The sequence below is a fragment of the Aulostomus chinensis genome, chromosome 7, assembly GCF_037954235.1.
Source record: "Aulostomus chinensis isolate RoL2024-O1b breed Wild chromosome 7, RoL_Achi_v1.0, whole genome shotgun sequence".
NCBI lineage: Eukaryota > Metazoa > Chordata > Actinopteri > Syngnathiformes > Aulostomidae > Aulostomus > Aulostomus chinensis.
In genome coordinates, this window is record NC_141326.1 from 13,435,001 (window position 1) to 13,492,500 (window position 57,500).

General features: G+C 43.2%; 1 protein-coding gene across 1 annotated transcript; it reads right to left on the bottom strand.

Annotated features, from left to right (window-relative positions):
- Positions 1–24,205: 24,205 nt before the first annotated feature.
- Positions 24,206–27,627, bottom strand: LOC147258610 (uncharacterized). Its single transcript, XM_086207738.1, has 8 exons — positions 27,570–27,627; positions 25,926–26,019; positions 25,691–25,794; positions 25,330–25,602; positions 25,095–25,188; positions 24,925–24,992; positions 24,525–24,793; positions 24,206–24,399 (listed from the first exon to the last, which is right to left on the bottom strand). The coding sequence occupies exons 2-7, from the start codon at positions 26,017–26,019 to the stop codon at positions 24,719–24,721; spliced, it is 708 nt and encodes a 235-aa protein (XP_086063864.1). The 5' UTR covers positions 27,570–27,627; the 3' UTR covers positions 24,206–24,399; positions 24,525–24,718.
- Positions 27,628–57,500: the final 29,873 nt, after the last annotated feature.

Below are 57,500 nucleotides of genomic sequence, written 5' to 3' on the forward strand. Positions count from 1 at the left end.
ACCCTGTGGAAACTTGGTCTTAAAATGTGTTTGAGGCGAGTGAACAGAGATCAGTGTAAGTGTAACTGAACACTGTGAACCGTGTGATAGGTGGCGTAATAACCAGTCCCTGACAGGAAACTAACAAAAACAAAGTCATCAAGTCAGCATGTGGTGGTTATCTTGGTGACAACGGTAGGTAGGTAGGCTTGCCCCTTGGACCTTGTAGCAGAACTAAGGCGTAAGGCTGAAAGGAAATGACAGGTGTAAACAGCGCTGTGTCTGCTCAAGATGCATTTTACATTGTCGGCTATTATTATGAGTGGCTGCACGATTGGAAATTTACAAGTGCAAGTGGTTTTCGGTGCTTTCATCCTCATGTGTGACTGCCAGCAAAATTACACCGGATAGTGTTCATCAAACTTGGCGGATGCTGCAGGACAAACCCAGTATTTTTGGGATGCAGCTCAGTTAAGCAACAAAGAACATTTTATTACAGTGGCCTTGGCGAAGGTATGTGCTCTACAGGGTGCCCTTCTCGTTATAGTCTGTATCCCCTCTGTTTCTCTGCCTCCCTGTTGTGGAGTGAAAGAGGCTCCATGTTGTGTTTCTACTGCACAAAACTAATAACGCACAGTGAGGGAAAACAGCTCCAAATGTTAGAACACAGCAGCAAGTACAACCGCTGCCAGTAATGAGGGATTTATTACAGAAGAGAGTGGCTTTGTGGTTAGTGTGTGTATGTGTGTGTGCTGTAATAGTCACCAGAACAAACATAAACAAACATTCAGATGGATTAAGAGAGGAAACAAGGCCCCATAATTGCAGGAAGGGGGTAAATGGATTCCTCTGGAGAGAGTAAAGTGAATTACATCCAAGTGCCCCAGCTCCACTCTGAACCACATGAACTCTGCCCCTCCCTCTCTCCTCTCTTCTCGCCGGTTCTCAGTCTGAGTGGCTGCTGGTCATTAACTTTCTCGCTCCATCTGCATGTCTTTTTTCTGTCCTTTTCTCCCTCTTTCTCTCTGTCTATCTAATCTCCACAGCTTTCCTGGTGAGAGCACATCAATATCAGTGACATTATCACATTGGCTGTTTCAGAGGGCAGAGCCAAATGTGGGACATCCACGCACGGCGAGGGCGAGATAGAGAACGAGAGGCGTCATATCAATAGTCATTAGAGCTGCTAATACAGAAAATAAACACCAAAACAATGTTAAGTACTGCTTCAAGGGAAGACATTAATTTTAATACACTTCTTTTATCCTGTAGAGTAGCATTACAAATGCAAAACAGAGCTCCAGCAGATGTTCATCAAATGTTTTTCATGCGGCTTTCTCATGCAGAATAGATGCAAGCCTTCCAAACATGCTGTCGAAATCCATATTATTTGTTTTTCTTTCAAAGCGCTGATTTCTCCTCTCTGCTGCCTCTGTGTTTTGGGTTTGGCCAAAACGCCCGAGATGCTAGCTCTAAGATGACGAGAAAAGCCAGGGTTTTGCTTGTCAAAGATATTCTTTAAGGCGTTGCTGAGGTCTTGCTTGTGAGGTGACAGTGACCTTGACCTTTGACCTCCAAAATCTTTCCAGTTCCCCCTCAAGTCCTCGTGGATGTTTGTGGGATATTTGAAGAAATTGCTTTCAAGTGTTCCGGAGGTATTTTTTGCTTTTTTGTGTACATCTATCAGTATCCAATCAATTGATCAATCAGATCTTTTACTTATAAAGGGGAAACAAATCCGGATCAAACCAGACAAATATGAAATGAAGCACAGCAGAAATGATTTGGGGATTTGAGTTCCAATCAACAGCTGTATACTGTAATATTTCCTGTGACGAAGCATTAAGCAGCAAAGACGGCTACAGTAGGTGCACTGCTACGCTGATTAGAACATGTTCTATACTTAACCAACCAGATCGCTCACGATAACGGCGTCACCCTTTCAATCAAATATTCAATATATGCAAGTTATCAAGCTATGGAACTAATGTGCACAATGACCGTGTGTGTGTGCGTGAACCCAGCAGGAACTCAAGTTGTCTGATTATCGTCTCTTCTTATTCCTCTTGTCTCTGCATGTTTATGAACTGGAGTCACACACAATTTTCCCCTCAAGGTGAACCATTCTCTACTCCGGCTAATAATGCATTTTCACCTCAATTCTTGCAGGGCAAATTTGCATTTGCTCTCATTATTCCATCAACTTTATATGCAGTTGCCTCTAAAATATACTTTGCACCATAGTTAAGCTTCACTACTAACACACACTCATTACAGGGGATGTGTGGACGCTTCAAGCTAAGAAAGTAGCCTGTTCAAAGTCAAACATCGCAGTTTAGCAACTTTCTCCAACAATTTACTTGACAAGCATCTTCATTTTTTGTTTATAGCAGCAATTCAGGAGGCGGCGGACATACAAGACAGGGATCTGCAATCATCATCAAGGCGATGTCTCAGGGTCGTGGAGTACACCTGTACATCAGACTGGCATGTTGATGAGTTGTACCAGTGAAGGTCAGCCATGACAAGATGTTTTTGGGGCTCTTAAAGACTTCACCCAAAAAGTGTTCTTTGACTTTCAAATACTCATAAGCAGTTGTCTTGAGCTCACAGAAGCATTATTTTCCTCTAGCAACACTTCTTTGTGACTCCACAATGCAGAAAAAATTCATTTACAAACTCTCTTTAGGGGGCAGCACAGTGGTGGTTAGCACTGTCACCTCATAGCAGGAAGGTTCCGGGTTTCAAGCCTGGAGTCTGCATGTTCTCCCTGTGCCTGCCTGGGTTCTCTCCGGGTACTCCGGCTTTTGGGAGGAAGACATGCAAGGTCATGGATGAGAGTTCATCCATCCATCCATTTTATATCACTTCTCCTGTTAAGGGTTGCGGGGGGGCTGGAGCCTATCCCAGAAGCTTTTGGGTGAGAGGCGGGGTTCACACTGGGGTCACCAGTCCATCACAGGGCCAACACATGTAGACAGACAACCATTCACACTCACAGTCACACCTACAGTCAATTTAGAGTATCAATCAGCCTCGTCCCCTCTTGATGTCTTTGGACTGTGGGAGGAAGCTGGAGTACCAGAGAGAACCCACACAGGAACAGGGACAACATGCAGACTCCACACAGCTGTGCTCGAGCCGGGACTCGAACCCGGAACCTTCTTGCTGTGAGGCAACAGTGCTGACCACTGCACCAGCGTGCCACCTCGTTAGCATCATCTGGTATAATCCACATCCTCTGTATCCAGCTGTACGCTCAGTAATCCTCAAGCACTTTGATTTAAGTTAAAAACAAACTACAGCCTTTTCATGCTAACATTGCGTGAGCGGTGCATTCAGCTGAAGCTCTCGTCCATGTTTGTTCCCAGTAACTTCAAACCATTCAAAATGACTGTGGATAACTGCACACAGCTGCTTAAAGTAGACATGGATTATACTGAGAGCTTATTAATGGATGTTTTTGGATATTTTTACTGTTTGATTGTTGTTTTAGATGTTTTTAGCTGTCAGTGACCGTTAGCGTCAAGCTAAATATAAGTGGCTGGCTCTTTCTGCGTTTTGAAGTGGGAGTTGTTGGGTGGAGTACGGCTTTATGTTGCTGTGACATGCTTCAACATTGCACTTCCTCTTTTTGAGCTGCTTCTATTTTGTATGCCACTCACATTCATACATGCTGTGCTTATACTCACCAAAATATTCACTGACCTTCTTTGTCTTACAGAATGACATCATAGTGTCTTCTCCTTTTTCTATCTTTCTTCTCTTTTTGTGCACAGTCCCAAACACCCACTTACTTCTTGACCTGCACTCACCTTCAAAACATCTGTTGTATTTTTTTTTTTTTTTGTAATTTGCTTAATTGAATTTAGTGGTTGAGTGACATCATTTGTAGCCTGCAGCATTTATTTAGATTTCTTTAAGAAAAAAGACCCGTCTTATTTCCTTTTGACAATTACTCGATGGTGTAAATTGGAGGAGGCCAAGGTTTGATATAAGTTTGGATAACTAATCCTACTTTGGATTTGCGCGAACGTGCCTTGACGTTGCTGGAGGTGGGCTGAAGGTGGAGCAAAGGGAAGAGAAGGAACAGGGTTACAAATGAAAGCATTAAACAAGAGGTGAGATTAATTACTTTGAGGCAAAGCATGAAAATGCTAACAGGATAATAGCACCTTAATGGAATACCACACTGAAACAGCAGCAATGACAAGAGGAGTCGTCTTCTTATTAACTTTCGCTATATGGTTCCACCATTTCCATCACAACACAGTGATGACTTGTAAAAGAAAATACTACAAAGAAGAGAATCTGCAAATGAGGAAAAATAAACTGAAAAAAACAAAAATGCACCAAACAGAAATTAGGCTCTTTAAAGCTTTAGTAGTTTCATGAATCAGTACTTTAAGCATCGTCAGCTCACATGATAATATACTGTTGACGTTTTAACATCACCATTGTTTTGAAAACGTGAAATAAGAGAATATTTACATCCACAGAAAGAATGGAGCACATACTGTAACCCTAAACCCACGCATACACTCAAGCACACACACACACACACGCACGCACGCATGCACACACACACATCCTTGTACTTATATCTATGTGAGGACTTTCACTGACATACTGCATTCCCTAGCCCCTCACCCTAACACTAACCATCTCAACTGACTGCCTGACCCTAACCTGGACCCTAAACCTAACCTGAAACTGATTCTAACCTCGACCCTAAAACCAAGTCTTGACCTTCAAACGGCCCTTTGAAGATGTGAGGACCTGCTAAGATGCCCTCACTTTCCAAAAATGTCCTCACTTTGTTGATTAAATGCATATTCTAGTCCTCAATATGTAGCAAGTACAAGAACACACAACACACACACAACACACAACACACACACACACACACATCCTACCTCCCAGCAGTAATACAGAGATTATTAGCAACAATATTTTCTGATGACATCTGAATGTGTGCTCTGTGTATTTCCTTTGCTGCAAACCCAAAAATTGCAGAACAGAAAATCGACATTTAATCTTCAAAACAAATCCCACTGTCCTGCTCTGGCAGCAGATGAAAAAGTTCTTTAAAGTGGCTCTAATTAATATTTTATTTCAACAGTGGATCATCGAAGTGAAGAGAAAGAAGAAAGCACTACACTCTCTTTCCTCTGGTTGTTTTGGTAAATGAACGTAATTCAGCATGGTGAGTCAGCTAGTCGCTCACTAGCTAGTCGCTCACTAGCTAGTCGCTCACTAGCTAGTGAGCGACTAGCTAGTGAACACAGCGGAGCATTAAAGATATTTCATCAGTTTCCTGACTTTTTTATACATGGACAAGTTTATTAAGCAAATTTTCTGAATGTTTAGTTTAAACTAGTACACACCGCCTTAAACTCATAAAACCTTTTAGTCACTTCTTTGTTGTAGCAAATAGCTGCTTAAGAGGCTGCATCTGCCTGTCTGGAAAATATTCAAGAACATTTTGAGCCCTGAATTTTGTCTTGCAGCAAAACATTAAGGTTGATTATGATAGGTTAAACATGGTTAAATAATGCATCTGCGTATGTACTAGGGCAAAAGCTTTGGGGTTTCATAGCTTCATCCGTTGCCATGGCAACTGACCCCTAAATCAGTGTGTTATGGTTCTGTTTTTTTTTTGTTTCTTATGAACATTATTCATAATGCAAATCATGAGTGATCATGACTTATTCTTAGGCAGAGCTTAAACTTCATAGTTCTGCGAGTCACAGCTCTAATCTGAAGTCACCAGCAATGTCCTGAACCCGCCGATGACACGAGAGAGCTCCGCGGCGAGGCTGCCAACAACGCTACAGAGGCAAGATGTTGAAAAGGTCAAGCATCTGGTAAAACTTCCCAGATTTCAGAGGTGTCCCCAAAAAAAGGTTAAGTGCCAGATCAGCCAAACAAAGTTGGAAATATCATGAATCCACTACGAGCTTGACTAATCAGCTGGAAACTGTGAGTCACTGCTGAACCGTTGCTCTTTCTATAGCAACTGTTTGCTCAGTTAGCGCTATCTGCATTCTGTTTCACGTTCATTTTCTTCAAGCTTCAATTATTCACAGGTTATTAGCACTTATACTTCAAAGCCCAAAAATTGGCATTCGGGCATACGCTCTGATACGTACATAAATAGATGCTAATGGTGTGATGCACAACACTGCAGCACCTCATTGGATGAACGAGCTCTTATGCAAGTGATGATTTGTGTCCCAGTGCTGGACATTATCTGCTGTCATGCATCATCCCCGCTGACAACCACAATTATGTCCTGAACCGCGCAGACAGCGGCGTCTCACTAGAACATGACAGCAGGACAGCAGAACACTGACATAATTGCATCTTTGCGAGTAGACAAGATTCACTCTCCTTTGTTCTAATGGTCTGCATGGGTTCCCCCTTGTTCTCCACGGTACCCCAGGTGGGATCTTGTCTTGTCAGATCGGCCCGGGGACAAAAACGGTCTCGACATAAGTGAGATCATCTATCAAAAACACAACAGCTGAGTGTGGTTTTGACTTTATTTTGGACTTCAGTGTTTGTGCGTCACTTTGCGACACACTTCTTCTCCTCTCAGTACCTTCAGCGTCATCTCAAGTCCAGGCCACATAAAGCAGCTCCACTAATGAAGTGTCTCACTCTATCTGCAGTTTCTCATTCCCTCTGATGGAATTAATTTGATTTGAGCTCACTGAGCATAAATGAATAGCGCCAGCATCTATTTCAATCTGTCAGGGTTCCACGCATATTGACCAAAGTGTTGCAAAACCTGATCTGTGAACCCTGCTGACCCTTCTAACGGTACTGTCATGAGTGTTGAAACAGCCGTTGCAGACAATATTCCTGACCTGCAGCACCCAGACACCTACTATTACTTCATCACTTCCCCTGTCCTACTCTGGAGAGTCTCTGAAGGCATAGTAAAGCTCACTGGGGTACAAATGGATGCAATCTGGCTTTGGTATTAACATTCAACTTTGGAGTCTACTGGCTAAAAACCACAAGGAATTCTGTCAGGTCAGGAAACAACAGGTCAGGAATTCTGTACCCGATATACATTACCAGCGCTCTGTTTTCCTCAGCTTGCTTCTAACACAGTTTATGGCAATAATCCAGTTCTGTCGTTTTTCAGGATCCTTGAGAGTTTGATCAAATGTTTTCCGTTTTGAAAGTCCTCGACTGTTCTGGTGTCTGGGGGCAAAACAGCAAATGCAGCAGGTCCTGCCAGTACGGTGGTGTTTTAATTTGGACTGTTGCATTGCTGGCATGACACGAGCTAGCAGAGGTCTGTATTTCTCTACATGTCAGCCCTTTCCTGCCTCTCACATAACGTCAGATGGGATTTGGCTCCCGATTCCACTGACCCTGTACACAATAACTAATTTCCAGAGAACTGTGTTTCTAATCAGACACATTATTCTCCTGGGTTTCATTGGTAGCTACCCCCCCCCCCCCCCCAATATTTATCTGACCTGCCGTGCAGTCTTTCTCGTGTCCTCGAGGTTACTCTTGTTCATCAGAAGCGTACCGTAATTCTATGTCTATTTGTTCTGCTACAAATGATTGGAAATTGTTGAATTTGTAAACTTGGAGCACATTCTCCTCGGTCGGCTTTGTTTTCACACAGAGAAAAAGAAAAATCTAACCAAACTAAAATGGATTGCTGCAAACCACGAAAACAATTTGTGCATCATTTGCAATTTATCATCATCCTCAGGTGGGTAGGGACTGATTTGACAGTCTGAACACATTTCATAAATCCCACATAGGACTTTTTTTTTTTTTACTTCTTATTTCTTTTTGGAGAAAATATATAAAAGAAACATCTGAAAACATTTGTCCCTATCTTCCTCTCTTCTGATGGATTCCTCCCCGGTGAGATCATAAACAAACTGTCACTCTCTGATCCCGAGGAAAGGACAGCAAAAACCTGAAATTTATGGATGATGTTTGATGTTTGTTCACTGCCTGTGAACATTTTAGCAGATTTCCTTTTTTTTTTTTTTTTTAAACGATCAACAACAGATAACCTCTGAACATGAAGGCCCTCCTATCGTTCTTCAAATAAATGGATAAAACTCCTCTGATTCAATGTCTGACACGAGCAACAGAGGGCATCCTGCGCAGTCTTCACTGTGAGGATCTTCAATTTCATCCGCGTCTCTCTCTCTCTCTCTCTCTCTCACACACACACACACACACACACACACACAAAAACTCACAGAAATTGGAGGACCTGAGTGAACTAAACCCAAGGCTATGCTCTGTGATTTATTCATTCAATAACCAGCAAGACATTAGCCCTAAGAGAAATACTGTTAAAAACTCTGGTAAATAGGTGCTAGTGGATGGTGGATGAAGGAGTACGGCTACATTATTGAGTCTGACCTTCCACCAGCTCATGACATGATTGCCTGATGGTAGAAAATCTGCAGTGCACATAAATCATGCCAGATGAGAAAATGCACTGGGCTATGGAAATTATGCAGGAACAAGGCTTCATAAAAACTGCTGACTGAATACATGTCACCTTTTCTTGTCCACTTTCTTTCCCCTTCCTCTTTTTATTCATTAATTTTCTTGTCATCCTTTCTTTTAAATTCTTTCCCTCCAGCTTTTCCCGGGATCCATCTCCCCTCACTTCTTCGCACCTGTTAACAGAGGAACGTGGCTCTTTTCCTGCGGCTGGCCTGGAAGTAAGTGCAGTAGGCAACCCCTCACCCACACACACACACACACACACACACACACACACAGCCACAACAGTGCTATTTTTTTTGGACAGATAACTGAAGAAACATCTGTGTTGGTTAATGACTAATGAGTTCAGTGACAAAAGAAATAAAGATGTGACACCGTTCCTAATTAAAGGAACACGTGTCACCATCCCATCTGGGAATAGTCAGTGATGGACCGAGGAGTTTTTGATTTTTCGTAGTTCTGATCTTTTCCTCAGTGTGTTTGTAGTTTATGTTTTTTGTGTTTTCTTGTTTGTGGTTTGGTTTTGGTTACTTTATTCACTTCCTGTCTTATTTTATATTCACCTGTGTCTTTGTGTGCTCTGCACTTCCTCTCTTTGTCTGTTTCCCACCTTTTTTGAGTTCTTCTTCTTTGCTTGTGTCTTTCCAGTTCTCTAGTCCTGGTTACAGCAGCCCTGTTCCCTCCTAGTTCTTCCTCGTGTTCTGTTCACCATCGTCTCATCGGGTTTGTTGTGTTTAGTCCTCTTTTCGCTGTCGTGCTTTTTTCATATTGATCAGCACAAATGTCTTTCATTCAACAAACCCTCACAGTGTGTTCGAAACTGCCAGCTTCATGAACTGGAACTTGTGTAAGAAGTTATGATAATGTACTTTTCTTTCAGTTTGAGATTATTCTATAAAGCGTGAACACTGATCGGATAAAAGCATGAACGCGTGAGAAACTGGCTACGGTAAAGTTCCACGTCTCATATATGTTTTATACTCATAATATCAGCAAGTATATCTGTGCAATTGACATTTTACGTAACACTTCATCACGACCACCTGGCAATAACTATGAACTGCCAGTGGAATGAGTGAAAAGTCCCTTTGTGGATCCTCTTTCCCTCACTAACGTGCAATTGTTTGGTGATTCTGTCTGTGTACGTGTAATTAAGCACTTTGACTAGAAATGAAACAAATCCAGCAGGAATGTGATGCACCAACAACGCAACTGATGAGCGTTGAATTGTGTTCCAGCAAAAGTTGATTCAGACTCAACCTTTTCTTTTTTTTGGCTTTAAACTCTTAGTTATTTTAGGGGGGGGGGGGGATAAAAAAAATAAATAGATAAAAAAACAGTCCAGTGCTGCTTCCTGCATGTGCACTGGCACACAAAGTTAAACATAATTTAAGGAGGCATGGTTTTCTGCACTGTGGCTGCTGATCTATCAGAGAGAATTTGGTTGGGTGATGAAACTAAAAATAACTTGAAAATATGGAAAATACTTAAAACTACTAGCAATACTACTTAGTACTAAAACAGCCAGTCGCGTTCGCTGAGAGACCAGGGGATCATAACACATCCTGATGTTGATACTTATTTGCCAGAAATAAAAAGGACGTCCTGAAACATCTTGGAATGTCTGTTTACACATTCCAAAACCATCTTGGAATCCTGTGTTGAAACACCCATAGAAAACTGGGGGGGGGTTGACATTTGACAGAAACCTTTCATTTGATAAAGAAACCACAACTGTTGTTTTGTAATGTTTTTAATAACTTACGCAGTATCTCAAAGGTCAGGAAGTCCCACTGCCTTTCTTTCATCACAGTTGGATGAATGCAACTTATAATATTCAGAGTTAAAAAAAGGTCTTGTGACCGCACCAGTCTTTCTGACTTCAGTTTCCTCAGTTTAGTTTTGTTCCTGTTCAGTCCTGTAAAGCACTTTGTTTTCTGTAAATAAACAGATCAGCCAAAACATTAAAACCACTGACAGGTTTCCCGTTGTGAACAATAAAATAACACTCTAGGTCAGAGTGTGTGTAGTTTTTGTTTCTTTTCTTGTTTGTTTTTTTTAAATCAGTCTTGTCACTTCCTGTCTTATTTTGGAATCACTTCCCTTCTGTCTTCGTCAGCTTTACGCTTCCTCTTAGTGTGTTTCTGTCACACCTGTGTCTAGTCAGCTCGTTATTTCTCTCCTTGCGGCCCTCCTGTTCTCACACCTGGTTCTTGTTGACTCATTAGCTGGGTTCTAGTTTGGCTGTCTGACTCAGCTCTCTGTCACCTCGCTGGCCCGTTATTTCACACCACCCTGTTTTGCCTCACGAGTCCTGGTACAGTTTATTTTTGTCCTAGTTGTTCTTTGTATTTAGGTCCCACTCCATCGCTCCCTGACAGGATTATGCTTTTCATTTCTTTCTGTGAATCGCTTTCATAGACGCCTGAAAAATTTGAACTGTCCTTTTGGAGTTGCTAGTTTGTGATGCTACTTTTTTAACTGTACTAACTTATACCAGGATCTGTTTCTACATTTTGTCACTTTAATTCTTACAAGTGGGATGGACGCAATATAAAATGCACCTAAAACTCCTGTATAGTTCAACATTTCCCCTGTCAGCAATTTCAATGTCTTAGTTGATCGGAGTAGAAAAGACGAACTGAAACAAGCCAAGGCTCATGATCTCACAAGTTGAACGACTGACCTATTGACCTCCCAATCCAGAGGCTCAACAGGGGAAACTGAGGCTCCCTCGTCTCTTCCTCTATCTAAGGTTTCGGTCAGGGTAGCTGTGAGTGTTGGGAGCATCCATCAGCCTTATCTCAGTAAGCTCGCTCTCCCACTGTAACAAAGCACTAATAGTGACGCTGCTGCCTGCTGCTCCCCTTTCACATTTGGCACCTTCTTACTTGCTTGTTTCAGCAGAGTCAAATGGAAAGAGACGTGGCAAGCTTCTGGGGGCCTCTGCTGCAATAATTGTTTGCATTGTTGAGAGCGACTTTCTATAATAAGAGAACTCGGTGTTAATGACTGCAGACTAAGGGATTTAGAACGATAATAAAAAAAAAAGACAGTAAGCAGACTCCAGTAGAGCAATCATGCATTATTTATGGTTCTAATTACACAGCCTGCTCAAAAGGGGAATGTTGTGCTGTTATCCTGCCTATCCGTTCTGCGTAAGGCATACGAACATGCGACGGAGGGAGTTGTTGCTCTGCTGAATTAATAAAAGGGAGAAACTAAACCAAGATCTTTGCCTAAAACCAGCCAATGAAATAACTGTCCTCCAAGATGAACAGAAGAAAAATCACACGCCGGAGCAGCACAACATCAGCTTTTCAGTTTAAACCAGAAAAGTCAGAGTGATGAGGAGTTGAGTTCATGGCAGTGGAATAGGATCTTTGTGTGAAAGGGTTTTGTGATTCAGTGGCACTGGGTGGAAGGAATTATGACTGAGGCAGGTTTCCAGCATCCCCAGATCCCCCCCACCCCCCACCCCTGACCTCTGGGGTTGATCCGCATCACCCGCTGCAACACCAGAGTGAGAATTATTGTCAACTCCATAATACACTTAGCACGTGTGCTGGTGAAACACTGCTATCTACAGATCAGCGGGTACATCACAGCTAAGACAAGACACGCATAAAAGCAACCAAAAGACACTTAAGACCGTATAAAAAGACGAGAGAATAAAAAGATTCCATAAGAAGAGCAGCCATTAGCGAAGTGCTAAGGTAGGTGGTTTATACCCGTGTGATGTGCTGCTGCATTTATGTGCGTCACCCTGTGGTGCTGGAGGAGGGGAAGGAGGCAGCGTTTGGTGGCTGTTTAGAGTTCCTCATCATTTGATTTACCACTAAAGTGTACATTATCACCTATTACAGGCCCTTCAACCTGTCTGGTACACAGTTTTAAAGAGGCAGGCTATTTAAATCTAGTTTTATGGTACTGGAGTTGCTGGGCATATTTTATTTAGTTTTTTAAACTTGTCCAGTGAAAAACCTTGAGTGGCTGCCACCAATGAGTTTCATTGTAAGTTCGACAATTTTCTTTAACAATGGATTCATTCATTTTATACTTAAAAAAAAAAAAAATTTTTATCAGTTAGTCTTTTACAGGTCAAGACTGTCAAGATTTTGTACCCACAGCTCCATAACCCCCATGGCATCATGGGTAAACCCAGACAGGAGGAAATCTCTTCAGACGTGGTTGGATTGTATCTGAACTATTGCAGTGTTTTCTTTAACAACTGAGGAGGAAACTTGCTGAAGGTGAAGGAACCAATCTTCTCCCCCCCCCCACCCCCGAGGCGTGTGCTGATGTGTTTACCCATTCACCTCACTGTGTGAGTTTGAATTTTAGTTTCCTGTTTCGGCTTTGTGTCGACTCGGAAATAAACTGTTCCCACTCGCTGCCCGCAGGCCTGGTTCGATACAAATTAATTTGGTCATGTCATTTAGAGTGTAGCTCCAGGTTTCTTGTGAGGGAGATGATTTTATTGTTTTGAGGGCTGTACCTCAGTAACAACTGGCATCAAAATATCCACAGGGGAATTGTTGGGTATGACCTGCTCTATATGAATGACATGTTCTAACTTCTGTTGGGATTCGGAACTTTATAAAATAAAATTTAAAAAAAAAATGCATCAAGATGATCCCTGCATAACAAACTAAAGAGTTTATTCACCTCACTGAATAAACTCTTTGCCACCCTATTTTTGGTCAAATCTTATCTACTGTAATTCCATTTAACAAAAAAAAAAAAAAAAAAAATTACAATATTTGAGAAAAGAAATTAGGATTAGTCAACTGTGGGATTTTGGCAAATCAATGCTGTTCTATAAACAAGGAGCTACATTTTAATGTATTTTATTTGATTGTTGTAGGTTTATGGCGCATAAAATCATCTCCCTCATCTCCAGCTGCAGCTTCTTCCTCAACAAGCAACATATATCATGACTGTCACAGAAACTGTTGTTTTTTGTGTGGTTTTAGCCTCAGCACTTTCGCAGCACACCAGAGAACGAATCTGAGGCATCTCTTCAGGATGTGTCAGATATGTGCAAGTTTTTAACGACAAATTTGGTTCGCTAAGTATTGAGGTTTGGTTGTTGTGGTTTCAGAGCCACAAATAAACTGTGGTTTCCTCTGAGTTATAAACAATAATTTTGCAATAAGAGGAGGTTAGATAACTTTTAATGTGAAATTGGAGGGTTTCAAACAAGGGATAAACAGCTGTCTTCTGTTTAAAACTCAAATCCGAAACGGACCTTAAACAGATAATTCCACCAAAAATAAAAATTCAGTCCTTGTCTACTCACCCTCATGCTGAAACCATAAAATTCCATCAAATTTTCCGGCCAGAAAAATGGCGACAGTGGTGTTTTTCTTGGCATATCGAGGATTCTGGAAACTTGGATTATTCTAGTCGAGCAGCGTGGAGGAATTTCATGGTTTGTGTATTTTTGGACTGTTTAACGGTTGGTCTCCAATTGTTTGGGACATTACCGCAAAACCTTTTACGGTGAAACTCCAGCAGTATTTTGTGGACTAGAAAAACTAACCCTAACCCTGACCTTCCATCAGCATGAGGGTGAGTAGTTGATGTCTGGTGTGAACTGTCCCTGTAGTGCAAATAGGAATCAGTCCTGGTTTGTAGCATCTGTCTCCCCCTGCGCTCCCCTTGGGTTCATTAATTTATTGATCTGTCTCGGTGGGTTTCAGGAACGATGGTATTTGTAAGCCATCCAGCATCGCATCCTAAAGAAACCACTGATCATGCGCCTGATGTTCTAACGGCTTCATGTGGTGTTGGAGAACCCCCCAAGACTACCTGTGTGGAGAAGCACAGTGGTACCACGTTTTAATAGACTACTTAAAACATACCCCCCCCCCCCCCCCCACACACACACACACACACAGAGCCAGAGGGTAGGAAACTTTAATAGTATGACTGATATTATCCCTCCACTGAACCGGCTCATCACAACTATACTGTGCCTTTATTTGTGTGTGTTTGTGAAGCTTTGCTTTGTGTACTCTGGATGTCATACAGTATGATGTGTGTGTGTGTGTGTGTGTGTGTGTGTGTGTGTGTGTGTGTGTGTGTGTGTGTGTGTGTGTGTGTGTGTGTGTATGTGTGTGTGTGTGTGTGTGTGTTGGTGCAGAGCTTCTCTCTCTCTCTGTCTCTCTCTCTCTCTGCTCTGGGCTGATAAATGCTCTGAGCTCTACTTCAGAACAGGAAGTGTCTCTCTCTCTCTCTGGTGTGACTGAGAAGACAGTTGAAGGTAAATGCTTTGCTGTAACATTTTATTTAATTGCAAAGATAAAATAGAGGAAAAGTAATGACTTGGAAGTTATAGGAAGAGAAAGTGGAAAGTGATTGACGCAACTATTGAAAACAGCTATTTGCCTCTCTGATGAACCCAGCTTTTACACGTTATGTAATTATATAATGCATAAATATACATTATTTTCATATATACACAGATATTCAAATAGTGTTGGGCTAACAAACACTGAGATGCTGATGTTAAAGAGTTGGAGACTTAAACTGCCTACGCATAGATGAAGAATCCCACTCACTGGCTTTCAAATGCGTATTAAAAGCTGATATGGAAGACATCTTAAAGGAATTCCGATTAGCACCTAAATGTAATCTGTAGATATACATATATTTGAATATTAATGGTGTGGTTTTGTTGGTTGTGTGCGTGCGTGTGTGTGTGTGTGTGGGTGAGGGGTTGCCTACTGCAGTTTCTGTCCTTGGCTCAGGTTCAGATGAATCATTGCTGTTTCAAAGTGTAGGGCAAAAAAAACCTTTACATTATGTGGAAATGTCACAGCTAATAACCGACTCCTCTCTGGCCTGTGTATCATTTCTCCTGCCAGGGGTTTGACACTTAAAACAGAAAAGATGCAATTAACTTGTTTTTTTATCTACTTTGTTTTTACCTCTGTAATACTCGTCTGCACCGTAGCTCAAGAACAAGCTGGTTCACTCAGTCTGTATCGGATCATTGGTTTTTACACAACCTCTTCGATGCCTCGATGGATTTGTTTCGTATCTTTGTCCATTTTTCATAAAATGTATAATCGTATTACTTCACGCTCAAATTACAGATCATCATGGGTCAAATACTCATGCTAACCCAAAAAGATCTTGTAGTGGACTATCAGAACCTAACTGGACTGAATTATATCAGAAAACTGAGACCTGGACCTGGTTAGCCTTGAGACGAAAAGACCTGAATGGCACCGAGTTCTGGGCTTCTGCCTGCTGTCGAACACAGTTTGTCAAACAAAACTCTTGTCTCATCTAAAGTAGAGGTCTTCTGCTGACTGTCACATAAAACGTGCAATTAATCGATCTTTCGAATCCTTGTTAAGAAAGTTGGTCATAGAACTAAATCCACATTTCCTGTAATTCGTTGTAGCTCATCCCCTCGTTATTTTAGCTGACAGAGGAGAGTCAATCCGACACGAAGCATTTCCGTGCTTGTGCGACTCATTTAGGCACAGATTTGAACTTTGTTTGCATCTTTGCGTCTTGTCATATGTAACATGCTAACAGACTCAAAGATAACTTCGACTGTGTAATGAAACAATGGAGCGCTGAGATGATGTCACTGGCTGCCACCAGCTTCTAGTAGAGGTCATGAATCACGACACTTTCCTGTGTGTTTGAGGAATTACACATAATGATAAACAGCCCTCAGATTCTACATAATTCTACAGGAACCCAAATGACCACAATGCATGGTACCGAACACGTATAGGTCTCAGGTCTCAGGTCATGGGCTCCACCATACGTCTCGGCGGCATGGCTCAGAGGTAGAGTGGCCATCTAGCAACCGAAGGGTCGTTCGTTCAATCCTCACCCCCAGTGACCATGTCGAAGTGTCCTCGAGCAAGACACTAAATCCATAATTGCTCCTGGTGAGTAGGTTGGCGCCTTGCAAGGCAGACTTCACCATCAGTGTGTGAGTGTGTGTGTGTGCGTGTGTGTGTGTGTGTGTGTGAGTGAGAGGACATTGTAAAGCGCCTTGAGTGCTGCTAAGGTAGAGAGGCGCTCAATAAAAATGAGTCCATTTGAGTCCATCTACCTTGAATGAAATTACACATCTTTTTTGTGTTGAAGCAGAGATGCAACAAGTATCTGACAACTTTTTCTATTTATCTTTTGTGTGTGGAACTGAAAATACAAAGTGTACTTTTAATACTGGAGATATTGGACAATAATAAGATGCATATGAAGTCATGTGGAAATTGTTACATTTCCAACAGTGTTACAGGCAAAAAAGACCTTTTACTGGCTGGCTGGTTGCATGTCATTCCCCATTCTCTCATCTCCCACATTTCTCCTCTCTCTTCTTATTCAAAGTAAAATGCCTCTTAAAAAAGAATCTTTGTCCTAATGTGTCCCAAATTTGCAATGTTGATTCCAAGTGTTTGATCAGGCTGCTATGATAAGATTCTTCCACAGAGGGGGCCTTATCTGGATGGATACAGATCGAAAGTGTAGAGAGGGCAGCCCACACTGCAACAGAAAGACGTCAATGTCTGTTCCAGCCTCGGCTAAGATTAAGATCCCAGATGAGATATTCAAAGTTGGTGCAGTGGTGGGATGACACACAGATTAAAAACCTGAGATAGTTAAGTGGTTAATCCCTCTGAATGTGGGAGCTCTCTTTTTCACAGTCGGTAGGAAAAACAAATGCTGATGAAGTAAGACAGCAGAATTCTGACAAAAGATGAAAAATATGCACTTACAAAAGTTCATCATTGACTGATAATCACAATGATCCTGTAACTATACTGCAATTCATTCATAATCTTCTTTTATTTCCCTTTATAATAAAGAAAGTAAAATCTAAAAAAGAAAAAAATCAGCAAACATTGCAGTGCAACAGAGATCATTGCAATTTATATGTAAAATAAGACAAAAACGGAAAATCAGTTGCGCGGTCGGTTCATCGTCCCGATTATTGTAAAACTGTGAATTCTGACAGACAAGCAATGAATAATCATTCATTTCAGCCAAAAGCAGATTCCACAGTTGTTTCTTCCACTAAGCATCACTTTGTGCAGATTCATCTTGAAAGAGCAGCGGTCGACACTCCTTCACCAACGGCGCATCTTGATCACGCTGGTATGAACCTGTACGTGCTGCTGCCGGCCCCTCAGGCGAGACCTACGCTCATGCGTGGCTGCTCTAATCTGTTCTCATGCAAGCTGGAATGAAAAGCAAATGCTTCCCTCAGTGCACTTGCGCTGCTCATGTTAACTGTTCGACCCTGCTGGTACAAACTAAATGCAACTTGCTCGCCGCTGGGTTCAGTGCACCGCTCAGGGGAGCCGCTGTTCAACTCGACTGAATGTTGTGCACGTTGTTTGGTGTAAAACACAGGGAGTAACGGATTATAGAGTGGCCATGTGCAGTAAAGTCCCTAGAGGCTTCCGTCAGATCACTTCTGGTGAGCAATTGTGGTCTGATCTAACTGCAGTATTCATTTACTTTCTCTAACAATAACTGTTTTTCCCAGCATTTGGATTTAACGATTCCTCCATAAACACATCTATATAACACTCACACTAAAAAAAATTGCATTATTTGTTTATACACGATCAAATATTTTGCAACCAAAACACCCACACATTCATCCACTTTTAAAAAATGTACAATTTTCAATGCAGAGTTTACATTTGATGTCAGAACGCCAGTTCGAGGCAGCCTTTAAAAAATGAATCATAGTGGCTTTGAATCTCTTGAGGGGTTGAAATAAGGGACAGACAACTTCAAAATGTAATTAAGGAGGAATTATTCTCTGCAACTGCCGCAACACGGGATTCATCACAAAAAGGCAACCATCGTCACCGTTAGGAAAAAGGCAGCACAGATGTTGTACCAAATCAATACAATTAGCACCCAGTTCAGCCTGCTCCCTCCTTTAGACAGCTGTGGACATCCAGATCTCTCTACTAGTGAGATCCAGTTCCTATCCTTCCCTCCTCTCTGCCCCCCCCCCCCCAACTGCCCTCCATGGTCTCCCTCTCTCTTTGCAGCTTACACTAATACTCACAGGTTATATTTAATGCTTCATGATTCACATATCTACACCCTGACTGCTGTTTGGAGGGATTCCAATGTCTCCCAAAAGGCCATGAAATGTACTGTACAATGGGTTTTATTTATTCACAGTGATTCACACTGTATATGAGTAACTTTGGAGATGTTCTGACTTATTCCCAAAAGATTTTATGACGTATTTTTATTTGTTTTCTGCAGATTAAATCCTGAAAGTTTTGCCTCTCACAAGCAGCTTTACACCACAAACAAATCGTAGTTGTATTTTTAAATTTTTTTTTTTTTTTGCTGGGAGAGAGAGACAGAAACAGTAAGAGGGCAACAGCGCTGAATGATTATTGTTCACTAACAGGTTCAACAATAGAATATAAATCACTGACATAATGCTGACTTATGGACGGTGAAAAGGCAGCTGAACATGAATAAAAAGTGTTTATGTGAGCGTGAGGCTGTATTTGGTGTAGTTTGGCCAGTTTCCAACATGCAGTATTCTTGCTCCCACTCAAGTAGAATGTTTTCCTCCATATTTGACGGGGAGGTTAACAACAGCTGCGTGTAGAGAGGGACACTCAGGTCTGTTGGAGTCCAGCTTTTCCCCTCTGTTTCATTTCATGACCCAGATGTTGTTTTTTTGCAGGTTCATGGATGTCAGATGAACATGCCCCAGCCTGCGTATGGGTGGATTTATCATGCAGGCGTGTCTGCAACATGTTCACATGTTCGTATCCCTGCTGAACATTTTTTAGCTATTTGAACACAGGTGTAACCAATGACTTTAATCACTGAATATCAGATGCTCTGTTCTGGGGTCTTGCCAGTACACCTAAATGGAACGAAGCCATCATACAGATGCACTGCTCTTGTGCTTAAATGTCCAAATATCCAACTGGGACAAAGGTCAATTATACCTGAATGAGCGAATGGGATCAGATCTTTCCAGCTGGGAAGTGGACTGCTCTTCCCGGCTGCATGAACTACGATGCACCCGGTGAGGGTGTTGGCACGGCTGTAAAAGAGTGAAGAGGCGGCTAAGACTATGACAGCGCATGCTCGCTTTTCTATGCATTCGTTTTTGTAACCACTGGCAAGACCGCACCTGAGGGAAGCTCTTTACACTCATCGCCAAACCCTCAGCGCGTCCACTGCTCGTCTTACTTAAAGTGCTCTCTCAATGTCAAGGAAGGACGACTGCATTTTGATGACGCTACATTGAGTCTCTGTTCTAAAGATCCTTCAAAATCTTCCAAGAACTGAATAATCCTATCAAAGAATTTTCAAGGAGACAGCCATGTGTCCTTTGTGGTCCGAAATCACAAACAATCCTATGCAGCCCATTGCTCTGGGGGAATATATAGGCTGGCCAAGCTGGCGTGCCTTCACAAATATCCACATGTTGATTTATTCTGCCCATCATTCCCCATACATATGCAATAGAGAGTGGCGTGATCGCTCTGGCGTGCAGCCAGATTCTGCATATCAACACTGTAAATGCTGTTAATGTCTCCACTACAACTTGTTCTTGTGATGGGTGAATGATGGAAATTGTACAGGATCAAATGTGTCTGAAAAAACACAAGTGAACTTAGAACACAGGAACTTGTAGTTTCAGCCTTAATTTATTGAAAAACAGCCTCAAGTGTAGGCTGCACTGAAAGGTCAGTGTACAGTATAGTGGTGGTGTCAGTTATTGATTGATAGTTGCTTTACTTTCTCTCTCTCTCACACACACACGCACACACACATTAGTGCTTGAAGGACCTTTGAAGTCAGCAGCACTTCAGTACAAAAAAATTACAGCAAATGGCATTTGTACAGTCATCCGACACAGATTTCCTTTTTGCACTTGAAGGTGAGACTCTAATGGCACTTAAGTGTAACTCTGTCCATTAGCTTGTGTCCTCAGAGTCATTTATCCCGTCCACCATCTGATAAGTTGAACTGCTGCATGACAACTGTAAAAGCAGATTGTGTTTTAGGCGCTGTCTTAGGTCTGACCTGAGCTCAGCTCCCATTTTTCTCTGAAGCATCAGAGAGGCTGGTCCCTGGTTCTCCCATCCTCCATGTTGGACAGCCTGAAGTATGATGGGAGATCTGTAGCTCTGTGTTTTTAGTTTTATTTCTATCTGCCTGAGGCGGTAGCAGCCAAATGGAAGGTAGAGAAGCATGAATGCCCGAAGATGAACCTGCTCGCTGCCTCTGGTAGAGACCTCAGCTAATGTTCCCCACCGTAGCAAAAGCAGGAAGTCAGACAGCTCCAGTGTTCCACTTCAGTATCTTACTGGTCAGCTATGGTTTTCCCACCATAATTCTGCAGAGGCTGACCTCTGTCTTGCTTTTCAGCACAGTGGACAAAACCGCCAACATACTCGTCCCTCACCCACTCAGATGGCTGCAGCACAAATGTTGCTGTTACTCCAGAATGAGTCGCAGACACTGCAGACCCTTTGGCAGCCGCCCCAGTTCACGCCACACTGCTGGCTGTGCTCGGGATGATGGTTTAATGTGACCAACTGCCTCCTTGGATATTCAGATCAGATTTTCCTCCTCCTGTAGCTGCGTGGATCATAGTTTCAGAGCACCACTGTTCACCTGGACAGGCAGCTCTGAAAGGTTGCTGCTGCACCTGCACCTGCACCTGATCTAACCTTGGCATGCTTGGCTGCTGGGCCCAACTATGGTCTTCATCCGCCTGTCCGGCCCCTGTCCCCTTTGTTAAGCACATCTCTGCTCCCAAAAAGACAAACATTGATTTCCCTCACTAAGAAGCGCATTATGATGACAGTGTGTGTGTGTGTGTGTGTGTGTGTGTGTGTGTGTGTGTCTTGTGGGGTGAATCAAACATCCCAGTGCAACCAGTTTTTATTTCTTCTCAAATCAAATGTCCAGACAGGGGAATAACCAGAGCACTGTGAAGATTGAAGATTATAAACTGACTCTGAAGTGTGTCAATGGGAGTGTGTGTGTCACTGTGCATCCATATTCAAGCGTGCGTCAACGTTCCATATATCCAACAGTAAAAGCATCGATCAGCCATGATATCTGCACCGTGTCAGCATGTCATCGATGGATACTGAGCAAAACTGTACCGCAACCTACACACTTTGTCAACAACCTGCAGTGTATTTCCCCTGTAAACTTCTCACAGAACTTCAGCCAATTAATGAGATCATTAAAAAGCAAGTATTAGAGGGCAATGTTCCGCTCCATTATTTGTATTGATCTGCTTCAATGGGCTTAGACATGCTCTACTCATACAGTAATTGTTTTCCCTGAAGTGGTTTACATCAAAGTGAGTGCAGGATTAAAATGATATATTTTGTGTATTGTTTAGATCCTGAATACCTTTAACATAACTTTGCATAAGTGTTTGTGTTTTGCTCTCTCATTTGACATCTTCTCACGCGTTTTAGGGTGAATGAGACATTTAAAAAATCCCTTTTATGTTTATTGTCAAGCTGCACCATGAACCGTACACACATTCCTCCTTTTCTGTTGAATCACCACTAATAATCCATGTCACTCCTTGTCTGGAACACCAAGAGATATTTGAGCTCCCGTGGGGAGGCGACTCACTTTCAACTTGGAGGGAGCCACGCTGACTGCTTCACTCTCGGCTGCAGATCCTGAGAAGAGAGAAGTGATCCAAAGGTCCCCAGCCTGGAACCTCTCTTCCCCCAGGCTGTGCCTTGAGATCTTGTCCATGATGATAGAGAAATGATAAAGGAAAATCCTGGCAGAGCCCAAAACCTACTGGGAATGTATTTAACTTCCTGCCGTGGATACAGACTGGGCCATGTCAGAAAACTTCAAAGACACGGCCTGAAACCCCCAGAGACCCAACTTGTTAAAACCAGATCATAATGTCACCTTTAAACTCCCACATCTGAAAAAATCTATACAATCCTCAGGTACTGTACCACTACATTTACGGTGTCAGAACAAAACAACTTTATTAAGATGTGTGTGTGTGTGTGTGCTCTAATAGCCTGTTACCTTTGCAGATCAAAGCTCCCTACCAGCACTTTCATCTCATATTGGTTTTGATCACATTTTCATGTCTTTGGGGGGGGGGGGGGGGGGAACAATACTTGCAAGAAGAAGAATGAAGGTTACTTAATGAGGTTCTGCTATTCATTTAAAAAAAAAAAAAGGTGACATCAATCAAGGAAGGAAATTCTTTGGTCTTTTCGATACAAGTTTCTGGAAAAGTAAGAGCTTTTCGCTGTGATATTAAGGGATCGTAGGTGCAGCAGGGTTGTCAAATAAAGTCTCATGAATATTCTAAACCACCCATTTGGATCTGCATTAATTATTAATTTACTGACTAAAACAAAAATTACCACATCAATAGCTATAAATGAAGGGCTTTGGAGGTCCGTATAAAAGAGGTTGTCAGGGGCAATACAGTTGCAAATAAAATCAGTCATTTATTTCTTAGATAATAAAGTCAAACAAAATATACACACCACACTGACCAAACACTGGGAAACAGAATGAGCTTTTAATTTCCTCACCACGGCCAGTTCTAACCGGCTATACGGGTGGGTTGGTAGAAATAATTGGTGAGTAAATCGGGCGGTACGTACAGTACACGGTACATCAGTACCCAAACAATAATCACAACCTTTAGAATATATTTGTGTCACAGCTCCCAGCCAGCCATGCCCTCCTCCACCTGCTTTCCATTCCCCTAATGAGTGCACCTTTAACCCCAGCCTTTCACCCATTCTCCGCCACATCGTTGAGTTTTCTCATGCCTCTTGCACTCCAGAAACCTGCATTTCCGAAGCCTGTGTGCCTTGCCCTTTCCCATCTACCTGGTGTCCCTGGATTTCCCAGTACCGACCTACGCCTGAACCTTGGCCACGCTCCTGTCGGCCCCTCTCTGGAATCTGTTCAAATAAAAAACTAATAGTGCTCCTGATAGCTGATGTGTTTGGGTCCTGCTTCATGGTTTTGTCAATTTTCGGCATAAATGTCATGGCAGATGTGTATTAATGCAAGACACACGTATTTCTAAAGTAACGTTGGGAGAATAAATGAATGCTTATTATAAATGTTGTTCTTCCTACGGGTGGTAAACGATGCCATCTTTAGAAGCACGGACACCCCAGGGAGTTGAACCCCATTCCAGTTGTATGGAAGTACCTCAACCAGTGTCTTTTGCTTTTTATTAATGGCATGAGGGGAAAGAAAACCTTCATGAGCAGCAGCACTTGGTGTGAATATGGGAGTTTACAGTGTGGTATTGCAGTTATGAACGAGTGTGTTCAAAGGTAAGAGTTGTGGGTTTTGTTGTTGATGTGGTGAATGTAAATGTAAACATGCTGCTGCAATGAAGGGAAAAAGAACCCCTGGAGTGCTGAAGGAGAAGATTTTAAAGACATAATAACTCTAGTTTTAATGTGTTTTTAAAAAAAAATGTTGGTTGAAAATAAATAATTGAATTGAAACCAAAAATTCCATTTTGTACTTCCCATCTACTACATTCATAGTGCTGAGCTAACTAGCAGTGAGCTGGTCTCTGTGTGCAGACAGAAGTGTATCTATCTTCTTGTCTGGCTCTTGGGATGAAGGACTATTAGTGTATTTACCAAAATGTTGCAGTGTTGTACGTTATATGTTGTATTAGCTTGTTGCCATAGTTACCAACTGTGTACTACTTACCTGAAGAGACCTGCGCCACCTTCAGCCTTTTCATCAGTCACATGGACATGATGAGAATGGTGAACAGGGTCGTGAGGAGGGGCCCCCGGTCCCCGACGTTGCCTGACCACACCCCCGGCATGATGTTACTGCCAGCTGAGGAGGAGAGAGGGATGAGGCACTGGGGGGCCTCAGACTTGACTGGGAAAAAAAGACAATCCAGAGAGAAACCATCATTCAGCCTCCTCATCTCATTAAAAACATCATTCTGAACACCCATCAATCTGTCCATCAATCACATCTCCACTTTAGTTTGGGGTTTATACCTGGAGGTCTCTGCTAGGACCTCCGTCCCATCCTCCTCTGTCCCCGTCATCAGTCACGCCGATGCCAGTGACCTCTGGGTCTCTGAGGTCATCCGTCTCAGTCCGCCTCCCCCTGTGCTCCTCTCTCCAACCAGAGCCGGGCTGTACCAGGGACCTCTGGGTCTGTGAGGGACTGGATCCTGCTGGGTTGATGTCTACAGCTGCTGGTGAGCAGCAGAGACCAGCAACTTCACCAGGACCTTCATCCCATCACTGTCACTCAGGTGAACCTTCAAAATAACACATTCACCGGTAATGGAGAATACAAACACTTGACTTTGGTTACATAAACTTCTCCTGGCAACTACAAAAAGATGTAAATCCCACATTTCCTACAGCATCAGATGTTAAGTTCACTTACGCCATCTCTGCACCACAGCTCACGGCGTTCCAGGGGAAAGTGGTTGGCCACAGGCACGTACCTCACACCTGGAGTGAAGATCAGAATCACTAATTATTAAAATGCCACGGCAGATTTAAGAAACACTTTTTGCTCTGCAAAACCTTGACAACAAAAATACATGTACATACCCAGTCGTGCTGTCACACGCTGAAACTCGTGGCGCAGAGCCTCCTGGTGAGCCACGTCAGTGTTGAGTCGTGGAGGAAAGTCAAGGACAAAGACCTAAGAAAACAACAGATGGAATCAAACTGCTCATAACAGCCATTCAATATTAATTATCTATCAGTAAAAATGTGTACAACCAAACACATTTAACCCTGAAATAAGTCACAACAAGAATACCACACAAAAACATCCACGTACATTCCTCCAGCGACTGCAGACGCTGGTCAGGAGCATGCTGAAGTCTGCTCCTGCCTGGCTGACGGTCCTGCTCCTCGTCAGGTTGTTGCTGGGAGCCAGGAGACAGACCACCTCGGGTGAGCGGGGCACAGCAGCATGGAGGACCTCAGTCCTCAGCTCAGCTGCGCTGGCCCCGGGGGTAGACATCACCCCGAAGCACAGTCTTCCCTCCGGCATCCGAACAAAACCGTCCACGACTCCTCGCAGGTGGGAGTCTCCGACAATAAGTCCAAACTGAAAAGTAAAAAGAACTGGTTAGAAAAACAAATCTACAATCGTGTTCATTCGGAGTCATTTAATCTCAACTCCACAGCACTTCTACCTTCTTGTCTGGAGTCTCAGCTGGAATCACCAGCTTGTGGCTTTTCCCAGTCAATGCAGAGATTGGCCATTTCTGAGCAGCGTGCCGGTACCCAGTACCGTAGCCTGATGATGAACCAAATGCAAAACACAAACTGAACTCTTAGAGATTCATCACAAACTACGACTTGCACTAACAGGAACAATAACACGCACCATTAACAATGGTCATGTAACATCTAAGAACTGGTACATACTTGCATCATGGTGGAAGTGAGGCTTCTGAGGCTCCCAGTCCACAGTTCTCCAGGTTGTAGCCCGAGAACGATGGGAACCCCGACCACGAGGCATCTAGAGAACGAAGCACAAACAGGAAGGAACTCATACAGTCACAAATCCTTGATGATTCAGTTAAATACTTTGTCAAAACCAAGTGGCCATGAAAAGCGGCACAACGATTATCTTCAATCAAATCAAAAACTATAGTGTATTGAATACTATATTTTTTTTACAATCTGCAAATGATCACACATGTAATGCTGCTCAATTCACAAATCCCTCAATGCAATCTACACCTCACACTCCTGCATGACTGTGCAAACACATCTGTGACTATTAAAGATTGTTGTTTAAACAAATTTGCAAACCCTTTTGGCAGGAGCCATAATCAAGCTAATCAATTGGAAAAAAGGGACACATGATCCAAGAGGCAACACAACACAACACAAGCCTGATAATCTCCCTTGATCAAATATGTTTTTAGTTTAAACATTAACAACCTGCTAGCAAAACGACAGACACGCTAGTAAATTCAGGTCAATTTAATCTATATTCAATGATGTGATAGTTAATGTTAACACACTGGTGAACCAACACTCAAACGAAGACTGTCCTGCACAACATAAGAACACGAATCTTGATGCCCTCTCAAGCACCAGCACACTAAATATAACACTACAAGTAAAGACGTCAGACACTCTTCTCCTCTGTGTGAGCATCGGGGAGCTGGGACTAGCAAGTTAGCTAAGCGCCGGTTAGCATAGCGCTGGAGTTAGCATCACGGCTAACGTTACATCTGCGTAGCCGCTCGGTCTCCAAACCCAGCCAAGGTCCCTTTTTTTGTTTATTAGAGTTCACATACTTACAGTTCAGGACCTACGTTTGTCCAGAAGTAATTCCTCCATCCTCTCTTACCAAGTCATAATAACATAATAATAATATAACAATAATAATTACTATCATCAGTCCCTCTTCTAATCAATACGGTTTACTTTTACTTGGTGCTTTTAGTTTGAAGGCGCGAAATTAATCTCACAGTAAAGTAGCTCTCACTGGGTGTGATTCTCAAATTATCCTTCCCATCCATCCATCCTTCTCATTAAGGACCGCAGGGGGCTGGAGCCTATCCCAGTGGCTACGGGCGGGGTTCACCCTGCACAGGTCGCCAGGCTATCGCAGGGCCAACACATACAGACAGACAACGATTCACACCTACAGTCAACTCCAAGTATCCAATTAGCCTAGTCCCCAATTGCATGTCTTTTGACGGTGGGAAGAAGCCGGAGTACCAGAGAGAACCCATGCAGGCAGGGGAGAACATGCAGACTCCACACATAATGATCCTGTGCGGAGCCGGGACTCCAACCCTAAACCTTCTTGTGAGGTGACAGTGCTGACCACTGCACCACCATGCCGCCTTCTGAAATTATATCAACTCTTAATTTCAATTTTTAGTAAGTAGCAAATGTTGACTCCTAATACCAAGAAGGTTAAAATCATTCATGACACAACTCCAGCATTCATTCATACCACAAGAAATTATTTTAAAAAAAACACACACACACTTTACAAGGCAGGAGATACAACATTAGCAGAAGTGTCTCAGTTTGTGCTCCTCTTACCTTTTATCAGAGCGTATTTGCAGTTCAAGTTAGGAACCAGTTGCAAAGCAGCAGTTTCCAACCAAGGTTGAGTTGAAGAATGTAGGTTACTTCCAGACCTTATATACAGCAGCTGAGTTCAAAAACAAACAAGGCATCCTACAGCCAGTAGTAATCAATATTCCCTGGCAACGTTCTGTGAAGTGGGCGGGGCCTGCCTCCAGTGGGCGGGGTCAGACAGGAAGTTGCCATTTGAACAAATACAAATATTTAAAATACATTTTATGTCTGCTTATATAAATATTTATTGGTGGTACTATATACCTTAATTGCAGACCAATTCTACCTTGCCTCCATGTCTTAGCAGTCGGAGCGAACTATTACTTTTCTCTGTTTCCTGATATGAAACTGAAAGTGGGTGTGGCCCATTTTTTTCCCCTTTAAACTAAACAAAGTTGTAATGAACTGTCTGGACCTCACAACATCCATCTCCATTTGAAATATACATTTTGAAATGTGGAACACGGAATAATCAGTCACAATCTCTCTGTCACTCTCTCTTCTCTCTCACTGTGTGTGTATATATATATATATATATATATATATATATATATATATATATATATATATATATATATATGTATGTATGTATTAAGTTTGACTGGAAATCTGAATCAAAAAACAACTTTATTTAATCAAAAAAATTGTCACCGTAAAAGAAAATTAGTTATTGTTTTAACATTTTACCAGATGTATTTTAACTGTTGTTTCAAAGACTGTTTATATATTCTTTCCCCACTAAATGAAAAAAATGATACAAAACATGAATCGTCACACAATGGTGGTTGTAGTGTTACGCCCTGGGCCTGTCGGGCTGTGAAACTGGTGCTTGAAAGTAAAAGGAGGAGGAGGATTACCTCCAAATTCTTCAGGATAACCTAACTCATCAGCCAAGGTTGGGTGCTGGACGCAGCTGGGTGTTCTGACAAGACAGTGACTCCAGAGTGGTAAACCAATGGCTCGTTCAGGCTAGAAGAGCAGCCATTTTGACAGACCTTGGCAGAGTAAATGCAGGGGTAATTAATAACTTTATTTGAAAGCATTGTTCCATTTGGTGGGCCAGGGCTCTGCTCTTGTGTGCACTGGCTGACTTGAATGGCTGTAGGCACTAAATGGAATGAGAGTCTAATTAATTTGACCAATTACACCTGTTCTTACATTCCCAAGACCTGTCAAAATGGCTCTCAAGTTCCTGCTTGACAGGAAGTGACATTGGCTGCGTCCGAATTGCCAAGTAGGTTGGATCGTAGGTCGCAAAGTAGGTCGTAGGCTGTCCAAAACCACAACTGCTGCAAGTAGCGACCTACTTCGTGTAGCGGTTCTTGTACTTCACTTGCGTTGTGTATTTAAGGACGAGGTAGTCTGTTTCACCGTTGGCACACTCGCCGTTTATTTCTCGTCTGGACTGACCTGGCATGGAGATTTAACACACAGTCAGTCCAGTTCGCCCGTTCACACACACACACATACACGGCCCGGAGGCAGCGAGGTCCGACTGTTGCTACCCCCCCGGGGTGCACGACCCTAAACCACAGGGGGTGCTGCCTTTAATTGCAGTAGGAAACCCCAGTTCCCGTGTTTTGTGAATGTGTTTTAAATGGCAAGTGGGATCACAACTCTTAACTTCGTTACATTCCCCCCTACTGATCTCCACTTGCCCATACAACCAACTCAAAAGAAAAGAAAAATGAGACTGGACTGTACATCACTCAAACAATAAACATGCCAGGCACCATAAACAACATCTCAAGAGGAGGGAATGGATTAAAAAAAAAAAAAAAAAAATTCAAAGTGTACAGTGCTGCTAAAATCACAGATACCAAATACTCCAGTCAAGAGACTATTCCTTAAGAATTAGAATGAGGAAGGGTTGCAAAGCCTTCCAACACCCATAGGAAAAACATGCCCATATACATGTTAAACTACTTAGAAATCATGTCAGTAAAACAGCACACAAATTTACCACCTGGACATACTCAGCTAGTAGTCACACACAGGTGTCAAACCATCACAGAAAAGAAAAAAAATTTACAAGAACCAGACCCTCCTCAAAATTGAAGGAACTCATAGGCAATATTTGAACCCATAATCACCTACACATGTGTACATTATATGGAACAATGCTAGCGACCAGCAAGAACTTTCTGGTGCATATTCTGAATAAGCCTAACGACTGGTCTAACAACTCTCCCATATCTTGTCCTCATTCTCTGCAAGTTATCACGGGAATGGTCCTGTCTGGCCTCTGTTGCAGGAGGCAGCAAGTCAGATGAGAGAGCAAGAGAGACAGAAGGTTGAGAGTCAGGTAAGTCGACAGAGCAGTCAGCATTAACAGCAGAACCACAATGGTCAGACTGGTTCAGTTTGTCAGAACTGGTCTCATCTGAACCGTCAAGTCTCTTCTCAGTGCGACTGTCATGGTCAACTTGATCAGGTGTGTCGGATCCAGTCTGGTCGTGTCCATCCACATCGGTCATAGAGGTCGACTGATCTCTGGTGGAGCCTGGAAGCTGAGAGATCCAATAGACAGTCCTGTCCTCAGGTCCACATCCAGGAAGACCAGTCGAACCATCCTGTTCAGCACCCATCACAGACTCATCCACAGCCTCATCGGTCAGGTCACTGACAAATGAGCCACCATCTTCCGGATCAGCAGGGACAGGTAAGAAGTTCACTGGCATGATGAGGTTCCTGTGGACCACTTTCTCCTGGTTCGTCGCACAGTTCCTGAGTCTGAAGGTGTGAGTGTTATCCTGTTTCTCCACAACTGTGTACAGATGACCCTCCCAGCGATCAGCCAGCTTCCTCCGACCTCGCTCTCCTTTGTTAGCCAACAAGACTCTGTCTCCAACCTCCACTGGTGCACCCCTCACCTTGCGGTTGTACAGCTCAGTCTGCTTCTCTTGTTGTTTTGTGGTCGAAATCTGAGCAATCCTGATAGCTTCAGCCAAGTCACGCCGGAGACACTGCACATAGACATCGTAATCCACCACCTGCTCATCCATGAGTACAGACTGAAACATCATGTCCACAGGCAATCTGGGAACCCTGCCGAACATGAGCAGAAAGGGTGCGAACCCTGTGGTTTCATGGACTGTCGCATTGTAGGAGAAGGTGAGTGAACGCAGGAGCTGGGGCCATTTTTGCTTGGCTCTGGGTGGAAGAGCCCTGATCATGTTACCAAGGGTGCGATTGAACCTTTCGACCGCCCCATTGCCCATGGGGTGGTAAGGCGTCGTATGAGACTTTTCCACACCAGCGACTTGGAGCATCTCTGCAATCAGGCTGCTTTCGAAGTTCGCACCTTGGTCTGAATGCACTCGCTCCGGGAAGCCATACACACAGAAAAAGTTGTTCCAGAGTTGATGAGCGACAGCCTTGGCGGACTGGTTGGGACAGAGGTAGGCCTGAGCGAGCTTGGTAAAATGGTCAGTCACAACGAGCACATCTAGAGATTTGTTGGAAGAGTCCTCAGCTGACCAAAAATCAATGCAGACCAACTCGAGAGGTCTAGAGGTCTTAACACTCTCGAGTGGCGCCCTGGCCTCAGGTTCAGGAGACTTACTGACCAAACACCGCCGGCAGCACTGCACATACTCCTTAACATCCTTCTCCATCCCGATCCAGTAAAACCGCTGTCTAGCCAAGTAGAGCGTCCTCTTCTGCCCTTGATGCCCCGCCTCATCGTGGATACCTCTCAGGACCTTGTCTTTCAGGTAAGTGGGCACGACATATCTGAAAGTCTTTCTCCTTGTCACAACATCTTTTGATGTGCGATACAGAACACCTGCTTTGATGGTAAGTTGTTCCCAGTGCCGGAGAAGCCGCAAGGCTTCAGCTGGCTCATGTGGGCGTTCACGTCTCGACGGCCGTCTCTGACGTTCCACAAAGTGGAGCACCCGACCCAGGCATGGATCAGCACGTTGCAACGATGTCAGTTTGTCTATGGGCAGAGGGCGGAAATCAGACAGGTCGGCAGGCAGGAGTGACTGAGCGAGTTGCGGCAAGCAGAATGCATGAGGGGGCAAGCAGTCTTTCTCTAGGGAGTGTTCGAGGACAGCCGACACAGCTTTTGAGGAAATAGGCGGGTGTTGGGGCACCGCCACTGCACTGTTGGGGGCCACAGTCAAGGGACGACGCTGCAGGCGGCTGAGGGGATCACAAGACAGCCGGAAAGCATCCTGCACACAGTCAGGTTCCAAGGCAGCTGCTTCCTCCAGAAGAGCACCATAAGGGACTGTAGTGAGTCGATGGAGAACACTGGGGTGCACAAAGGGCTCACGGCTGAGGGCGTCCGCCACCACATTCTTAGGGCCAGGAATGTATCTGATGTCAAAGTTGTATGGGGCCAGTTTCGACACCCACCTCTGTTCACAGGCGTCTAGCTTTGGCTTACTGAGAATGTAAGTGAGCGGGTTATTGTCTGTCCATACAGTGAAGTGGTGGCCCCTCAGCCAGTGGCTGAACTTGTCGCACACAGCCCACTTAAGCGCGAGGAATTCCAGCCTGTGTGCTGGGTAGCGTGACTGGGCATAATTCAGTGACTTGCTGGCAAACGCGATGGGCCTCGCAACATCATCACCATCAGCCAGCTGGGAAAGCACAGCCCCGAGGCCATTGGAGGAGGCATCAACCGACAGGAGGAAAGGCTTACTGAAGTCGGGGTGAGCAAGAGTGACATTGCTCAACAAAGCCTGCTTCAGCTTCCTGAAAGCCTCACCGCATGCAGGAGTCCAATCAGCAGATGAGAGGGTCCGCGATGTAAGCCGGATCGGTTTACCCTTGGTACGCTGCAGCCTCTTCCCACCAGACGTCAGCGCAAACAAAGGCTTGCCGATACCAGAGTACCCCTCAAAAAACTGCTGATAAAAACCAACCATCCCAAGGAAGGACCTGATCTTCGTGGGAGATGGGATGTCGGTGCCCTCCACCATTAGGTCACTCTCCTGCAAGCCCACAATAGCCTTGACTTTCTCTGGATCAGTCGAAATGCCCTCCTTCGTCACAATATGCCCCAGAAACTTCACTGAAGGCCTCATGAAGTGACACTTTTTGGGAGAAAGTTTGAGGTTGTGCGCCTTTAACCTCTCAAAAACCATCTCCAACCTCTGCAATGCCAGCTGCTCATCAGGGGCAAAAACGAGGATGTCGTCAAGATAGCACAAGAGGCTCAGAAAGTTTTGATCACCGAAGATAGCCATCATCATCCTCATAAATGTTGCTGGGCTATTGCAAAGTCCCTGTGGGAGCCTGTTGTACTCATAGAGCCCAAATGGAGAAGTGAACGCGGTGAACTTCCTGTCCTCCTCATGTACCTCCACGTTGTAATAACCAGAGGTCAGGTCCATGGTTGAAAAGAACGCATTCCCCCCCAGGGCGGCCAAGGCGTCAGCCTGGTGAGGCAAGGGATGTGCGTCACGGACAGTGCGTGCGTTCAGCCACCGAAAATCAGTGCAGAGGCGCAGGTCGCCGTTCTTTTTCCAGACAAGAACAAGAGGTGATGCGTACTCACTTGTAGACTTCTGTATGATGTCACGCTCCTCCATCTCAGTTAAAGCCACTCTCAGCTTCTCATAGTGTGATGGGGACAGTCGGCGATAGGGAAGTCTGAAAGGCTTGCTGTCACTCAGTCGGATGCGGTGGACGAAGTCTTTGGCTTTACCACAGTCCAGCCTGTGGCGAGAGAAGATGGACTCATACTTAGCAAGCAGGTCAACAAGCTTCGTTTTCCAGAAGGGAGACAGGTGAGTAGCGTCAATGTCAATGTCCTGTAGACCAAGGTCAGAGAGCGTAGGGCTGAGGGTCGGTCGAGCAGTACAGTCAGAGTCGACCGTCAGGCTCTTCTCGCTGGCTGTGTCAGATTTGTCAGCTGTCTTTGTCACAGTACACTTCACTTCCTCAGGTGAGTCAGCTACATAAAGGTAGTCTGTGTCAAAGTCTTCCAGTGCCACACAGGGTGACACATCAGCTATCTTGCAGTTGCGTCTCAAAGTCACTGGTCTGGGGGAGGGGTTAATGACTCTCACTGGAACCCATCCGTCGCCCCACAGCGGTGTCACAACACGGCCCACCATCACTGAACGTGGCACTGTTCTTGACTCACTTGGCTCGACAACCACCGTGCTGCCAGCTGAGAGACATAGATGAGCAGGTAGGCGACCCCAAACTAAGTGTTCTGTCAAGGGCTCCAGGGTCACAGCATGCTTGAGTTTAACAGTACCAATCTTATCAGGACAGTCATCACCTCTCCATGTCTCCACAGTGGTCAACAGCTGCAGTAGGCTCCCTTCCTCCGCAGGAATCCGACCAGACGGAGGTGCACTCCCCCCAAGGTCTCCAGAATGCTTCAGCATCCGAATGAGGTGTTTTATGACATTGCTGCCAAGAATGAGATCATCACCTTGACCCTCCACGATGAGGGTTGGAACCGAGAAGCAACAGCCAAACACCTTCATCTGCAACTCACACACACCAACAGGGTTTGTTCTCGAACCCCCACATCCAATAAGGACAACTGAAGTGGGAGAAACAGAGTCAGGAGGAACAACATTGTTCTGCTTCAGGAGAGGGAGCACCTGAGAGCTCAAGGAACAGGCCATAGAGCCGCTGTCGAGCATAGCTCTAAGTTTTACAGTATCGTGGATCAGCACATCAGTGTGAAACAGGTTATCAGTTGCTGACAGTCTTTGTGTGTTTTGAATAACCACAGGGGGGTTATCACCTGCTAAGGAGCAGAACTGTGAGTATACTGACTCAAGATCAACATCATCAGAATCTTGTGGGGACATCTCACTTGGCCCTACACTACTCCCCTGCTCGTGTGGGCCAGCTAGTTTCCCTGCTGGTTGGAACCACCAGGCTGAGCAGCAGGTAAGTCGGAAGGAGGAGCTCTATTACAGGTCATGGCTTGATGTCCAGTAGCATAGCAGTGAAAACAAAGCCGCTCTCTCCTGCAGTGAGACATGGTGTCATGGTCATCGCCCCCACAAACGGCACACGGACCCCGAGACCTGCTGCGGCCACCAGCACCTGACCTTGGCGATCTGGAAGGACGGGACGCCTCTCGCTGCAGTAGCCGCTCAAGGAGAGTGATAACATGTTCAAGCGACTGCCCCTCAGACTGTGATGTTCTGCCGGCTGTAACTGGTTGAGGGGCACGGTCAGGGGCAGGGGCCCCCCCAGCAGATTGGGCGTGGCACTGCAAAACATTTGCAGCCTGGTTGGATTGCACGTTACCGGCTGGGTGTGAAGATTGACGTTGCTGGAGGCGCCTTTTCCGGTGGTGCTCGTCCAACCTCACCTGAACATCAGTAGCAGTCCACTCCTCCAATGGCTTGCAGGCGAAAACTAGAGACAGCTCAGTATCTGGACAGTGGGTGATAAACATGACTGTGACCTCACGGGGAGAATTGTCGAGAGTCTTCCCCTGTCTCTTCAGTCCATCTACAGCAGTGTCCATGGCTTTGTTAAGCCGAATCCAATAGTCAACAGCTGTCTCAGTGGGTTGAGGTTTTGTGTCATAAAAGTCAGCAAGGGGCATGAAGGAGGTCACACAGTCACCAAAGTGTTGCTTAAGTATGTCAAACACAGGCTGAGGGCCTGACTTTAAGTCTAAGGAGGGTCGACTACGAAGCCCAATGGTCACCACATCACGTGCCCTCCCCCTTAGCTTGCCCAAAACTTCATTCACCTGGTGACACAGTTCAATGCCCCTCCTACTCAGGTAAAGCCTCATAGCATCCTCCCACTCAGAGACTGAGACCCTATCAGTGTCATCCCCCCTGAAAGGCTGTGGTTCATAACTGTCATGTGTAACTGTCAAGTTAACTTTAGAAAGATCAGCTGTGGATGACTGAGTCATGTTGGCATCATTAGTTGGAATGGACTTAAGACATGAAACAATGTTCTCACCTATACTGGTGCCAATCTGTTTCACTAGGTCACTGAGAACATGGACATCCTGACTGGAAAGTGCAGATTCCCCATCCACCCCAACATCTGCAGTGGCACATGCACTATGTCTCCCCGGGCGACTGTGAGGAGTAGACGCAACATGTCTGCCTTCACTAAACCCATCCAGACTATGCAACTGACTGAACCACTGCTTAGAACCCCTACCAACACTTGATATGTTATGTTGATCCATTGTCATTGAAAAAGTGAAACAAAATCTCACAATCAAAAGCTAAGAGCCTGATACCCTTTTTTTTTCTAGCTTTAAGTAACTAATTTCCCCCTTTTTTCTCTTGACAGTTATCTCAAATGGAAAGAAAAAAAACACCTTGGGGGATTTATATAGGCTATTCAATGAACCTCACTTATGATGGCGAATGACAAAAAGAAAAATATATATCCCCACTAACACACATTAAAATACACCTTCATATCAAAAACAAGTTCATTACTGCAACCCACAAGGAAACTTTTTTTTTTTTTTTTTTTGGTTTGTTTGTTTGGGGTTTTTTTTTTTTTTTTTTTTTTTTTTTTCCGTGGCACTAACAGGCCACCATACAACAAAAAAAAACAGTCCAAACCCTGGTTCAATGCAATAACCGGACTCAGGATACCGAGGGAATGAATGAAGAACAGGCGAAGCGGGCGCGTGGAGAGCCACCGGTCCCACGTCAGGCTCACGGCGTCACCATGGAGACGAACCGACCACTGCAGTCACGAACGGGTCACGGCACCATTGTAGCGGTTCTTGTACTTCACTTGCGTTGTGTATTTAAGGACGAGGTAGTCTGTTTCACCGTTGGCACACTCGCCGTTTATTTCTCGTCTGGACTGACCTGGCATGGAGATTTAACACACAGTCAGTCCAGTTCGCCCGTTCACACACACACACATACACGGCCCGGAGGCAGCGAGGTCCGACTGTTGCTACCCCCCCGGGGTGCACGACCCTAAACCACAGGGGGTGCTGCCTTTAATTGCAGTAGGAAACCCCAGTTCCCGTGTTTTGTGAATGTGTTTTAAATGGCAAGTGGGATCACAACTCTTAACTTCGTTACATTCGCAAACTAAATTCCAGCCTAAACACGCCCACATTGTAGGTCAGTTCAGATGCATCCTACGGAGCTACCTATGGCCCACAATGCACTTCTTCTTCTTCGTCCCCTAAAAACCTGTGGACCCGCAAGCCAAGTTTGCGCCACCAACAGTCTCCCATTCTTATGCAACACAAACATTTACAGTCGTTGTTGATGTCTAAAGGCGTGTTCACACCAAACGCGATGCGGTGTGAACACGCCTTTGCAGGTGCGTTAATGTGCTTAATAACAGAGAATGAATGAAGGGTGCGCTCAGAGTGGAGTGCAGTACGACAGTCAGGCCAGCAGGTGGGGACTTTTGTTGGTGCTGTCAACCTAATTGCAGTATCTGTGCTCTGCCAGCAGAGGTCGTGATTCACCACCAATCTTCTAGGGTGTCTGAATTGTACCGCCGTGTTTAGGTTGTAGGAGTAGGCTATAGTGGTCGGTCATAGCAGTAGGACGTAGGTTGCTACTTGGCAATTCGGACGCAGCCAATGTGTCCTGTTTGTCCAGGCTGCTGTCACCAGCTCCTCAGCTTGTATGTTTTCTTGTATTTCTGCCTGCTAAAGCAACATCTGAGAGTACATCTCAAACTGATAATGATATTTACCACATCAGAAGGATATACTTGTGTCTGTACTATGTTTGAAGTCTTTTCCAGTGGCTTCTTTACTAACTGGCCATGCTACAAGACCATCTTGGTTAGCTTGGTCAGATGTGTTTGACTGGTCTGCTATGCTAAAGTAGCTCTGTGTGTCTACAAATTGCACCTTTAATCCTGCTTTCTATATAAGATATATGCAATTTCCGCCCATCATAAATGCTGCATGTATTATGCCACCTTTCCACTTAACTTCAGAGTAAGTTTTTCCAGAAATTTGTCTATCTGCTTGGATAGCTAGCATCAGCAAGTGAGGTCAACATACCAGACAGGCCTCCCTATTGTCCTGGCTTACAGCCCTCTGAGAACAAGTGGACTGGACACACAGGACACAAGTGGAGTGGTCAGATTTTATCAGGATGGCTGAGGTGCATTTAATCAGATGTTAGCATTGATTTATGTGTATTTTTGACCAAATAGATTTGTTTGATTTGTTGCAGAAATCTGCTGTAATTTAAAATATAAATAATAATTACGACACCTGACAAAAAAAAACCCCAAAACAATCTGATTGTAAAATTTTGCTTTTTATTCTGATATGCAGCATGTGACGAGGCAATAGGGACTCATTCAACTGAGAAAGAGGAGCATGAAATGTATGACTGAATTAATTAACTATTGCAGTTTGATTTGTTTACGTGGAGCAATTAATTCCCATATGTTCAAATATGTGACTAACATCTTTTACCGTGGCTCCTCTCAGTCTTGTGATTTGTGTTTCATGTCTATAGAATGACAAGTTCGGGAGTCACTTAAACAAAGACAAATTTATTTACACGATACATATTCATGCGCACAGCAATTCAAAGTGCTTCACAGATCAATGAACAAAAGTACGCAAACTACATGATCAAAGTGGAAAGTAATCCAAATAAAAAAACAACAAAAGCAGTAAAAAAAAAAAGAAGAATACTAGCAATCAGCAAACAACACACGGACTCAGTGAAGTGTCTCCAGTCTTAGATCTTCAGGTATTTTTCCTTCCGTGCTGTCATCCCCCGCCGCCTTCGCATCTCCTGCGCGCTCATCCAAATGCCGGGCGCTGTTTTGGTGCACACCATTTGCAGCCCCTGTGTCTTTGTTGACTGATGTCACCCTGGTGCTGGCCGACCACTGCAGTCGCTCTCATCACCATGTGTCTAAATTTGTGCCTTTGAGCTTACTGACAGCCTAATTGCCTTTTCTAGCATGTCTCTTGTCAGTATGTCCTCACTCTTTTGTTTTGTACCAGTTACTGTTTGATCCCCTATCCAATAAATTGATTTATTGATTTGTTTTCTATCTTTCATCTATGATGACATATTTGTTCACTTAATCCTTTTGTAGGTCTCTCTGTATGAAATGTTGTTGAACTTTTGCTTTACTTATTTCAAACTCCACCTTCTGCTCTTAGTCACAATGCTATTTTCCGCCATTTATTGTCCAGAAAGAGTGGAGAGCTCAAGCTTTTCCAGTTCTCACTGAGTTTACTTCTCAGCTCTGGGAGTAAAGTCAAGTGCACAGGAGAGGAGGAAAAAGTTCAAAATCAAAGAGTTTACTCGTTCACCAGAGGTGGTACACAGGACTTAGGGTAGCCTGGAGAACAGTTTCTTATTCACAGTGAACATCCAGGAACTTGCTTACAGTAGATGTCTGTCAGTGGACCAAACAAACCAGACAAGGAGCAGAAGACAAACATCCAAGAACGCCTGAAATATTCATAGATGTGGAATTAAACTCCCAGAACACTCGATACTGGAAACGGACAGAATGATTGACAAAGATGGCAACTGAAAGGGGGGAAAGACTGGACTAATAGAAGTGATGGAGTTCATCACTTCTCAGAGGAGGATCTGGGACTGTCTCGGACAGATTGAAATCAATCACCATGTGTTCTGTCAGGAACTCAGAAGGAGGCAGCTGATTGATGGTTGAGGATTAAGACGTGTTCTGTCAACAACTGCCTCCTCTCCAATCTCTGTCCATTGTCTTCCTGAGTCACTGTGTGAGTTTAACCAAATCTTCTGGATTTGTGTGCAGCAGAGGGGCTTGGTTAAACATTTAGAATGTGACTGGCTTTGAACCCATGGAATTTACATGCCATTGATCCTCAGCTCAGAGAAAATCCTTTGAATATATTTGTTGTTGTTTAAAAAGGAGTTTAATTGGCCTATTGGTTTCGGAGCTTAATGAAAACTACTGTGTGAGATTAGCGGAAGACATGAAGCTTTCTTCACTGCAAAATGCTTTATTAACAAGAGGGAGTCCGTTGTGTGCATGTTGCTTGAAAAGAAGACGGAAACATGCAAATTGATTTCCAACAACTTGCTTCGATTACTTTTAAAAGCAGTAGCAGACTGGGGCAACATTTTAATCATAATTTTAAGGAATGCCCTCTTGAGTTTAACTACAGAGGAAAAATGGTAGCTTTCACAGCCATTCTGATATATATATATATATATATATATATATATATATATATATACACATATATACATATATACATATATACATATATATATATATATATATATATATATACACATATATGTCAATGTACATCAAGAAAAAGTAAATGTTAAATATCGTTTTAATGATTCCTCATGAATAAAAGTGGCCCGCATGGGTCCTCCATGAATAATGAATAGATGTTTAAGTGCTTCTATTGCACACCAGTGTGGCTCGACTATGATCAAAACGTAGCATCTGCATGTGTGAGGGGGTGTGTGTGGTTGACATGCAGCTGCAGGAGAGAGAGAGAGCCGAGAGGGTGGATTAATTGACTCAGCTGTGGTCTGATTGCGCTCTGCTCTGTATATGCAGTGGCACAGTGGGGCACACATGACTGCCACACACGAAGTCGAAGTCAAGTCTCACTTTTTTAGTAGTTGTGCCAATTCCCCTCCTGTCTCTGTCTTGGTTTAATGGTTGCCAGCAGGTAGTGGCTGAAGATGCAGAGAATTTATATCATCACAGCAACACCAGCGCTAGCAAACGCTTATTTAAAAATATCCAGCAAACACCTAATCCAATCAAGTGAACATCCCACAAAGCTAAAAACGAAGCAGCGTGTAGCCGATGCTGCTGAGCTAACGTCTAACACGTTTGCTAACCCCCATGTTTCGCATTACAGAGTTACTGATCTATTCATTTGCATCCTCTGCTGCTGATAAAGACGCTTAAGGTTGATCCAGCATGCATCATCTCGACCTCACAACTGTTGCGTACAGCACTTGTTTGTGCTTCGTGTAAAGTTTTTCTTATCGTCAACAGTGGTCGTTGCTCTGGTTGAGCAATGTTAACAGATGTGTACAGATATGATTGACAGTCAGCTCGCCAGATAGTTCCTTAATGTTGATGCACCAAGTACAGATTGTTCAACTCTAAAGTCGTGTGTGCAAATTCAGTGTAACTTGAGTGCAAGCCTCCATCTCTGAGTCCCAGTCCGTGCCACACACGAGCGGAAGCTCTGCACTTCAGTCAGTGCCTTCCCAGCTCTGTGCTTTTACAGGAAATATACTGAGGAATTGCAAATCACATCGCATCGTCTATGCATTGTCAGATTCCATTGTTTAGAATTCCATTGTCATATATGCTGTTGCTTTATGTGAACTCCTGCAAGTGTTGGGCAGAAATGAGATGCCGACCTGAGTCAAAGAACTGTGGTGTAAAGCATTGTTCATGGTGGGGTGGGGGAAGGATGGTGATTTGCAGGGATAATAATCCTACCCATTTAATTGGAAAATGATATTCCAAAGAAGAAAAAAATGAATGAAGAAAACTGGATGCAAGAAATGGGCTGCATATTTATATATATATATATATATATATATATATATATATATATATATATGTGTGTATATGTGTATATATATATATATATATATATATATATATATATACACACACACACATACCCGGGCCTGGCTCCTCAGATTCAAACTTTTGCACGCCATGCCTTTTTTAATTTCTCTTTGCTCTTTGGACTGATAGGGACCCGATGAGCGTAAAAACAAAGAATTTTCTTTTTACACGATGTAGTTTGTGGGGAAAATGACGTCGACATATGCGGACATTTGTTTGAAGTTTGCGATAAAACGCAATAAAGTCACAATTGAACAATGATGTGCAAAACTCTTAATTTGGTGCCTGAACCCAGCAGCATTTTTGCTGAGTGCAAAAAAAAAAAAAAGAGAAACAAAAATTGTGCCCCTTTGAGTAATATGGCTCATTTGAAGCGCTGCTAACAGTTGCAGGAAGACCTACGCCCATAACCACGTTAAAAACATTCTCAACATTTGACATTGCTACTGTTTGAAATGTTCATTTAGATTTCTGAACATGGCATGAAACATGAAACATTTCGCTTACACTCCAGAACTGCTACCTCAAACTTTTTTTCTTCTGTGGGAACGCGCCCAGAATTTGGTATTGTGGTTTAGTCCACACATGTGGGTCACGCCAGGTCTTAGGAGGCTAATTTTACATGCTTTACTTTGCAATAGAACATCAATAGCTCTGTGCACGAATGAAGCAATCAAACAGATGACGACCGCACGCTTACAAGGCAAGCTAACATTTTAAAGCTGTGATAATTCCGTTGTCACAGGCTCTGGGAATACATCTGTGAATCAGAAATTGTTGGAGCTCAGATGACACCCGCCTTGTCTCTGATAACACCAACACCTACGTCTGGAACTTTCACCCCCCAGCAACGTGCCACTGATTACATGTAGGCGTCTCCAAATTGCAACATATTAACTGAATAAACGTCTGATTCTCACCGGCTGTTCTCAGCAGATCCAAAGATTATCTGGCATTTTTATGAAACCACTGTCTCAGCCTTGTATAGTTGTTCAAGCGAAATACCAGGATACCTGGTTTTGTTCAATAGCAGTGTTTCTATCATAATCCCAATCAACCACAAACCAGGACATTCTTGCCTTTTACATGCTTCAGCAGCTCGTTTTAATATTTTAAGGATATATTTAGCTTGTGCAGCCATTAAGATGCCTTATCAGTCTTCTGTTAGCATCTAATCAGCGAGTGGGATTACATGGACTCCAATATAATTTCTGATCTTGATCATGTTTGGGATTATCCCTCCCCGCCAGTCTTTTCTTTGTTTCATCATTAATAATCTTATTTGGCGATTAATGAACCTGTTTCTCCAAAATCCTCCTTTAGGAGAAATAAAGAGCAACGCAATCATAAATAAATTATTCTATCTGTGTTGTAATTATATAATTATATGATGGATTTTTATGACACGAAGAAAAAAAGACTTATGAGCAGCTAACATGTCTTCTGGGATGTTACGTCGTCGTTTTTCCTTCAAGTCAGGTCTTGTTTTTGTGGACGATTCCAGAAAGGCTGAAGAACCAGGAAACAAAACGCAGCTCCTAGAACCCAAACTCAAGAACTGGTCTCACAATCGTGCAACTGAGCTGGCTACGGTGTGGCCTTAGTGGCCCTTCCTCCGTGCCCTGATCTTTACTGCTCCCATTCACGCACATTATCAAAAATCGCTAATCGCAATGGCTATAATTGCTAAAATGGATGAAAAAAATCAATACATGGACATTTTGGAACGTTCTTAACACTGAATCAAAGTAATATTTGTTGATTATTCCTGAAAAACAACTCAGTGGGGTAGGCGCATATAAAGTTTTGGAGGGACTTTGCCATGTATTTTTGACGAATCAGTGAGAGAGTGGTGAATAATGTATTCAGATTTTGTTTTGATCAGTAAAAAAACAAACAAAAGTGACCTCTGGTTCTCGGCTATAATATTTTGCCAAAGGGGTACAGTTTGACATCATCTCTTCTTTGAAACAAATCAAGGTTCAGTCCCCAGCTCACTGAGGTGTGACATTGTGAATGTAATTTTTTGTGAAGTGGAAGGTGTCTTGTGTCCTTTTGACAGATTTGGATTTTTGGATGCGAGAATGAGGAGATGCATCTTTGTAGTCTTTGTAGAAAAAAAGCAAGACAAATTCTACAGATTATTTGTCCAAGCGGACTATTCTTCTTACTTCAAACATCCTTGGCAAAGTTCTTTCTTGAGTTTTTCAAGGTGATTGTGGACATCTGGGTTTTTCTGTTTGGACTCCTTCAGCTCCTGTTACCTTCACACAGCCACAATAATTCTTTTGCTGTGAGGAAAGAAGCTGTGATCATTCCGAGTATTTATTTTAAACGCCGGATTCATGAAACTCTGCCAGGTCTGACAGTAAAACTCTTTATAATTCCTGCTTGCCCTAACCTGCGACCCTGAGACTTGACCTCGTTAAACTTTTCCTGGGTTTCAACCTTTCTTACCAGAACTTGAGCTTCAAGCTTTAGTATCCTGAGCCTCCGTGGTAGGTCCTCAGTCTGCTGGGTCTGGGGCTCAAACAGACTCCTGAGACTCCCCAACTACTTGAGACCTGTAGTTCTCCCTTGTCTGGCCCTGAGCCTTTCATGTGGGTTCTTACGCCTGCCTGGCTCCCTCAGACTCAGCCTTCAGGGTGTCCTTCTGAGGCGTCCTTTTCTGACCTTGGGTGCTCCACCAAAGGTGTCCAGCTCTAACAACCCTGTCGGGTCTCTGAGCCATCAGTATATTCCCAGCTGCCCCTTTCTTCTGTTTCTTAGCTCTCTAATCCTCCTCAGGAACTTGATCCATCCACCCTACGTGACGCTCCCCATTTGAAAGTATGGTATCCGTACAGTACGGTGTCTTTGAAGGGGCCTGCTCTGCTTTTCAATTTTTGCGTCTCAGAATTTAGTTTGTTTACACCAAGCTACTCCTGATGAATCGGTTTAGATTTGTGTTCCTCAGGCATACGACAGACATACTTGATGTAAAGATCCATCCAAATGTAAGATACTCAGATATGCCTTTCTGTCATATAGTTTTTTTTAATTTATTTTTGAAGTGGTTTCGAAATAAGTGGTTTCTAAATTGTGTCCAAATAATAATAATAAAAAAAAAACTTACAAAAAAAAAATCATATTTATTGGTACATTTTTGGAGTTATCCTTGTAGTTATCCAAGGTTGTAATAAACAGTATCAACAGATATCTGAAACCAACATTCAACATGGGATGAAAAACAATGGATCCGTTTGTGAATGCAGAAGTTTTGGAGCCCGTACGTTTTTTTTTCCCTGGTTCCTCTCATCTTTGAACGAGCTTTCATTTCCTGCATCTTCGTGTGGAAATCAAAAGAGGCCGAACACTGGCAGAAATGCAATCTCACGTCTATTTGCTGTCATGATAGTTTAGCTTTTAACTTGTGAAGCAATCATGTAATATATAACATAATATATAACTGTAATATATCGATAAATTAATAAGTGGGTGCATAACGTGTCAGTTTATAGAGCAACACAGAACTCGTGAAGAACAGAAAAACAAGAATGGTTTGTGAGAGATGAAGTCTTGTATCGAGTTCTGTGCCCAGATTTATTCCTGGAAGGCATCATCCATGTCGAAATTCCCCGCTGGCGTTAACATGCATCACCGGCATCAACCGTGAAATCAGATTGCTTTTCCTCAATAAAATGCAAATAACTACTGGCGATGTAACTCCTTACGGTTTATGCTACATTTTTACTTTCATCAGTCTTCTGGACAGATGTAATCAGCAGAGAGGTGGCGAACTGCCTGCAGCTTTCCTCCTCTCATCTCACTGATTGTTGGACTGCAGGAAATAAGGCAGCCACTCATCTATTGTAGATTTTTGAGCTCGTGGTAAAGAAAAAGCTAATTGAGCTTGAGATTGAAAAATGTCAAATAACAAATCCCAGTTTGTCGTCTTCTTCTGCCTGTTTCTGGATTTCAGTTATATGGCTCTTTAATGCACAGAGGTTACACACACACACACACACACACACACACACACACACACACACACACACACACACACACCCTTAGACAGATAAGACTTTATTTGCTATTCAATCCCTCTGTTCCTGGATTTTGTTGGGAAGCTGAGATGGATCTCACTTTGTCTCTGCATAGCAAAGCTCAAGAAAATCCATGTGTTTGTACATGATATCGGTTCTGTTCTTGACTCCCTGAGCTCTTTGCCAAGCACAGTTTGTGCAGAAAACGACAAATATTAGTCATTCTTGAATTATCTTATTTGATCAGGAACAAGAATGTGTGTCAAATGTGTAAACTCCAGAGTTATGAAGTGAACAAATCTGCTTCTCAAGTCAGATTGGTGGATTCATCCTCCCTTAATGTTTCTGGCCTAACATCACCCCTTTTTGCGTCTTCTTGCTGCCCCTTTAGAAAAATGTAAAACGTTCTCTTTCATGGGAGTACACCTAAGCGCATGTTTGTATTAACAGGCTCAATTTAGTTGTACAGACAGGAAGCGAAGCCAGATGTAACTCCTGACTCTTGACATTTATTGTGTACCTCTTGCAACTGGCAGTCACTCAGGCTTGTAAATATTGTGGGAGAGAGCTACACAGTAGACGTCAGCAGCGAGGAGTTGCATCAGCTTCCTGCCCTGTTGAAAGACTAAATTCAGTGTTATGAAAAAATAAATGCGTCCATCAGAACATATCAGGGATGAGTTCTAGCGATGAGTTAACTTTTCCCTTCATATTACAGTTTGTATATGGGAAGATGTTTAAAACACTCTAGGTATGCGGGAGGAACTAGGACTATGATGAATCTCTAAATTCTATATAGCCACAAAGAGGAAGTAAGGCTTCTGGCTACTGTCTTGCATGTCTCATTACCTTGAAGGATCATCAGTCCCCTCCCTGTGGATACTGTGCCGAGTGTCATTCTCAGCAGATGAGTATTCATGTTATGACACGCGTGTTGGTGTGAGAGGAGGAGGAGGAGGAGGAGGAGGAGGAGACTTGTAATTTCATTCATCTCACCTCTTGGGTGTCACTGGGCAGAAACAAAGAAGAAGTGGCTCCTGGTACCATATTAGAGTTGTGAGAGCTCCTCATGGCAGCACTCCATCACCGGGCTCACAGCTCAAAAGATATCAGAACCACATAAGACGGTCCCATATCATCCAAGGCACACACTGTCCTTTTACATTGTCAGCACTATGTCATCTATAAAAAATCCTTTTGAAGAGCAGAGCACCAAAGTATCCATTCATAAAGGATAATGAACTCCTGCCATTTATCTCTCTTTCAGTGTCCCACTCCCATCTTCTTTCTGTCCTTCTCCCTCTTACTCCATAATGGATAAAATACTGCTGGGATGAATGTTTGTGGTGCTATTCTTGTTTTATTGAGCAGAAACTGTGGAGATGGGCAGGAATTCTGCTGTGTCAGCTCTAAGCAACGCGGGGTGTAAATCAGAGCTTACAACAGGAGGGGCTCATTAATGTGGAGAAGGACAGACAAGCTGCATGAGGTCTAGAGGAGACAAAGCTAGAAAACATGTTAGCAGAGGCTGCAACCAGGCGTGACCATGCAGACTGAGTTTAAATTGAGCAGTAAAGTCACATTTCTCGGATTTATCGTCGTGATATTTGAGGAGGTGGCCTCGTGTTACAGTCTTACGCTAACCTAGGCTCGTAGCTTCATCTGTTTCTGACCCAGACCCATCCAGCACAGAGAAATGCATGTCCTCCCCCAGAGGGGCAAAGTGATAGGGAAAGTACAAGTGTTGAAAATGTTTGTGTATAAGTGACAGAGGCCATCTAGCAGCCATATTAACCATAGCCACACACAGTAGGACATTGGGTGATGTCACGCAAAAGAGAAAAAAGAGAAAGAGAAAAATCTGTATAAGTAGTTGGAGGGAGCAGCTGATTGCTGGATGATGGAGAGAGAAGAGATCTGTTTAGATGGAACTGAATATGATTTCTCTGCTGTTTTGACAGGATTTGTGGATGCATGCATGAATATAGAGTAGGAGCGGATACCGTGATTGCCAGCTCTTGAGTTTAGCTTAGCCTTTGCAAAAGTCTTGATTATTTCATCCTATTTGTTTTCCATGAAATAGTTTACATCTTGAATTGCATCCATACAACTTGTAGCACAACAAATCACATCAAAACACATACTGGAGGCTCTGACATGTACCAGGAGTGAATAAATCCAACATAAAGAAAATGTCAGTCTGTATCAATGCGTGACTTATTTATGGTTCCTTTAAAAAAAACATGTGTGTACTGGCATGTGACATCAACCTAAGCACACACATCTAACACATCCATGTTACATGTCACAATCATGTTACATGTCACAACTACGTTACATGTCACAATCATGTTACATGTCACAACTACGTTACATGTCACAATCATGTTACATGTCACAACCATGTTACATGTCACATCCATGTTACATGTCACATCCATGTTACATGTCACAATCATGTTACATGTCACATCCATGTTACATGTCACATCCATGTTACAAGTCACATCTATGTCACATGTCACAACCATGTTGCATGGCTGTAGTCCGACTGTAGTGTTGTGATTGCAATGTGACAACAACATCGCTAGCATCAGTGATGAATACTGGGTAGAATGAGTGCAATAATAAATCTGAGAGCATTTCATTTCCTGCATATCTGTTTGAATCCTCCATTCATTGCGGCACATCATCTGATTAGACGTTGTACCACCATCACCTTAAATTCTTTCAATCACAACTGCAGAGTAACCAATGGAGGTTCCTAACTGAGGAATAACAGGTGAACTGAGCTGACCTGGGCCGCCCACGGAGATTTATAATGTCAGGGTTGTCTAACCTCAGTAGGAGGGAAACAAAGAAGTGAGGGAAGGGAAAAGGGGAAAAAAGGAGAGAAAATTGTTTTTCAGAAAAATGTACTATTCTGTACTTACTGTACATACTGTTATCAGTAACGCCGATACTCAGTGACTCCTCATCTACAGTAGTTATTACATGCGAATGTGTTGGAGCACTTTTCCCACGCATTTTACTCTCTTATTAGCATATCACCACAATTATAGAGATTTGATATGACAGATCTTTTATATGAAGTGACCGCTGGATGTCCACTTAACTCCCAGCATCACAGCACTGTAACCTAGCAACACCTCGCTTGATCGAATGCTGTTCATTGAAAATTGTTGAGGGCTTTGAAATTTCGCCAAACACTCATTTGAATTCTTTGTAAGAGAAACCAGAGAGAGTTCAATCACACTGAAACAGTTGGATGATAGCTGACATTATCACACATTCAATAAGACACTCAAACTACGCAGGCACTCCATCAAGTATGCAGGGGTCGAGCGACGTCAGCTAACTAAAGCCAGCAGATCTTATAACAACGCTACAGCAAATATATACTGACAGCCTGCTTTGAAGTACTGCCATTTCCTGACATAATTACATTGAAGTACTTGCAGACTGAACTCTCTAATTACTGTATTTTATTAAAACAGGCAGATAGTGCAGAAGCCCTCCTACTGCCACCATAGAGTGCAAGAAGATACGACGGGTGGAACCAAAGATCTAAAATTGGACTCATCAGAGTTCCAGTGGTCTAATGTCCATTCCCTGTGTTTCTTGGTCTAAACAAATCTCTTCTGCGTGTTGCTTTTCCGTAGTAGTGGTTTCTTAGCAGCGATTTGACCATAAAGGCCTGATTGGCGCAGTCTCCACTGAACAGTTATTGTGGAGATGTGTCTGCTACCAGAACTCTGTGTGGCATTTATCTGGGCTCTAATCTGAGGTGCTGTTAACTTGTGATTTCTGAGGCTGGTGACTTGGATGAAGTCATCCAAGCAGAAGAGGAAACTCTTGGTCTTCCTGTCCTGGGGTGGTCCTCATGTGAGCCAGTTTTGTCTTGGCGCTTGATGGTTTTTGTGACTGTGCTTGGGGACACATTCAAAGTTCTTGCAATTCTCCGGACTGACTGACCATCAGTTCTTAAAGTAATGACGGACTGTCATTTCTCTTTACTTCGCTGGTTGGTTCTCGCCATAATATGAATTCTAACAGTTGTCCAATAGCTGTCGGTTGGGTACCAACCTGACTTCTGCACGGCACAATACTGGGAACTCAAACACAACCATGAATCCGTTTTCTTATTCCTCCATCAGATTACTGATTAAATGACTGCTTCTGTTGCTTGACTGCATTTATGCAGTATACAGAAACCACTTAAAAATGAAATGTAATGGTTTCTGTTTGCACGTCAGGATTAATTAGACTGTCTTGGGTTACTATCTGCTGTAGGTTATGTTCTCTTACCTCATGAAATCCTACATTTGCAGTATGCATTCAAGCTAAGGTTAGACACCTTGTCACCGCAGGAACTTTTTCTTCATTTGATGTAGAGATAATTGGGGTGACCCACTGTACCTTCCTGAAGCTATGCAGCATGTTTTCAGGTACTTAATGAAAACCACATTAATTAAGACAGTTGTTTTTGAAAAGATGACATAAAGAGTCTGTGTGTTACCCTCATTATCCCTCACTGTTGGGATGACTATAATGTTAATAATACTACGATCAGGACTACGATGCTTGAAAATGCATCATGAAACGCTAGGTCACGTATTACTGGCCACCCGCGCTTGGTTAACGGCGTGGATTTATCTGAGCTGGGTTCTCTTGTTGTCTCTTGCCATTCATGTGATAAAAAACAAAATAAAGAATAAGATGAATCTATAACTCTCCATAAATGCGGACTTTACACTTCTTCATCAAGTGGACCTTCATGCACACTCTCCTACTTGGTGTTATTGAGTTTTGTCCTGCAGCTACTGACAGACAAGTACTGGCTTAACATGGTTACATCCATCACGTTCCCTTTATTAGTGACTGACGAGGTTAATCTCCGCCTGACGGGCCAAGCAGCTACTGTGTGACTGTCGTCTGAGCCATATGTCCTCTTCGTTTCTGGTCGTAGACTTCAAAACGATTGCAGAAAGGAGCAAAGACGTACAATAATTAGACTCTTTCAGATGTTCAGAAATTGAAATGCTGCTATTCTCTGATGGAAAGATCCATTCAGCGTCATCTGAATGACACATGATAAATGATGGGTGAGCAGATCGACAAGCCAGGGGCATCGACAGCCCCTCTTCTTTTATTGTGATGAACAAAGACTTGTGATAGCTTTTATTACCATTAAAGAAAATCCTGGTACTGATGAGCAATCATCCACAGGCAAGACAAACACAAACATCTATGTGAAGCAATTGAGAAAGAGTGAAATCAAGTCTTTAGTTACAGACTAGAGGACGGATATATAACACAGACATCCAGCTGCTAAGAATATTCAAATCGTGTAAACATACCCTCGCTCTGTCTTGCGTTTGTAGCTGTGTGACAAACAACAGCTTGTGCATCAGGATATGAAAAAGTGTGTAACAGCAAGGGCTATTCAAAAGGGATTGAGCGGAAATAACGTTTGACTAAATGGTTGTGGATGCTGATGAACAATCACTGAATCAAGCTGAATTAATTTCCTGTCTCAGGCTTCTATTTCCTTCCACTATTTTTCTCGGATGTTGCAAGAAACTCGTCTACTGAATGACAAAAACCACAAAATGATCACGTAACATAATGGTGTATAGATTTGATGATATTAAACGATTGCATTTATGTGAACTTGGATATTATTTTGCAGTTTTGGTCGTAGTTAGAAGGTCTAATCACGTTTTACTCGTTAGTGTGGTAATGTTGTGAGAAGGTAAATTCGGAAGTGACTGAAATCGAGGGAAATCTGTCACAATATAGACAAATGTTGCAATGACAGTGTATTAATGAATCAAACTTTTTTTTTCTCGCCAGCAGAGCCGCAGATGAAGTGGCTCCAGCGTAAGCAGCTCTTGGCACCGTTTCCCCGGGCTCCTCTCAGACGATTCACCGATGTTCATTAGACTCAGACTGGGTTCTTTCTGTTATTGAAGCTGTTGTCTGACTTTCAGTGACATTTTGCCCCCTTCCCATCTGTTGAACCAGCCTGTCTAACAGCCCCGCGGGCACATCTGAACCGTCAGTCGCTCATTCATGCTCATTCATTCAAACATTCACTCATTCAATCAATCAGTCGCTCACTCACTCATTCTTCAGTAGTTTGAAAAGTGTATCAGGTGGATCTGGAAAAACGACAAACACAAGCAGGCACATGGGTGAGCTTGCTGAGGGACGACGGCAGGCAATTCAGGGCTGCACAGCCGAGGTGAGCCTGCAAGGCCTTGTGCTCTTCTTCGGGGTAATAAAGGATAGCAAGTATGTTTCCCAGGAACAGCTGCTACTTCTTCAGCATCAGCGCACACACACACACACACACACATGCACACTTATGAGGATATAAATGGACGTTTAAATGTTGAACTGAACTTATGGTGCAACAGACACCTTGGGGTCCACAAAAAATCCTCTCTCAAATATAAGATTTTATCCATGGTATTGCCTGCACTCATGGTAAACAAACTAATGATTTAACAGAAATATAGAAAAGGGAATGGGAGGAGCTTAAATTCTTAGACTTATGATAAAAGACTGGACTCCGTTAACAAGTGCTTACAAGTGTTGATTCCACATGAGCTGAATTCAGAATCTCTAAGTAATGCTTTGGAGAGTTTGACATAGTAACTGTGATAAGTGTGTCTTGTATTATTAAATATTCTAAATAAAGTAGCTGAAAAGATCAGTATGGACTGTTAAGAAATCTGGTGATCTAATACTTTATACAAGAAGACACAAGCTAGTCCAGCTTCCTGGGGCCTCAATCGCAACTCTGCTCCCATCCTTCTTACCTTAAAAGAATTTGATTCCGACTATCCAAGAAGTGCGCCCGTACACAACAGCATAAACAAGCAGTATTTATTGAAGGGAACTGCTTCTATAAAACTGTATGTTGACAAAGAAAAATCAGACAACAAAGTTGGTTTGACCTCATGCTTCCGTCGGGCTTCTGTTGAAGATGATTGATATGGTCATGCATGTTTATTTCTGGCTAAAATAATCAGCCCCGCCCACTTCATTAGCCAAGACAACCACAGGAGCAAAGGCAACACATGCCACCATCTGCTGCCACTGCGAACACAACACCTGTAGGCGACGCTGGGCTGTCAGGGACACGTCCTTTAATCAAGGTGAAGGGCTGCCAATTAATAGCCGTGAGACAGCGTTATGGCCGACAGCATTGTGGAGCAACAGCTGGTGTAACAGTGAGACAAGACCTTGTAGCTCTCCAGCTGCAGGGTTCATTACAGAAAACAATGTGACGGTTGTTCTTGTCGAAAGTGGAGTCAAAATATAACGTTTGCCTGAAGGGTGGCGTGAGAAGAAATAAAGGGCACTCGCAAAAACTAAGTTGAAAAGTTAGCTATAGAATTATATATCCTCCAACGTGTGCGCTATAACGCTAAGAACAATTTCCTGTTCATATAAAAGATCCGAATGTCAAAAATTTTTCATATTATGTAGACAGCGTGGGCTGCTCCACTGACCCAGGAGTTCCTGTGCGTGCAACCGAAGCAGCTGCCATTTAGCTCTTACTGCCATTTTCTCTTTTCCCTGAAGGCGAAAAACTTGAGGAAAGTTTCCTTCCACTTACACAGATTGCTGCGCCAGTCCTTTTACAAAATTCTCGTGACACCAGTGATTTCCCTTCCAACCTGACATAAACCTGGGATTATATTGCAGACACCAATATGATACCCCGTACAAAAGGTTCAAAAAAGTGACAATAAAGTCATTTCCAGTGACTTTAAATGATAGCTAATGCAAGGGTGCTTCTGAGTGGTGTGAGACACCTGCTTTCTCATGTAAATTTCATGCAAAATAAGAGATAGCCTCCTTTTTTTATTTTTCCCTGTTTTTCATGGGTGCTTCTCAACAGCAGAGAATCCTTACATTTAAGGAGCACTGACCTGTCTGCCATGTGTCTCCCACGAGTCTGTTTTGTGAGCGTGGCGCTCCCAGCACTCTCTGGATCCTTTCAGTTCTCTCAATCATCTCACTTGTCCGGTCTGCGCTCCTGCAATGCTTCAGCTTCAGCTTAACCCCCTCTCTGCAGATGGTTTCAGCAGAGTTACAACTCCCTCCAGTTGCTTCCTCAGAACAGCTCCTGAGTCAAGGATTCTTTATGTTTTCTCATCTGCATCTGCCTGCGTGTAGTCTCCAGGCGTGCCAGTCAATTACGACTTTTTTTCTTTCTTTTTTTTTAGCAGCAACCTTGCATTTAGTTGACTGTACACACACACACACACACACACACACACACACACACACACACACACACACACACCTCTCCAACATAACACTTTTTAATTTGAAACCTCACCAATAATGTCTGCACATACAGCATGGCTAAACACATCTTTAACCCAAACAACAAATAGGCACGAGGTAGATGTCACCTCCAAGACGTTACAAGTAGCCATCAGGTTTACTTTGTATCTGTAAGACTAAATTGAGGGCTAAAAAAGTGTGTGAGAATATTTCATGAATGAGGCCCAGTGTTTCCTTTTCTTAACTCCTGTTTTTGAGCCTAAAAATGTTCAGACATCAACTGTGACAAAATTAACTTCATCTCACCATTGTCAGTGAATAATTATTTTTCTTTAATCATGATAATCATTAGATAAGTTTTCTTGGTTACAAACCATGACACGCCACTCACAGCGTTGTGAACCAGGGATGTTGCGTCCTGAGTGATTTCATTGTTTCCATGTTGTCGGCACGTGATGGGTTAACATATGTCATGTCACCGCAGCGTATCATGGTGTCAAGAGGTTGTAGTCACTTCTGTAGTCATTCAATCTATCTCTATGAGGTTGGAACTCATTAATAAATCATTAAAGGAATGTGCGGTGAGCAGACAGGTGGAGCCAAGAACAGGAGGCAGCAGTAGCTGACAGCCAAGAGCTGGTGCTTTATTTCAAAACTCGAATACAAAAAAATGTGAATAAGGACCTTTTCTCACACTAAGGCCTCGTGATCCTAACGTTTCTCTTCTAGGATCGATTGTCAAGGAAAATGAGAAAAAAAGATATACGGAAAGTGAGGAGGATAAAAGTGGAGATTAAGGAAGGAAAATAAAGGAAGAAAGAAGAGCCTTTTCAAAGGCCCTGATCCATCCGACTGACTGTCTGTTATGATGTAAAGTCCCATCAGAAGCAGTGAATGAAAGTCAAACCAATCTTCCAGATAAGGCTGTGATATGCCCAAAGTTCAGCAGCAGGGAGGCCACTGATACAGAGTCCAGCAGAGGCTGGCACAACGGAGACGCTAACGACAATGTCATTTATCAAAGACATGATGCAACTCTTGCAGAAGACAGCACATCTGCCAGTCAGCCAGGCAGCTAGTGTTTGTGCTCGCAGGGTCTGAGTCAGGGTCTTTTGGAGCCAAAGAGGAGCCAGAGTTAATAGAGTGAAGAGTGCAGACTCAAATTTTTCTGCTTCTCCAAATCATCTCAGCAGCCGTATGAACATCCAAGCTTTTCCCACCTACTCCTAACATTTAGTCCAGCCTTTAAATAACTCTTTTTATTAGTCTTTATTGGTAATCAGCTTGACACACCCTTGTTATCGTTACCTGCAGGTACTGTGCTTCATGTGCGTCACTCGTTCTCCCTGAATCTCTCCCTGCATTTTTCCCGTCTTACTCTGAGGACCGCCACCAACACCGCCTCCTCCTCTGTAGCTTGTTAAATATGATTGACAGGACCAGATATTTGTGGTGAGTATCAGGGCAGCTCGGGTTTTAGAAATGGAACAGAATTCAACGCCTGAAAGTAATATCACATACACATGTGTGTTTTTCACCCAGCTCACTTTCACATCTTGACCAATTTGTGTAAAATGATTCATTTGTCTGCAGGAGGTTTGAGGGCATGCAAATTATGCATCATAGGTTTTTGGAAATGTGGCTGCCCTACTGTTTCTAATAAATGTTCAGCCCCCATTTGGCACTTTTGCAGAGCATTCAGACATCTCCAGGTGGTAATTCCTTCCTCACCCCAGCTCCACTCCAGTCAGGAGAAAGAGCAAGTAGAAGGGAGCTTTTGTTTATGCACCCGTCAATATGCTATTAGCATTTTGTCTTTTTCCGTGACTTACATCAAGTGAAGGAATTCTGTCTTTTCCATATCATTTTCTTCCAGTTGTTTTCGTTTCAACAATTGGTCAGCCAGAACACTAGACCACTTGGTACAACACAAACCCTTTAGGTAAAACCAATCATAATGGTGAAAATTGCTTCAGGAGGTGGGTCAAATTAGGCTGCATGACAATTAGCAGGATTGGTTGACTTCCTTTATTAGTTTCAATTTTGCGTGACGTGATTTGTTTATGCCTATTTGCCACTCTGAACTGATTGATTCCCGCTTGCTAATGCACCTGTAGTGTGAACACCCCACTTTTGTAGCTGTTAAATTATTTCACCACTGTGTTTATGAAATCATGTTCAACCAGATTAAGCACAATACTGTACGGAACTGAAAGTATGGCTTTCATCACTTGCTAACATAATGATTTCATATATGCTATCATTGCACAAGAATTTAAATAACTTTATATATATAAAAAAAACAATAAAATTAATGATTCATGTCAATATAATCATTCTACGTTCAGGAGGGCGGCAGAGATGACAGGGACCACTTAGGGGTTTGGGGGCTGGGCTTTGGGAAAGGAACCCGAAACCCAGAGGTCCCTGAACTGGTCCTCGTGATGCAGGCCGGTGGCTGATGACACAGGGAGAGGCCGGGAGTCAGTGATACCCTAGCCTCGGGAAAAACAGGTTTAGGTGAAACCGGTCAAGTGGAAAAAATTAGAATGTTTTCCAATTCCTCACTCCAAAAAAAATGAATATGTTAAAAATTGTCTGCTCACTAAATTCAGACAAATATTCTGCCAGAAAAAAAAAAAAAAAATCTCAGCCCTCTATTCAGGGTCAGAAGCGGTTTGCCAGAAGGAAATGTTTTGGCGTGTCGTTATTCAGACCTGCTAAATCTGCTGGGTCCATTTGCCAGCTCACACACAATAGAAGCACAGATGGGTTTGTTCCATCTGAGACTGTCTGACCAGCCAGATCACTGTCATCGTACACTGGGGGAAGTGGAGGGTAAAAGTTCACAAATAAAAGTCTGAAGTGGTACATAGGAATGCAGACAGCTTGGAGATCAGCTCACACAAAAGGAGAAGGTTGAAAGGCAAGAGGCAAAACTCCAGAATCAGTCAACCAGAGTAGGAGGAAGCCAAGGCTTGATTCTCAACACGTTATCGACTAGACACAGGAAACAAAAATGGCGAGACAAACACAGAAGTTCAAGCAGGAGCACATCAGCTGTAATGCTATCTTCTTACACATAGTTGTACCCTCCCTGCTGTATTTTGTGCCGCATCAAGTTCAAGCTCTCTTGATCCCACATTGCCTGCCAAAAAAAAAAACAAAAAAAAACCCACACAAAAAAAAACCCCAAACAAAAAAGCAGCCACGGATCTCTAAAGTGTCAGCTCTTTATGAACCAGCAAACGGCTCTGTCACTGCTGTGTCATAGTGAGGGGAAACTTGTGAGAGGTAGGATGCACACACCACATTTATTATCATGGTTGCATATTAGTTCCTCACGTTTGACAAGTGTAAACATCCACTGATCCGTTCTGTTGAAGACTTCCATTCTAAACACAGATCAAACCTGAGAACTTTAGATTTTTTTTTGATCAAAACGAATGTTCCCTCTGCTAAAATTCTCACGTTCGCGCCCATTCAGGTGATTAGCACTGCACCTGGGACAACAATAATCACACATTCACTTGAGTGTGATTGCAGGAGTCCCCACCAGCTTCTTTTCCTTTTTTGTTTAACTTACTATGTTTTCGGGTTCATCTGTCCGTCCGTCCACATTTTAGTTAAAGGTGCGCTAGGCGTTGTCGGCTGACGTCACTTCCGTTGTAAATACTAAACAAAAACAGAGCAGTCTCGCCCCTCCCCCCGCGTTTCTGTAAACGTCATGAACTCGCATCAACATGGAAAGTGGACCTGTGCTAGCGTCGCTAAGATGAGTGAGCAAATTCCAACCCTTTGGTGAGTAAGCTCGTATTCTAAGTCTTTATACAATATCTTTACAATATTAGGTTATGAGTTACAGCTGATGTATTGAAAATTATTTTATGAGCTTAAGAGACACTTCTTGTAGAATTTGTCCTTCCTGGAATTGATGCTAGTGCTAGCTTGGACCTATAGCGTAAGCTAGGAATAACATACTATTACACTGGAAAATGGCTTACAAGTGTCATAGCTATGTCCA

Excerpts from the sequence above, each read along its gene's own strand:
- LOC147258610 (XM_086207738.1), bottom strand. The coding sequence starts at position 26,019 with ATGCCTCGTGGTCGGGGTTCCCATCGTTCTCGGGCTACAACCTGGAGA. Across the intron at positions 25,189-25,329 it reads TCTGCAGTCGCTGGAGGAAT|GTCTTTGTCCTTGACTTTCC; the intron begins GTACGTGGATGT and ends TTGTTTTCTTAG. Across the intron at positions 24,993-25,094 it reads GCGTGTGACAGCACGACTGG|GTGTGAGGTACGTGCCTGTG; the intron begins GTATGTACATGT and ends TCTTCACTCCAG.